This window comes from Diabrotica virgifera, chromosome 2 (assembly GCF_917563875.1).
Source record: "Diabrotica virgifera virgifera chromosome 2, PGI_DIABVI_V3a".
Lineage (NCBI taxonomy): Eukaryota > Metazoa > Arthropoda > Insecta > Coleoptera > Chrysomelidae > Diabrotica > Diabrotica virgifera.
In genome coordinates this window covers 66,959,574-67,031,662 of record NC_065444.1, presented here as the reverse complement: position 1 = coordinate 67,031,662, position 72,089 = coordinate 66,959,574, and the positions used below count along the sequence as shown (strand labels likewise).

The following is a 72,089-nucleotide window of genomic DNA, read 5'->3' as shown; positions in this document are numbered from 1 at the left end:
GTGTACGCAAATATCAGATCACAATTTTTCTAATATTTTCCCTCTTGTCCGAAATTTTTTTGGGAAAATTTTGGGTACAGCTCTACGTCATACCCTTTTAAATGTTTTACTTAGTGTGTGTACCAATTTTCAGCTAAATCGATTCAAAAATAACCGAGAAAAACTGTTTTAAAATATTTTTGGATAATACCTCCTCGTCCATAGCCTAAAAGAATTATGTTTCCTGTGCGTTTGCCCCAACATTTTTGTCAGACAATTAAATACTTTGTTTAAGAGTATAATTACTTGTATCCTACTAATTTTGTCGGAAAAATGGTTGTAAAGATAAGGGATGCACGAACCCAGAATAGTTTAAAAGTATAGTTTATTAATAAAAATTAAATTTTTTGTCCGACTTTGGATGTGCCCCACTATTTATGTCGGGCACTTAGATTTTTTGATTTGGAATATAACTACATATAACCTGATACATGTGCTGAAATTTTTTTTTAATTCGAGAAAAAAATACAGAACCATGTTTGTCGTTGTTCAAGGAGGGTGTACACAAATTATCAGATCACAATTTTTCTAAAATTTTCCCTCTTGTCGGAAAATTTTTTAAGAAAATTTTTGGTTCCGATCTACGTCATACCCTTTTAAATGCTTTACTTAGCGTGTGTACTAATTTTCAGCTAAATCGATTCAAAAGTAACCGAGAAACACTGTTTTAAATTTTTTTTTTGATAATACCTCCTCGTCGATAGCCTAAAAAATTAAGTTTTCTGTTCGTTTGCCCCAACATTTTTGTCAGACAATTACATTTTTTGTTTAAGAATATAATTACTTGTAATCTACTACTTTTGTCGGAAAAATGGTTGTAAAGATAAGGGATGCACGAACCCAGCATAATTTGAAAGTATACCTTACTAATAAAAATTAAATTTTTTGTCCGACTGTCGAGTTGCCCCAATATTTTTGTCCGAGACTTTGATTTTTTGATTAAGAATATAATTACTTATAACCTACTAATGTTGTCGGAAAAATGGTTTTAAAGGTAAGGGTTGCACGAACCCAGTATTTTTTAAAAGACAGTTTATTAATAAAAATTAAATTTTTTGTCCGACTTTGGATTTGACCCAATATTTTTGTCGGACACTTAGATTTTTTGATTTAGAATATAACTACTTATAACCTGATACTTGTGTCGGAAATTTGTTTTAATTGGAAAAAAAAACTACAGAACGATGTTTGTCGTTGTTCAAGGAGTATGTAAGCAAATATCACATCACAATTTTTCTAAAATTTTCCCAGTTTTCGGAAAATTTTTTAAGAAAATTTTGGGTACAGCTCTACGTCATACCCTTTTAAATATTTTACTTAGTGTGTGTACCAATTTTGAGCTAAATCGATTCAAAAATAACCGAGAAAACTCTTTTAAAATATTTTGATATTACTTTCTCGTCGATAGCCTAAAAGAATTAAGTTTTCTGTTCGATTGCCCCAAGATTTTTGTCAAACAATTACATTTTTTGTTTAAGAATAAGGATATAATTTACTTGTAACTTACTACGTTTGTCGGAAAAATGGTTGTAAAGATAAGGGATACACGAACCCAGCATAATTTAAAAGTATAGTTTGTCAATAAAAATTAAATTTTTTGTCTGACTTTGGATTTGACCCAATATTTTTGTCGGACACTTAGATTTTTTGATTTGGAATATAACTACTTATAACCTGATACATGTGCTGAAAATTTTTTTTTAATTCGAGAAAAAAATACAGAACGATGTTTGTCGTTGTTCAAGGAGTATGTACACAAATTATCAGATCAAAATTTTTCTAAAATTTTCCCTCTTGTCGGAAAATTTTTTAAGAAAATTTTGGGTTCCGATCTACGTCATACCCTTTTAAATGCTTTACTTAGCGTGTGTACCAATTTTCAGCTAAATCGATTCAAAAGTATCCGAGAAACACTGTTTTAAATTTTTTTTTTTGATAATACCTCCTCGTCGATAGCCTAAAAGAATTAAGTTTTCTGTTCGTTTGCCCCAACATTTTTGTCAGACAATTACATTTTTTGTTTAAGAATATAATTAGGGTAACGGGTACAGTTGTCGGCCGGTCATCAGTGATTGGCCACTTTCACAAAAATCCGAAATATTAAGATTTTTAGAAAGTATAAGGAAATAAATGTATTTGCATTGCAATTCGGCAACATTGCTATATACTTGGTGTAGCCATTATCTATGTCAGTTAATATTGTCTAGTTGTGACAGCGTGTGTTGTTCGAAGCTTAACAGGTGCATCCAGTTTTAAGAGTTTTTTAAAGAATTTGTTAAGGAAGGCCATTCATGAGGTGAGTTATCTTGGCTAATAATATTGTGTATCTGCTTATATTAATGTTTTGTGATGATTTAGTGGGGTACATGTTACGTTATCGGTGGTTTTAATAGTAAGGTTATAATTTTTTGGCGGTAAATTTTAGTGACCAAGCACTGTATCTTAAATATGTCCGCATTATAATGATTGGCCTACCGACCAATTACTGTACCTACTTTAAATTAAAATATTTATTATAATTTAGGCTCTTTTAGCTTAGTTTGGCCCAACACAACATATTTCAAGCATTTTTTCTTATTTTTTATGGCAATAACTAGTGGTTGGCCGACTGCCAATCACTAAACCACAGGGTGGCCAATAACTGTAATGTGTAATAAGAATATATTTTTTGTCAGGATTCGTTTTTATAAAATTACAATTATTTTAGTTGTTATAAAATTAATGCCAATGCGGGCAATCTGAATCAAATTTGAAACGTCCGTATTGTAGATAACATTATTAGATACTATTAAATGATTTTTATTTTTAGAATAAAAAATGCCAAATATCCGGAAAGATAAAACGTATCACAAAAAATATACAGAACAAGATCTTCAGTCTGCTTTTCAGGCCATAGAAAATGACATGAGCCAAAGGAAAGCCGCTGAACAATTTAATATGGCAAGAGCAACACTGCAGTTAAGAGCAAGCGAAAAATTTAATGAAAAAACTAACCTTGGTCCCAATCCTATTCTTTCTTTGGAGGAAGAGAGTCGTTTAAAGAATTGGATCGTAACATGCCAAGACAAAGGTTTTCCAGTAAGAGTGGAAAATATACAAGACTCGGTTAAAGGTTTTCTTGATGCAAATCCACGTGCTAATCTTTTTATTGACAATCGGCCCGGAAGAGGTTGGTATAGATTCTTTTTAAAGAGACATCCAGATTTAAGCGAGCAAACTCCAGAAGCGGTAACAGCAGCAAGTTCAGTTGTGTCTGAAAAAGATATAAGAAAATGGTTCACCGGTGTTCAAAAATATTTACACCGTAAACGTTACATTGATATTCTTCAAGACCCTTCACGTGTTTTTAATGGGGATGAAACCTGCTTCCTCTTGTGTCCCAAAAATAAACGAGTGTTGGCTGTAAAGGGAAGCAAAAATGTATATCAAATAGAACATCACTCCAAAGTTAATTTGACAGTTATGTTTAGGTTTGCAGCATCTGAAGAAATAACAGCACAGATGATTATTTACCCATACAAACGACTTCCTAGCAATGTTATAAATTCAGTTCCTCGAGAATGGGGCATAGGCTGTAGCGATACGGGATGGATGAAGAATAAAAACTTCTATGAATACATAGGAAACGTCTTATATAAGTACCTAGTTGGAAAAAACACTAAATTTCCAGTCATTTTGTTCGTTGATGGACATAAAACTCACTTAACCATTCAAACCAGTGAATTATGCTCAAAGTTACAAATTATTTTAGTGGCATTATATCCCAATGCGACCAGAATTATACAGCCTGCAGATGTTGCTGCATTTAAACCATTAAAGGCAAATTGGAACCGGGCAGTATTAAAGTTTAGACGAGAAAACCCAAACAAAAAGATACTATTGTCACAGAAGATACAATGACTTTAGATATTCAATCGACATCCGATAATCTGTCTTTAATAAATCAAGACAACTCATTATATAAAGAAATTGACATCTCAATTGACAAATTCTTTTTTGGCCAAAAACCCCAGAAAGAAAGGGTAAAAAGCAAACAGAACGGTTGCCCTTCGTGCTTACTTCTTCAGATCGTCAAAATGCAGAGAGGCGTAAAATTGAAGAGAAAGACGAACAAGAAAAAATAAAATTAAAACGAAAACAAAAGCGAATTGACGCAAAAGCAAACAATAAAGGTAAACAAAATAAAGAAACCAAGAAGGAAGTAATAAAAAAAATTGCCACAAGAGCCAATTCCGAGAGCAAAAAATGTCAAAATGTTGTGAAGAATAAAGAAAATGTTACACTAAATACAGGTGATATTGTAGATACAAATACTTTTAAATCAGACACACTTCTTGATCATACAATTAAAAGCACTACTTTGAGAAGTGGAGTTAGAGTACATATACCAGAAGTGATTAACGCCAAAGAAAACCACGAACTGCCACGGAACCAATTTCCTGATTCTGTAGAGGAAAACGCTATTCAGCCCTCAATTGATAACGTATCTTTTGATGTCTCCAACAATAAGAATTCATCAAATTTGAAGTAATACTTCCCAAAGCAAATGTACAAATTTGGAAACCAGCCAAGAAAAACGTGCTGGTGAGTCGGCTAAAAGAAAGTTGTTTTTCGAAACAGAGGGATATCCAGAACATGAAAAAATACAAATTCTCTCAGATATATTGGTGAAACAATCAGACAACACCAACATACCTGTAAATAATAATCTTTTGTATACAGGACTGTGCTATTCTTGTTCCTAAACTAAATCAAAAGTTGGAATAAAATGTTTATTTTGTGTCAGAGGCTCCCATATTGGTAGTTGTGTTAAAAAACAACAAGAAATTGACAATCTAAATAGTTTTGTGCGCCCTCAGTGCACAAACAAAAAAAGAAAGTTAGGAATTTTATGAGTGGCCAATAACTGTAATTCTATATGCCAATAGCTATGTTTGCATGGCCAATAACTGTGTAATTTTGTATGTTTTTAAATTTGTGTTAATTTTTTATGTACATTATTATTTTTACTAAAATAACCTGAGTTTTTATAAAATTTGATAATTCATTGTTATTAAAAAACCCTTACAAAATATTTCACATTAAAATATACCAATTTACAATTTTAATTCAATTTGAAATCCCTTAAGTGGCCAATCACTGTACCCGTTACCCTACTTGTAACCTAATAGTTTTGTCGGAAAAATGGTTGTAAAGATAAGGGATGCACGAACCCAGCATAATTTGAAAGTATACTTTACTAATAAAAATTAAATTTTTTGTCCGACTGTCGAGTTGCCCAATATTTTTGTCCGACACTTTGATTTTTTGATTAAGAATACAATTACTTATAACCTACTAATGTTGTCGGAAAAATGGTTTTAAAGGAAAGGGTTGCACGAACCCAGTATTGTTTAAAAGACAGTTTATTAATAAAAATTAAATTTTTTGTCCGACTTTGGATTTGACCCAATATTTTTGTCGGACACTTAGATTTTTTGATTTAGAATATAACTACTTATAACCTGATACTTGTGCCGGAAATTTTTTTTAATTGGAAAAAAAACTACAGAACGATGTTTGTCGTTGTTCAAGGAGTATGTACGCGAATATCAGATCACAATTTTTCTAAAATTTTCCCTCTTGTCCGAAATTTTTTTGGGAAAATTTTGGGTGCAGCTCTACGTCATACCCTTTTAAATGTTTTACTTAGTGTGTGTACCAATATTCAGCTAAATCGATTCAAAAATAACCGAGAAAAACTGTTTTAAAATATTTTTGGATAATACCTCCTCGTCCATAGCCTAAAAGAATTAAGTTTCCTGTTCGTTTACCCCAACATTTTTGTCAGACAATTACATTTTTTGTTTAAGAGTATAATTACTTGTATCCTACTACTTTTGTCGGGAAAATGGTTGTAAAGATAAGGGATGCACGAACCCAGAATAGTTTAAAATTATAGTTTATTAATAAAAATTAAATTTTTTGTCCGACTTTGGATGTGCCCCACTATTTATGTCGGGCGCTTAGATTTTTTGATTTGGAATATAACTACTTATAACCTGATACATGTGCTGAAAATTTTTTTTTAATTCGAGAAAAAATACAGAACGATGTTTGTCGTTGTTCAAGGAGTATGTACACAAATTATCAGATCACAATTTTTCTAAAATGTTCCCTCGTGTCGGAAAATTTTTTAAGAAAATTTTGGGTTCCGATCTACGTCATACCCTTTTAAATGCTTTACTTAGTGTGTGTACCAATTTTCAGCTAAATCGATTCAAAAGTAACCGAGAAACACTGTTTTAAAATTTTTTTTGATAATACCTCCTCGTCGATAGCCTAAAAGAATTAAGTTTTCTGCTCGTTTGCCCCAACATTTTTGTCAGACAATTACATTTTTTGTTTAAGAATATAATTACTTGTAACCTACTACTTTTGTCGGAAAAATGGTTGTAAAGATAAGGGATGCACGAACCCAGCATAATTTGAAAGTCTACTTTACTAATAAAAATTAAATTTTTTGTCCGACTGTCGAGTTGCCCCAATATTTTTGTCCGACACTTTGATTTTTTGATTAAGAATATAATTACTTATAACCTACTAATGTTGTCGGAAAAATGGTTGTAAATAAAAAAATTTCAGGAAATTGACATCTTCGGCGCGTCCGACTGCGCATATGCCCCGTGAAAATTGTCCGACAAGGTTACCACATTATTGTAAAAACGTTTATGGTAGATACCGTTAAAATTATCCATGTGGTAATAAATTTATTATTTTCATAAATTTGACATATTTAGCGTGTCCGACGCGTCATATGCCCCAATATTTTTGTCCGACAAAATTGTTTTCGTTGTTTATATGATAAAATCCATTGATTAAAATAGAATGACCAATGTGGTAATACATTTTTTTCTTGCATAAAATTGACAATTTCGTCACCGCTGACAGACAAACGCCCCACTACCATAATGCGCCAAGCTCAAAATTTGTCCGACTCCACAAAAATAACAAGTACAAAAAGTTTCAACGGTGTGGTCATAAATAATAATTGTATATGCGGGCCCAAGGTCTAATACATTTTAAAGTAGACGACTTTAAAATGATATTGCCAATATTGATGAGTTGCGTTCCTGGGACGACTTTATTAAAAGATATTTCATTCGATTACATGAAATCAATCCCAACTCAAGAATATCCGCCACAAAAAATCATAGCATGTGATCTGTCTTTCAAGATTAGAGTAATTTTTTTTTTATTTTTATTTAAAATCATTTTTCAAAAACGTCAAGACCATTAGACGTTAGAGTAAATGAACATCAGTCTTATATAAAAAATAGAGAATTTGATAGATCTCAAATATGTCAACACGCATGGGATAATGAACATAGAGTTCAGTGGAGAGATTCATGTATAGTCCTAAAAGAAGCAGATAGTAAAAAGAGAAAAATCAAAGAAGCGGCTCTAATTATGCTAAATGAAACCAATTGTGTCGCAAATTCCTCGGTAGAAACAGTAGGATGTGGTTACCCATATTAAAGGAAAAAGTCAATAGAAAGAAAATACCACAATTAGTAAATCAGTAACATATCGAGTTAGTACATATTTAGTATTTTAGTATTATTTAAAATTTAAAATATCAAGTCAGAATTTGGTATTAGTTTTTGAGAGTAAACTAAATGTAAACACAAATACTTACGATGTCGGGATAGTATCACGAGGTTTTTCCTGGTTTTCCCTCGTGATTTACTATAGAATCTCTAACGCGAGAATTTCAGTGCCACCGTTGCATTTGGTTGTCTTTTTAAAGACAGATCACATGCTATGATTTTTTGTGGCGGATATTCTTGAGTTGGGATTGATTTCATGTAATCGAATGAACTATCTTTTAATAAAGTCGTCCCAGGAACGCAACTCATCAATATTGGCAATATCATTTTAAAGTCGTCTACTTTAAAATGTATAATACGTGTCTGAATTGCCGATATAAATGAGTCAGATTAAATAAATTATTAGAAGAATTTTTTACTAAGCAACAGCATTTTTGTTTATTTAGTATTATTTTCTATTTTGACAACGACACCCGACTTGGGCGTCGAAACGTTAATAAAATCATTTTTAGGTAAAATTGTGGCTTATTTCCCATTTGAATATACTTGATTATAAAAATGCCACAAGAAAATAGCTTCAGAACAACAGATTAAAATTATACTGAGAATTATCTACTGTAGAAAATTACCGATAGAATTTTTTTAAGTAGATTGTTTCTGTTTAATGGCAACCAGTTTCCTAGTTTTGACAACTGTCGCATTTAAGAAAATATCCATAATATACGTATTAAAAAATAATCTTACGAATATCACACGACAGTAAGAATAAATAAGAAAATAATGCTTCATTTTTACACAAATTTATTGTCATTGGGCAATAGCCAGACAACAAATTTTCAAAAAACTCGCATTATTTTCAATTTATTCTTACTCTTTTGTGATATTATACCCGATAATTTTTGATAATTTCCCATCAAAAATTATCGGGTATAATATATAATTATACCCGATATAATTCCCGTTGCTACGAAAAAATGCATTCAGTGACATTAATGACAATTAATGTTTTAAAAATTATAAAAGTGATGACTTTCAACCGTCAAATTAATATTTATAACAACTGTGTGTTTAATTGTACTAATTTGTACTTACATAAATAATTTACAATAAAATTTTGGTGTTGAACAGTTTTACTTACTTACTTAGTCCTAAGCCTTTCTACCTTTAGGTGTAAGGCTGGTGGAGTTGAGTTTGGCATTGTAGTCTCCATGCTTTCCGATCTTGCGCTAGGTTTCTTGCACTTTCCAATGTCAATCCCTTCTTCTCGACTTCTTTCCTGATTTCATCTACCCACATAACTCTTGGTCTCCCTCTTTTGTTTTTCCCCTGCACTCTCGTTTCGAACACTCGTTTTGTTAGCCTCTCGTTCGACATTCTACACACGTGCCCGAACCATCTAAGTTGTCCTTCTACTATTTTTTCATTGATTGGTTCTAGTTTTAGGTTTTGTCTAATTGTTTCGTTTCGTATTTTGTCTGTCCTTTTTCTGTTTGCTATTTTCCTCAGGAACCTCATTTCCATAGCATTGACTCTGGATTTTTGTCTCCCCGTCAATGTCCATGTCTCGCTGCTATACATGATTGTTGGTCTAACTACTGATTTAACGACTGCCGTTTTTACTTTTTCCGGTATCCCTTTTTTCCCAAAAAATGTTGTTTTCATAGTGTTAAATAAGCTTCCTGTTCGTCCCATTCTCTCGTTTATTTCCATGTCTTGTTTACCATTTGATTCGATTATTACTCCTAGGTATTTAAAATATTCCACTTGCTCTAGTTGTTTCCCGTCTAATTCTATTGCGTGTGTCTTCCACGTATTTGAAATTATCATTGTTTTTGTTTTCTCTGTATTAATTTTCATATTTATGTTTGATAGTTCTTCTTCTAGGATTTCAAGATTGTTCTGTAAGTCTTCTCTGTTTTCTGCTATCAATACCATGTCGTCTGCAAATAGTAGCTCCGATAGTTGAGTCTGTTTCATTTGCCAGTATCCTAATGTTAGTTTTCTCATTCTTCTCTTGGCTTTCTTTATCGCTTCATCCAGTACCACTGAGAATAGCAGTGGACTCAGCACGCATCCCTGTTTGACGCCTTGACTTGTAGAAAATTCTCTGGATTCCTCGTTATTGGTTCTTACTGTATTTGTATTATTTTTGTACATATCCTTTATTACTTCTATTATGTGTCTGTCGACTCCCCTTTCTGTTAGTGTCTTCCAAACGACCTTTCTTCGGATTCTGTCAAACGCCTTTTCCAGGTCAATGAAGCACATATGTATCTCTCTATTTTTCTTGATTACCTTCTCACTTACTTGTCTTAATGTGAATATTAGGTCTTGCGTGCTTCTGTCCTTCCTGAATCCACACTGTGTGTCTTCCATAGTTGTTTCTATTTGTGTTTTTATTCTTGTCTCTAGTATTCTTGCTAATACCTTCCCAGGGATACTTGATATGGTGATACCTCGGTAATTATTACAGTTTCTCTTGTCTCCCTTTTTGTGTATTGGTAATATAATGTCTTTCTTCCAGTCCTTTGGTAATTCTGCTCTATTTATGATATCATTCATTAGTTCTTTCATGCTATCCATTCCCTCTGTCCCCATGAATTTTATCATTTCCGGGGTGATATGATCCTTGCCTGGTGCTTTGCCCAGTTTTACTCTTTCTATTGCTTTCTCTAATTCCTCTCTTGTTATGGATTCCACTTGTTGTTCTTCATTCCTTTCTTGTATCTCCCCTATGTTGTCCTTGTCTACATGAGTTAGCTCTTTGAAATGTTCTCTCCATCTTTCCATTATTTGTTTTTCTTCTGTTAGTACGTTTCCATTCTTGTCTTTTATATTCGGCATCGTGTGCTCTTTCTTTTGTCTGAGTTGTTTTAATGCGCCGTAGAAGAGTTTTTGGTTTTCCCTATAATTTTTTGTCATTTTTTGTCCAAATATCTCCCATGACCTTTCCTTTCCTGTTTTCACCGCTATTTTAACCTCTTTCCTTTTTTCTTTATATGCTTCGTAATCTTCCGGGTGTTTTGTGCTTAGGTATCTTTTCCATTTGTCTTTTTTGTTCTTTATTTTCTCTCGTATTTCTTCCGTCCACCATTCTGTTCTCCTCATGTTAGTGTTTGCTATTTTTGCTTTCCCGCAAGTTTCCTCAGCTGCTTTGATTATGCTGGTTTTTAGATATTCCCATTTTTTTTCTATATTTGTATTTTTTGCCCTACCTTTCAAAGTATTATCTAATTTTTCTTGGAATTTCTTCTTATATATTTCCTCTTTTAATTTGTAACTTTTTATTTTTTCATTTACTACCTTTCTTCTCTTTTCTTCTTTTTCCTCTGTTGTTCTCATTCTCATTATTACTAGATGGTGGTCACTGCCAATCTCCGAGCCTCTTTTCACTTTCGTATCCTGTACTCTTTTCCATTTGTTGCTGCTTACCAAAAAGTAATCTATGATTGATTTTTCGTTTCTGCTGTCTTGTACTCTCGTGTATTTGTGTACTTCTTTATGTTTAAATTTTGTATTTGCTATAACTAGTTTATTCTCCATACATATTTCTATTATTCTTTCACCATTTCTGTTTAGCATTTCTTCTCCTTCTTTTCCCATGCACTCCTCTATTCCGCTGTTGTTGTTTCCGACTCTACCGTTTAGATCTCCCATTACAATTATGTTTTCTTCCCCATTATCAATTTGCATTTGGAGCTCCTCGAAAAATTTATCTTTCTCTTCCTTTCTTGCATCTTCATTTACTCCGTAGGCTGTTATTATTGTCCATATTTCTTCGTCCATCAGTTTAATTTTCACCGATAATATTCTCTGGTTAACATATGTTTCTTCTATAACGTGTTGTAGTCTATTCGGTGCAATTATTATCCCGACTCCTTCTTTTGCTCTCTCTTTTGTATCCGCTCCTACCCAAAGTAACCAATATCCTTTGTGTATTTTCTTAAGACCTTTTCCTTTCATCTTCGTTTCTGTTATTCCTAGTATTTCTATTTTTTGTCTTATCATATCTTCTACCAGTTCTTCCTCTTTTCCATTGATGCTTCTCACATTCCATGTTCCCATTTTTATCTCTCCTTTTTTCTGCAATCTAGCTTTCCCCTTTTTCCTATTTTCATCCTTGTTTACCTTTGCATCATCTTTTTCCCTATCGCTTTTCCCATTCATTGCCTTGGTTGTCATTGTTGTGGGTCCGGTCTCATTATTTTCTTTTAGTTTTTTGAAGTCCCTTCCCCGATATTTCTGTGAGTTAGTATAAGTTTCTCTTTATTATGGTCCCATTTCCACTCCTTTCCATTAATCTCCAGTTTCATATATCCTATCTTCGTAGTATTACCTTTGTCTTTTTCTTCTTTTGCCATTTTCCTAATTTTTGCTTGTATTTCCCTTTCCTTTCTTGTTAAATCTGATTCTATATACACCTTTTGTCCCTGTAGATTTTTCAGTTTTCCTTTGTTTTTTAGTACACTCATCTTATCCGTTAGGTTTTCCATTTCTGCTACAAAGATTTGGTCGCCGATCTTCACCCGTCAAATTAATATTTATAACAACTGTGTGTTTAATTGTACTAATTTGTACTTACATAAATAATTTACAATAAAATTTTGGTGTTGAACAGTTTTATTCATGAAATAATCGCAACAAATTGCACTCGATCTCTAAAATTAATATAGAATTTTTGCCCTCATGACACTTTGACATAATTTACGCTTTAAAACCTAGATAAATAAATAAAATTAAACAACTTTATAGTGAAAATTGTTCGCTGAAAGACCTTCTACAAAATTGCTATAATGTTAATTTATTTTAAAATGAACTGAAAAAAAGTAAGTCCAAAAGAAAATTGGTACTTATTTTTCACTTATTTTTGTTTATATCTTTTTTGTTGATCACTTGACGATAAAAAGTAATAGAAACAAAATTGTATAAAATTTTATTTGCTACATTTTATGTGAAATTAAATTTTTTGTAGGGTTGCTAGTTTACGAGATACAGCGCGAAACTCCTTTGCAACCCTTTTCCAAGATAGCGGCCGGGGGACAAGGGTGGCGACCCCAAAAACTTGAACTTAAGCTTTTACTGACCCCCTTCATATTAAAAAAAAATAAAATTGACTCCTCTAACAAATGCAAGGAATGGCCTGAAAAATGTAACATTTCAATGGACCAATCTTAATAATCTAGTTTTAATTTCTATCCCAATTTTTCATTGCATAATACTGTTTTCATCTTTTTGAAAGCGCTTCTGGTCATTGTTCATTTAGCTCACATCCCAAGCAAGTATATCTGGATACTTTCTCTAAAGTTTGTCTTTTGTAGATTGTTTCGTCTTTAATATTGTTCTTACTGACAATCATGATTTTTGATATTTTTGTGTTCAGGGTCATTCCATACTTCTCGCAGTCGAAGTACTGCGTAGTGCGATCAACCAAAATTTGCAGGCCTTCTCAGTTATCCGCAAGGAGTATTGTATCGTCTGATATATCTGAAATTATTTACTAGTGTCTCGTTAATTGACCTGCCTTCGTATTATATTATTATAATCGCCTAATTCTTAAAATGCTTATACATTACAATTCCTCTTAACCGGTCACCTCGGGACTTCATACCTGGCCGATTGCCGTTTTGGCCGGTTAATCCGAAGTGTACTTTACTTGCATACATATATAAAAAAATTAAGAAGTATTTTTTACATATTTATGTACATATTTCGTATGTATTTACATACATTAATGTGCTACATAGATACATCAACAAATATGTACAAGTTTAAAAAGTAATTATTTTTTAAAAAAGTCTGTAATTTTCTTCTGCTTTTTAACCTTCAGTGAATTTCTGTATGCGACATCCCTCCATTTTCTAATCACCAAAACGTCTAATGCTGTTGACTCATGTTGCTGCTCAATGTATTTTAATGCAATTTCCATTGCATTTTTGGCTTTTTCGTGAGAAACCGTTTCCTCTTCTTCAACGTCACTACTCTAATCATATTCTTCTGGTTCTTTGGTTGCTACATCTATGATTTCGTCATCATTCAAAAATTCATTTTCAAGCTGATCATCACAGTTTATCATCCAATTTTCCACATCTTCTGGCTGTAATGCTTCGTTACCCGATAACTTTTGAAGGTCTTGTACAGTGGATTTGTTTTCTTCTTCTTCAGTCCCTGCAATATTCGAGATCACTACTAGATTCTCAACATCTGGCCAAAGTTTTCTCCAAGGTTTAACAAAAGTTGAAGAGGGTATTTCTTGAAATGCTGTAGGTAACATATAGATAACGTCTTTGATATTGATATTTTTGATGACTTCTAAAAGAACTTTGTCTTCACTCTCCGAATGTTGCAGAATTTCAGAAACAAGTTTATGCCTGTATCGTCTCTTTAAGCTTTCGATCAGTCCTTGGTCCATCGGTTGCACTAAGCTTGTCACATTAGGAAGAAGAAAAACTAATTTTATGTCATCTACATCGCAGTCATGAGGGTGGGTTGGAGCATTGTCTACCACTAGAATTGATTTGATAGGCAAGTTTACACTTTTTAATTTTTTTTTTAAGTTTTGGAACAAACTCTAAATTAAACCACTCTTTAAACAAGTCTGAATTCATCCACGCTGATTTTTGTGACTTATAATAGACCGGATGGGAAGATGGACTCAAGTTTTTGAATGCTCGTGGTTTAGCAGACTTGCCAATAACAAAAAGAGGAATTTTGTGAGTCCCTGTTGCATTCGAAAAAACAGCCACTGTAATACGTTCTTTGTTCTTTTTAAAGCCAGAAGCAGACTGTTCATGACTGCCTAGAAAAGTTTCTGGTAACATTTTAATGTTTAGCCCGGTTTCTTCCATATTATAAACTTGTTCTGGAGATAATTGCTCTGTTTCAATCATTTCACCAAACTTTAGTCTTGAATTCTGTCGCACCAGAAGAATCAGCAGACAGTTTTTCTCCACTTACGTGTGCGAAGTGAATTCCGTGTCGCTTCTTCCATCGATTAAGCCAACCATCACTTGCCACAGATTCGCCTCCATTATTAATCTTGTGGTGGATAGCCAAAGCTTTTTCTTTCAAAATTGGGCCGCCAATCGGTGTACCTCTTCTACGTTGCTGAAGAAACCAGATCCACAAAACTTCATCGACTACCTCGCAAATCGGTTTTTTCTCGTACAACGGCTACCCAGATTTTTATCAGATTCCATTTTCGAGCAAAACTCCTCAATGGACCGTCTATATCTTTGCCAGTCATTTACAGTGCTTTTTCCAACATTACACAGTTTATGAACGTCGCGAAAACACGTCCACACAGTAAGTCGATTGACTGCTGTTTCATGTTTGCCGTCGGTTACCGTCCGGGGAAGCCGAATCGCCTCGCCGCGCCGGTGAATTTCTTGGCGTTCGGCTGTTGTAAACAGGCCGGTTAATCCGTCGGCCGGTTAATGCGAAGCCGGTTAAGAGGAATTATACTGTACTCCAAACTTTTTTATGAATAATAGAGGTGTATATTCATAAACTTTGAGTGACCAACACAGAGGTATTGAGAAGAAAAGGTAAACAGATGGAATAATTGATAACTGTTAAAAGGAAGAGAGCGTTATACAGTTCCAAGTACATAATGGTTCCTAATACCAGAAGCTGCAAGCATAAATACATGCGGCACAAAACAGAGAAATATATTGTTTGATGCTCGTTGATCGTAGGTAAACGATGGCATATGAAGAAGTAGAAGATAGACTGCATGTACATAAGTTTTTACTGGTAAATTACAATTATTATTAGCTAGGAGGAGGTGTGCTTAGTTGGTAACTTCCAGAAAAACTTCACCCAACATGGCACAAAATTAATTTAGTCAACTCACTAGATAGTTTGGATTGAGTTCAGGCAATAGAGTGTATTTAAAAAACCGTATAAAATAAACTTTATCATGATAAATTCCTCTGTTACGAAATTTTATCGTAGGATAAGCTACTATGGTATCCAGATTTAGCCATACGGTTCACACTCCATCTAAGGGGAAAATTGACTCATCCCAGATACCTACGGTATCAAAAGGCTCTGGTGGAGCTCTTTTCGCGTTATCGAGCCCTAGGTGACTTGGTATGCAGGTGTATCTCCCAACAATTTTCGTACACATCTGGGTGTCGAGAGTAGTACAGCTTTCTGCATGGTCTTATAAAGATGCTAATTCAGGCCCAGCTTTTTTATGTTTTCTAGGAGGTTCTTCGGGATGTCTCCAGTAGTAGAGATTATAATAAGTATTGTCTGGGTACTTTGCAGTCTCCATTGTCTTCGTATTTGAATTTCTAGATCTCTGTACTTGGCGATCTTTTCAGTAAATTTAGAACGTATATTATTACAGGTAAAAGGGGGAGAAGTGTACTTTTGAAGTGTGTAAAATAAATTATTCTTAGCTGAGCGCTTTCGGCTTATAAAGCCATCTTCGGAGCTATGGTCAAAAAGGTCAAAATACCACTATGAAGAGAGATGGGTTCCATGTATGATATGAAATACTTCTGTTTCTTATGTAGTTTTCATTGGTTGGAAAAAACCTTGTCTGTCTGTTTAAAAAATTGTTCAATTTGCTGTTGGCTATTTTTGTATCCAGAAAAGTTAAACATCAAGAACGAGCACAAAGGACTTTCACACGAAATTTACATTACATATAAAACGAATATTTGATCATGGTAAGGTCAAAAAACCTTACCATTTGAATACTGCGGTGTCAGATAGCAGAAATAGCAGATTTCCACCGCAGATCTGAAATAGATCTGACACCGCAGTATTCAAATGGTAAGGTTTTTTGACCTTACCATAATCAAATATTCGTTTTATATGTGATGTAATTTTCGTGTGAAAGTCCTTTGTGCTCGTTCTTGATGTTTAACTTTTCTGAATACAAAAATAACCAACAGCAAATTGAACAATTTTTTAAACAGACAGACAAGGTTTTTTCCAATCAATAAAAAACTACATAAGAAACAGAAGTATTTCATATCATACATGGAACCCATCTCTCTTCATAGTGGTATTTTGACCTTTTTGATCATAGCTCCGAAGATGGCTTTATAAGCCGAAAGCGCTCAGCTAAGATTTATTTATTTTACACACTTCAAAAGTACACTTCTCCCCTTTTACCTGTTGTCATATAAGTGTGTACAAAACTATTTCAGTCTTTACATACGTATATTATGGTTGTTAGGAATCGCCACATCAATGAGTGTTGTTTGTCTCGTTAATTTATTGACTAATACGAGATCTGGTCTATTATGTGCCAGTGTTTGGTCTGTGAGCACAGTGCGGTCTCAGTATAGCTTGCAGTGGCGGATCCAGGGGATAGCGATGGGGGCAATCAGCCCCCCTCTCAAACCAAGTTATATTAAAAATTATAAAAACATTTATTTATTCATGTATTTTTCATAAAAATTTAGCCAATCGGCCCCCCCTCTTGACGATCCAGGATCATGCTGGATCCGCCACTGAATAGATTGTAGTTGTCATTCTCAAGCATACTCTCAGGAGCGTATTGATAATATGGGAGATGGTCCGTGTAGAGAAGTCCCAGTTTGATAGCTATCTCTTTTTGAAGGATCTTTCCTACTGAGTCATGCCGTTCCTTGTATTCAGTTGCAGCAAATGCCTGGCAGTCCCCAGGTAAGATGTTGGATGGTTTCTTGGGCTTGCCATTCATATCGGCATTTGTCGTTTTGGACCTGAGGGTCTTTCAGATGATATATTTCAGGTAATTTTTGGTTGGTATAACCTGATCCTGAATGGCCAGTAATGAACCTTCCGTTTCGGGGAACATCTTTCCTGATGTCAACCAGTAGTTCGACACTACTTAAGAACTTATTTTCAGATGCAGGCTGAGACATCTACTCTACATCGCGCTATCTGCGCCGTAGATGACACAACACCGATTAAACTGAGGGAAGCAGAAATGCGCATAAACCACCTCACTAAAGACGAAAAAATGCGCACCTGGATGGGTAAACCTCTACACGGGCGATATCCCAATGAGGTCAGCCAAGACTATGTCGACAATACAGCGTCGAACTATTGGTTGACATCAGGAACAATGTTCCCTGAAACGGAGGGATCAATACTGGCCATTCAGGATCAGGTTATACCAACCAGAAATTACCTGAAATATATCGTCAAAGACCCTCAGGTTCAAAACGACAGATGCCGATATGTATGTCAAGACCAAGAAACCATCCAGCATATTACCGGGGGCTGCCAGGCATTTGCTGCAACTGAATACATGGAACGGCATGACTCAGTAGGAAAAATCCTTCATCAAGAGATAGCTATCAAGCTGGGACTTCTCCAAACGGACCATCTCCCGTATTATCAATACGTCCCTGAGAGTATGCTTGAGGATGACAAATACAAGCTATACTGGGACCGCACTGTGCTCACAGACCAAACAGTGGCACATAATAGACCAGATCTCGTACTAGTTAATAAATTAACAAGACAAACAACACTAATCGATGTGGCGATACCTAACAACAATAATCTACGAAGTAAATTTACTGAAAAGATCGCCAAGTACAGAGATCTGGAAATTCAAATACGAAGGCAATGGAGAATGCAAAGTGCCCAGACGATACCGATTATTATATCTACTACTGGAGTCATTCCGAAGACCCTCCTCGAAAGCATAAAAAAGCTGGGTCTGAATGAACATCTTTATAAGACCATGCAGAAATCTGTACTACTCGCGACGGTCAGAAGTGTACGAAAATTTTTGGAAGAGACACCTGCATTCCAAGTCACCTAAGGCTCGATAACACGGAAAGAGTCCCACCAGAGCTCAATCCTTTTGATACCGTAGGTATCTGGGATGAGTCAATTTTCCCCTTAGAGGGAGTGTGAGCCGTACGACACTATGGTATTATTATTGTTATTATTAATGGACTTACTTATTATTGAAGACTGGAGACGTACTATTGATAACTGAAATAAGAAAAAAGTGTTAAAAACTTGTAAATACAAATACAAACTGAATTATTTATCAATTAAAAAAACACAAAAAAATCGGATGCAAAATTGTTAGATTTGTTTTTTTTTGTTACATATACCACACTCAGTAAATGATATGATATCAACACATAAAGAACAGAAAATGAAATTATTCTCTTATAAAAATCAGAGAATCAACTGAACTAGAGTCCCAGCCATTTTGAGTAAGAACAAATTTCATCCATATTAAATTATGTACACCAGCCTAAACATACCTAAATGTATGGACTGGTATTTTTGGTGATCGACTATTGGAACCATTGTACCTGGCAATTTGACTGTCAAATTTATTTACAATTACTAGGCAATATTAATTCTTCCTTGACTGTTATTATTCAAAATGATCAACAAAATGATGAAGATCATTCTATTTTTTCAACAGGGCAGTGATCCATGGGATCACAGCATTATGATTAACTTGCTCGTCAATATTTAGGCCAAAATGTTCCATTTAGTTGGATTAGCAGGAGAGGCAGCACCGAATGGCCTCCTCTGTTACCAGATCTGTTTCTCCTGGATTTTTGTGGGGACACATAAAAAGAGAAATTTCTTTTAAAGACCCTTATCTTTTGAAGATTTACGTCAACAAATTGTAAACGTATGCCTACAAATCACTCCGCTTTGGAATATGGAAGAACATTTCGAACAAACCTTTTTAGTTGTATGGACACCGGAGGTCCTCAGTTCCGTCATTTGGTCATCTAAGAAATAAGTAACCAGTTAAAAATATTAATTTTAAAATTTCTTTTTGTTTTTCTAAAATGAAATCAAAAAAGTACCTACTGGACCGGATATAATTTAAAGACTAATCTATAGGAATTTGAAAGGGCGTTCAAACTATATCTTATTTGATCCATATTGCCATTAAAAATGTTGGGATGATTCTTACCGAGGGTTAGTGGTGGAAATAAAATAATCCAAAATACCGAAAAATGTATCAATTTTTATCAAAAATTGACCTCTTCCTCTTACTGGTTTTTGAAAAATATTTTCGTTGTTCCTGATAATGCTTCTGTTTCGTTTTCGTCTGGCGTTCCTGTATAGCTACACCACAGACAACTTTTTGCATCTGTACACGGTATATCATTATATCATCGCACCATTCAAATTTTTAATAAAACATATCTTTATATCCAAAATTTCGAAATCTATAAATTTTCACGTACCATAAAAGCTGTCATAAACTAATAAAATCCAACTTTGATACATTGTACTAACAGCTTTCGAACAAATATAGCCATGAATAAAAGAAGAAACCGACAGTATAATGCAATAATGTTACATGTGTATTTTTATTTTTAGAAAAATGACATTTTGGTATTCAAATATAATGAATGCAAACAGAAATTACAAACAAATCAAATAATATATAATCTGAGTTGTCGTGTTTTACAACTACTGCATGTTTGTACTCTGCCATTCGGACGCTGTTAACATGAAAATATGTTAATTATAGATTTATTAAAAGCCCACAAAAATTATAGCACCTGATTAAATAAAATACCTACAATGAAAATCTAATTCGTTACAAGTTGGAACAAATTTTAATGAAAAAAGTATAAAAAAAATAATCAAAGTTTTGGTGACAACAAACCATATTTTAAAGAAAGTATATGATTTATACAGGGTGTAACGAAAATACAGGTCATAAATTTAATCACATATTTTGGGACCAAAAATAGTTTGATTGAACCTAACTTACTTTAGTACAAATGTGCATATAAAAAAGTTACAACCCTTCGAAGTTACAAAATGAAAATCGATTTTTTCCAATATATCGAAAACTATTAAAGTTTTTTTATTGAAAATGGACATATGGCATTCTTATGAAAGTAGCATCTTAAGAAAAAATTATAGTGAAATTAGGACACCCTATAAAAATTTTATGGGGGTTTAGTTCCTTTAAACCCCCCCAAACTTTTGTGTACGTTCCAATTAAATTATTATTGTAGTACCATTACTTAAACACAATATTTTTAAAACTTTTTTGGCTCCTAGTACTTTTTCTAAAAGTCCGTTTTTATCGAGATATTTTGAATATTTGTCAAATGCACCACATATTTGTATATGGTTAAGTACGATTATGGAGACTTCGTAATAATATGAAAATTTATGTATGATTTACATTTTTAGGTATATTTTGAACCGTATTAAAAAAGAAGCCATATTTCGATACAAAGTGCCTTTTTGAAAAAATATACAGAGGCAAAAAAGTTTTAAAAACACTGTGTTTAACTAATGGTACAGCAGCAATATTTTAATTGGAACGTACACAAACATTTAGGGGTTTAAAAGAACAAAACCCCCATAAAATTTTTATGTAAACATATTAAAAAATAAGCCTCACTCGATAAAAACTGCCTTATCGAAAAAATACTAAGAGGCAAAAAAGTTTTAAGAATATTAAATTTAACTAATGGTACCACAATAATAATTTAATTGAGACGTACACAAAAGTTTGGGGGAGGTTTAAGGGAACAAAACCCCCATAAAATTTTTATGGGGTGCAAAAATTTCACTATAATTTTTCTTTAAGATACTCCTGCGATAAGAATGCCACATATCTATTTTCAATAAAAAATCTGTAATAGTTTTCGATATATTCAAAAAAATCGATTTTCATTTTGTAACTCCAAAGGGCTATAACTTTTTTTATGTGCATATTTGTACTAAGGTAAGTTAGGTTCATTCGAACCATTTTTGGTCCCAGGATATGTGATTTAATTTATGACCTCTATTTTTGTTACACCCTGTATAACGGAATGAATGTTAAATAATGAAAAATGGGTCAAAATGTATTGGTAACTTTTTTGTTTTCATGAAGGTTTTAAAGATTTTTTTCTGTGAAATTAAAGGAAAACTCTTTCATTTAAGACTCCGTAAATGAAATTGGATTCTAAATAATTATAAATAAATTTTGAAAAACTTTGCAAAAAATTATTATTTGTATTATAAAAAAGCACTATAAAAATTTTATTTTACAGGAAAAGTGGCGTTATGTTACCAATATAAAGCAAAACAATCTTACTATTTTTTTTAAATTGCCAACTGACACAGTATACAGTTTTTTGGGGCTAACTTTTTTGTTTTTGTTTTCATGACAAATGCATTGGGAAATAAACATTTCAATTCACCTTCACTTCACAATTGCGTTTGAAAATTGTTCTAATTTGTTTATAACTTGTTGTTTTAATAAGGTCGCAGGGATTAAATTTTTAAAATGCCGTTTCGATATTATTTTTTCTGATAATTTTTCACAAATTAAAAAAAAATTCTAGTGACATTTTTTGTCGAGATTTTTTGTCGAGAGAGCTTTTACAACTTTAAAAATTCATAATTTGTTTGTCTATCAATATTAAAATTTAAAACTGCGTGAGTACATCTATTAACCCTAATATTTAACAATTTCATTTAGGTAAGGCCATTGGCCTAACCTAACCTATACATAATATTAAAAATTGAAAAATAATCCAAAATAAGAATATTTTGGAAAATATTGATTTTCCTTCTGTACATACCTGTTATAAATAAAGCTTATAAAATTACATATTATAATAGTTATTTATGATATAAGTGTTAAAAGTACAATTTTAGGGCACGCATGTGAATTCTACAAGTCACATGAGTGCCTTAAAAATGTACTTTTAACACGTATACCATACAATATTTTTTATACAAAGGAGTTAAAAATGCAATGATACAGTATAAATTAAATTTAAAAAAACCTGTAATACATTGAAAGGAGATAGTTTTAAATTGCATCGTATATAAAGGACCTTAGCAACCATTGTTGACTTAATTGTTCGACTTAAAATTCAGTTATTTCTACTCATTCCGCCTTAACCATGGAAAATGATAAAACTGCAGTGCAAGAAATTCATTTTTTAAATTGCGCAAATTGTACTATTAATATTAATGTTAATAAATGAAATATAAATAAAGGACTAAGTTTTCCTAATAGCACATAAAACAACACTAAAAATGTTGCTCTACATCCTACCAGATTGAAAACAATGGGAACCTTCTCTGGTTACACCTCCGAGGCTTCTAAAATTTGCAAGCCATACGGATGCTGAGACTAAGGAAGATGAGGAAATTTTACAATTTATAATTCACGTCCCATCTGCTCAGCGCGGTAAAGTTCCAACGATAATGGTTCCCTTCGTATTCCAATCAGAGTAAACATGTAAACAAAAAATGAATAACCATTTTCAATTTCGTTGCAACACGAAACTACAGCCGCATCATATACTAGTTCAATCAGAGAGTGCCGCAAGCACCTCTACTGGTTTCGAAACTTATTAATCTCTCGTGTAGTTTCGTGTGGCAACGGAATTGAAAATGGTTATTCATTTTTTGTTTACATGTTTACTCTGATTGGAGTACGAAGGGAACCATTCTCGTTGGAACTTTACCGCGCTGAGCAGATGGGACGTGAATTATAAATTGTAAAATTCCCTTATCTTCCTTAGTCTCAGCATCCGTATGGCTTGCAAATTTTAGAAGCCTCGGAGGTGTAACCAGAGAAGGTTCCCATTGTTTTCAATATGGTAGGATGTAGAGCAACATTTTTAGTGTTGTTTTATGTGCTATTAGATTGAAAACTTAGTCTTTTGCTAGCAGTTGCCGCTAGGGCATCCATGTCATTTCGTTCGTTGCAATTCGTAACTGCACGCCGGGGTTAGTCCTGGTTTAGTCAGAGAGAGAGAGAGAGAGCAGCATATGTGCCTCCTGATGAGAGACTAATAAGTTTCGAAACCGGTAGAGGTGCTTGCGGCACTCTCTGATTGAACTAGTATATGATACGGCTGTAGTTTCGTGTTGCAACGAAATTGAAAATGGTTATTCATTTTTTGCAAATATAAATATTTTGACGTTTGCTTTCAAAATTTGACATTTTCCTTTTAACTGCAGTGGCTTAAATAGAATAGAAATATGCTTTATTGTTATGAAAAATTTAACAATTTTATAGTCAAAGCTTACAAGAATCATAAAACCAATAACAAATACAATTTACTAAAATTATATAATTCGTCAATATATGTAAATAAAATATAATGAAGTAAAACAAAAAAAAAACAGTAACAATATGTTGCAAAATTTAAAAAAATTGCAAAATGCATAATCTACCTTAAGAAATTTAATAAGTTAAGCTGTTGCATATGACACTCAAACACTCAAATATATATTAAGATTCTACTTATACATTAAGAATACTGTAATTTCTTTATTGGTTAAGAAACTCCGCTATTGAATAATATGATCTTTCAGATAAATAGGCTTTTGTCATTTTAAGGAAATTGGGCAAAGATTTTGCAGATTTGTAGAGGGAGATGGTTGTATAGTTTTTTTGCAGAATACAATATAGATTTCTTTACTAACTCACTGAACGGGATCGGTAAATAGATGTCAAAGGTAGAATTTCTGGTGGAATAGTCATGTCTAGGTCTTGCTGGAAAGACATGTAGATGTTTACGAATTAAGCAAAGAGTTTCTAAAATATTTAAAGAAGGTAGTGTTAGAATCTTGTGATCTCTGAAGTAGCTTATGCAATGTATTGTTCTTCTAAGGCCAAACAGATATCTTATTGCTCTCTTTTGTAATTTCAAAATAACATCGGATTGGACAGCTGTACCAGAACCCCAAAAAGGAAGACCATATCGAAGATGGGACTCGAACAAAAAAAATGTGTTATTTTGGAAGACGCCAAATTCATTTCCTTCGAAACAGATCTTATTGCAAAGCAAGCTGAGGATAGCTTCTTGCTTACCACATCGATATGAAGGGACCATTTAAGGTTGATATCTAAACAAAATACCAAGAAATTTTACAGAATCAACAATACTGATCTGGCTGTTATGAAGAGGTAAGGGTTGAAGAGCTCCTTTATAGGATAATGCTACTGTTCTATCTACGTTAAAAGAGAGTAAATTAGAATCGGACCAGGATTTTATTGTGAGTAGGTCAGAAGTTATAGTAGCATGAAGAGTTGCGATATTTGAGTTGCTCCAAGTGATACTGGTATGATCGGCAAAAAGAAAAACTTTTCCATCGATTTTTAAACTAGTGATGTCATTAATAAAGATAAGGAAAAGTAGAGGACCCAGTACTGAACCTTGTGGTACCACACATACAACATTTTTGAGACTAGAGTCAGCATTTGCTCTAACCAGCTGTTTCCTATTATCCAAGTAAGATTGAAACCAGTTCAAAGATTAAAAAGTTTAAAGCACCCAGTGCTTTAAAGTGACATTTTTAAGGCTCCTATGGAGTGCTAAAATAGTTATTTATGAAACAGTTCGTAAAGTATGCTTTTTGCGAACGCACGCGATTTTTAGAGCACGAGAGACAACGGAGCGAGTGCTATACATCGCGTAAGTTCGCAAAAAGTACTTCACGCACAGTTTCATACAATATTTTATCTACGATAAACAAATAAAAAAACTGTAACTCTTCGTCACTGGAATTCATTTCTATTCTACAATTTTTAGAACTTTGACATTTAAAAATCCTAACTACTTTCAAACCAAAAAACTGTCAAAAATTTTGTTGTAAGTCATTGCTCATATTGTCATCACCATGACAACGCGAAAGTTATGATATTTGATTATATGAAAGTGTGCCAAAAAACCCATTGAAAGTGTGCGAAAAAGTAACTCCCATTTAAAATACATTGTTACTTCACGCTCACTTTAAACCCTTCACGCACTGCTATCTATAATGACAGTTTTCACAAACTAAAAACTTATACATAATATGACAGAGTAGATAAATTTTATTTTTAACACGTTTATAGAAAAAATATATTATTTTACAAAAAAAAGTGTTTATATTTCTTTAACAAATTTTTAATGGTAATTCATATTTTATTATTTTTTTTTTAATATAAAATGTATTTCAATAGTGTTCTGTGGTTTTTTTTGTGCCAATTTTTATTTTGTCAAAAATATCTATAGGCAGGTACTTACATAAAAACCAAAAAAAATGAGACCTTATAAAAGGGGCAATTTTTTGCAATTTTACATTTATTTGTTTTCAAGCTTTATTTATAATATTTAAACAAAATTAGGGTAAAATTGAATTAATCATGTCTAAAGTAAATGAAAGCTTTCACCTTCAACTTTACAGAAAAAAATTGTCAAACCCTTCATAAAAACATGATTTACCGCAGCAGTTAAAAAATAAATTCTATGCAAAAATTGTGCATTTTTAATTATTTAAACAATGATCCCCTTATATTAATCATATACTTTGCTTTCACCTAAATTTCGATATAAAATTTGTTGCAACCTGTGCCGAATTATCTTTTGATTCATATGTATGTATTACAATATTTACAATAATTGCCGTGTTTTATTATACAACTGCTGCATGTTTGAATAATTATGCCATCCGGACGCTGTTAACATGAAAATATGTTAATTATAGATTTATCAATAAGCTCACAAAAATTCTAATTATTACCACAATAACATTGGTTTAGAAATGTGTAGTAAAATGTATCATAAAACTGGTCATGTGGGAGTTGATAGTAATTGCTGATTAAGCGAAATGATTTTTTTATGTTTCAGAAAAAATTATAGCACATAAAAATATCAGAACAAATATGTAGTATCTGAGTTTCACTTTTATGTTTAGATCATTAGATATAATGGCGACCAAGAAAATGTTTTAGGATTGTTTCCCATTTTTCAAATATTTGACTATAAAAAATTTCAAGACAGTTTTGAGAAAAAATTTATTATTATAAAACAGAGCCAAGTGTACTTGAGACATGAAATAAAGCATGTCAGACAAAATTAAACTGCAGTGTCTAGGTATACTATAAAAATCCAAAAATCCCAGTTAATTTAACCTTTAACTACCCGCGCATCAAGTTATCACATAATTACACGCGTGGCGTACTTTATACGCCACAAGAAAATACACAATAACAGCGGATTTGTTTATTTTTTTTTTTTTGAAAAACCCAGTTTGTTTGTGATAAACCTTATTCTACATCAGTGAATAATTGGAGTTCCTTCTCAGTAAGCCAATTGGGATTTATAACTGGAATCATGGAATAACTGGATTCCATGATAAATAAAATTGCTAATAAATTTTTTTTTAAATGTGATTTTTTACGGGGGAAAAAGTATTCTTTATAACGAAAAATATATTTTGTGCCATAATGACTAAAAAACAATTGAAATATGTACTTATATTACTACTTATATTAATATAATCGTGGCGTATATTGTCCACCACCGAAAACAACAAATAATAAACTGTAAATTACGATCTTCCCAGAACGCCGATTATAACGAAACTAAAACCGAATTGTAAGGCACATTCCAGTGATAGGTTAGAGACATAAACAAGGTCAAAAATTAAATTTTTAAATATATTTGCAGTAAAATTCTTATATCTGGCGTACAAAATACGCCAGCGCGTGTAGTTAAAGGTTAAAATGAAAGGTTTTTGTTTGACACATCTCAATATATTTCTTGTTATGGCTTAATGCATAGAGGCCGTGACACTTGCTAACCAATCTCTCAATGGATTCAATAGAACAATTATTCAAAAACCTATTGAGAGAATCATAGTGAATATAAGCTTAATAGATCATATGAGAAACGAAGATCTAAAAAGAAAAACCTGAGTAGAAGAATATCGAAGTTATCGGAGATATCACAAAAACTAAATGGAGATGTGCAGGACATAACGCAAGACAAAGCGAAGAGAAGTGAAAATACAATGGCGACCACGAACACACAAACGAGGCATACAAAAAAGTTGGATCGCCTTCAGCAAAGAGAAGAAAAAGGGTAGAAACCGGCAGCAAATAGATCAAGGAAAGCAAATATGGAAACACAAAGGGATGTCTATATTCAGGAGTGAACTAGAAGAGGCTGCTAAGTAAGAAGAAAACACAGCTATTGAAAAAAATTTAAATTCTAGTAGGCATTGGAATAAGCCTTCCGTCTTTTATATTGTTAGTCACTCCTAAATGTATAAAGATATGGCTATGCAGACACTGTTGTGCACTGCATTCAAACCATTCATTCGAGTTCCAGGATATTCTTCGCTTTCCCACATTTCGATTTCCTTGATTTTTGCGTTGTATAATAGTTTGTAATAATAAGTATGTTTCCCCTCTCACTACATGCTAAGTTCATAGGTACAGTTGAGTCCCTCAATCTTTACCCATGCGTCATCATTTAAAGCATACGAAATAAGTCCATGATAAGTCGGAAATTGAAATTTACTAAACGCAACAGCAAGTATCTGCTGGTTTCCTCGAAAGCGGCACCGACAAACAGCGACCGTAGCACTGCGATGAATTACGTCAGATTACGGTGAAAAATTCAAGGTTCTTCACTGCGGCAATGGAATGTTCTGCTCAGCAAGCGGTGGCTTCCAACGCATCCTTGGAAACCAACGCTATTATTTTGCATGGTACAGTTTTTTAGGATGTCATTAATTGCAGTGTTACGATCGCAGGTTGTCGGCACCGCTTTCGAGGAAACCAGCGCTTTTTACTGTCACTTACTGTTGCGTTTAGTAAATTTCAATTTTCGACTTACCATCGACTTATTTCGTATGTTTTAAATGATGACGCACGGGTAAAGATTCAGGGACTCAACTGTACTCAAGTTTTCTTCTTGTTATGGTTAAAATATTACATATTTTTGCTTCATCTTCTATCGTAAAAAAATTTAAAAAAATGTTATCCTACGATTATTCTGGACGAAGTTAAGTAGTCTCTTTTTTTCAAATCGGTGATATCTAAAAATGGAATATTATCTTTATCCGAGCTATAAATTATCTACGGTTCTTGTTGATAGATTTTGACGTTTCTTTTTATAATTTGTATGTATTCTTGGCGTACATTGCGAGTATGCCGTTTGTTAATAAATTTAATGTTACATTAACCTTTTATTTTATTTAAGCAATTTTTGCAATAAAATTTTTGGGTTGAGTTGGCAACTTGAGTTGCCATCGACCGTTCAAGATATTAGATAGCCGAACATCTGAACGTGTCTAACTCAAGTGGGGGCCAAATGGTGCCTGAGGCCTAATCATGAAATATTTACAACATCCGTGTTATTTATAACAATTTTAGTCAATGTTTCCATGCTGTGTGTATAATTTTAAAGGGTTTTAACTCATATATTTTCAATTTTGGTGGCTTAGCATGTGAGCATCCTGTTTAGCACTGATGGTGATCTGTGATCAGATGGAAAACAGGTTCTGCATTTGAGATGTAGCCCTTTTTAGGGGATTTTAGTAAATTATATACCTTTTATAAAGGATTTTACATAATTTTTTGTGATATATGGTATACAGCCAGCTACAGGAAAACCTTTTTCCTTGTGGATTTTTCAATTTAAGTATTAGCAAAAGCCACATTTATAATGTAAAAAAGTGTACATACAAATTAATAAAGAAACATCAAAATCCATCAACAAGAACCGGAGATATAGCTACTCCATGATAATTAGGTTTATTAATTGTTATAATAAACTGGAAATGGACATCAATAATACCCAGTTTGGATTCCGAAATGCTCAGAACAAGAGAGGCGTTGTTTGTACTGAACGTTATGTCTCAAAGATGTCTTGACATAAATCAAGATGTATTCATGTGTTTCGTAGATTATAACAAGGCCTTTGATAAAGTGCGGCATGATCATCTAATCAGACTCCTGGCAGAAAAGAATTTAGATAAACGAGACATCCGACTAATAGCAAATATGTACTACAATCAGAAAGCAGTAGTGAGAGTAGAGAATAATACCAATGAAGAAATTGAAATAAAGCGAGGTGTGAGACAAGGGTGTATACTGTCACCAACCCTGTTTAATCTCTATTCCGAAGACGTAATGAATAGAACACTCTCTGAGCAATCCATAGGTATTAAAATAAATGGTGTTAGATTAAACAATCTGAGATTTGCCGACGACACCGTTCTGATCGCAGAAACACTTGAAGAGCTACAGACATTGGTGAATAAGATAGCAGACTGCAGCGAAGAATATGGACTATCATTGAACATAAAGAAATCTAGATTTGTGGGAATATCGAAATCAACACGAAATGTCCAAAATCTATATTTACACAATGAAATTATCGATCGAGTTAGCAAATACAAATATTTAGGTACTATTGTAAATGAAGACAACGATAGCTCAGCAGAAATCAAATTAAGCATAGAAAAAGCCAGATCCATATTTACTAAAATGAAGAGAGTATTCTGTGGAAGAGATTTGAGCCTTGAAATGAAACTTCGCCTGATGAGATGTTACGTACTTTCTGTGCTGTTCTACGGAATGGGGTCATGGACGCTGAAAAAGATTGATATCAAAAAATTGGAGGCATTTGAACTTTGGATGTATCGCAGAATCTTGAGAATATCATGGACGGAGAGAGTCACAAACGTCAAGGTCTTGAGAAGAATGAATAAAGAAAAGGAAGTCATACTCACGATCAAAAAACGAAAACTGCAATATTTGGGACACATTGCAAGAGGCAAAAGATATGAACTTCTTCGAATAATTATGCAGGGGTAGATAGCAGTAAAAAGTCCATAGGAAGAAGACGAAACTCCTGGCTAAAGAGTCTACGGGAATGGTACAGCTGTAGCAACAACGAATTGTTTCGGTCAGCAGTTTCGAAAATCCGTATAGCCCTGATGATCTCCAACCTTCGGAACGAAGTTGGCACTTGAAGAAGAAGAAGAATTGTTATAAACAAACAAGCTACGAACAAAAAACATTCACTAACTTCTTCCCTATCTCGTAGGAGAACTTTTTTAAATTTATTAAAAATGTCCAGCTTTTCGAATGTGAAATTTCGTTTTGAGAAGGAATTGCAAACTTTCTTAAAATATTTTAATAGAATAATTCCCTCCTTTACTTACGCTGTCCGTAGAACCATTGTAAGTTCATTTTTTCTGATTTATGTTATCGCAAAAAAAGTTGTTTGGAATAAATAAATTGAATAACTTTTAACCGAATTAATGAATCACCCTGAAATTTTATTCGCATTTTTAATACTATAAGACCCAATTTTCTACGCCATATCAGGGTTGTAGTTTTATTTTTACAATAGTTACAGCTATAAGCATTTATTGAAAATTTAGAATTCTTAGATTTTTTGCCGATTTCTAAGCTAGAAATTAGTACATTAACATTGAAACTAGCTATGTTAAAGCTTTAAACGTGTTTTATATAATAGTTACCTCCAAATTCATTCAAAATGCATTGCTTTGACCGTGGGTCAAAGTCGCGGGATACCTTATTTCTCTGGACTAGCAAGTAGGTTATGTAAATCTACAGCTCCGTTTATTCCAATCCGACCTCAAACAATTTACTGAATTTATGTGAATTTTAATTCACCTAGGTAGCTGAACTGAATTTTAAATCGAAGTACAGCCGTATTATTTGCGGCTTATCCTGACCTGAAATAAAATTTGGAAAAATTGGTCTATAACCTATAATTGCTATTTCAAATTGGCGGTGAAATAAATTTGAGAAGCTAGAAATTCATTTGCGAATATTAAATATTTAGGTTTAATCAAATCAAAGGTGTGACCAGAGCGGGTGGTATGGAAGCAACATTCATTTTGTAATGTTGTAAAAAGGTAACTTTTTGAATAATATTAAATAAACAAGATATTAAACTAAAATGTAAAACTTTGTAATAATAATTATTGAATTACAATAGTTTTTTTAGTATGTATCGTTATAATATACAGGGTGTCCAGAAACTCTAAAGACAAACGAAGACAGGAGATCCTTCAGATAATTTTAAGATAATTTAACCCAATTCACTTAGTCCGAAAATGTTTCCTAAGGGAGCTAGAGCTCTTTGAAGATGGCGTCTTGTAATTAGTTTTTCTTAAATACCTCTAGATCGCTTCTATTTAGAAAAACAAAAATTGGTGCGCGTATTTTTCTTCCAGATATAAGTCTAATCCATCCATTGCAAATTTCTAGTACAGATCATAGGCGTCCGTTTTGGGTAGGGCAACGGTTATTTTATCGCATAACTTTATTATCTTTAACTTTTATGCATTTCTGATACTGGATTATTAAATTGGAAAGTATTTTAGTACTAAAAGGTACTCTTGTTTTAAATCGATAGGACACACCGTTTTCTAGAAAAATCGATTTGAAAACTTTTCGCTTTTTGAATTAAAAAAAAAATTCAAAAAAAAACTATTTAGAAAGACGAAAACTGGTACATTTATTTATATTCCAGAGATAAATCGATTTCATTAATTGCGAATTTCTAGTACTGGTCATAGGCGTCCGTTTTGGGTAGGTCAACAGTTATTATATAGCATAACTTTCTTGTCTTGAATTTTTGAGCATTTTTGACACTAGATTATTAAATTATGAGGTATTCGAGTACTAAAAGTTACTCTTACTTTATGTTGGTAAAATACTTCGTTTTTTGTTGAAAAGTTCTTTCTCAAGAACGATCAATTTTTTCAAATTCCAAAAACGAAAAACTTTCAAATCGATTTTTCTAGAAAACGGTGTGTCCTACCGACTTAAAGCAAAAGTACCTTTTAGTACTAGAATACCTCACTATTTAATAATCCGGTGTCAAAAATGCATAAAAGTTAAGGGCAAAAAAGTTATGCGATAAAATATCCGTTGCTCTACCCAAAACGCACGCCTATGACCGGTACTAGAAATATACAATAGATGGAATCGATTCATCTCTGAAAAGTAAATAAGCATACCAATTTTCGTTTTTCTAAATAGAAGCATTCTGGAGGTATTTAAGAAAAACTAATTTCATGACGCCATCTTCAAAGAGCTCTAGCTCCCAGAAGAAGCATTTTCGGACTAGGTGAATTGGGTTAAATTGTCTTAAAATTATCTGAGGAATCTCCTGTCTTTGTTTGTCGGTAGAGTTTCTGGACACCCTGTATATGATTAGGGGGTCTACCCCAAAATCCCGACAGGTTTGATAAGTTTATTTTTAACATATAATTACATTTATTTCTTGTTTTTTGTTTATGGCCATCTGTTTTTATTTTGTGTTACTAAACAAAATTATTTACCATTTAATATGAACTAATTTTCTGAATAAAATTTCTAACATGGGTATATGAATTAAATTATTTTTTTTGCCAATATATAGTCCAATAATATATGTATAAGCAAATCCTGAATTCAAGTTTACTTTCATATAATAGATATTATCATGTCACTTACAACCTTCCATTTCAGTAAGTATAGCTTTTATATTATAAAATGAAGTGTTTAAATAATTTTTTCTTTCAAAATACATAATAATTAGTACCCGTACTTATTAGTAAGTAATAATTTTTCAATTTCAATACTCTATACTCTATACTCTATAATATGATTTGGTATTGCATTTGAAAAGGAAACAATAAATATTCAAAATGTAGTGGTCGGAATTTTTACTTATGCGAGGATTGTTGCATGTCGGGATTTTGGCTGTCGGGATTTTGGGCCCCACCGATTATTAGGTTACCGGCCAAACCCGATTTTAGGACAAACTAGTTTGTCCTAAACGCGATAGGATAAACTAGTTTAGCCTAAGCCAAACTAGTTTATCCTGATATTAATAATACGGACAATACAGGATAAACTAGTACGGCCTAGACTAAACATTATATTACACCTACATAATATAAGCCAAAATAAATAGGTAAACTAAATAAAATACTCTGTAATATGATGTAAGACAATAAAATTATAATGATTTGGCATAAACTAATATAATGGACAATTGGAAATACAAACAATCATGTTAAAAATAATCAGTGTTTTTTTAAGAAATAATTATACCTGAATTATATCTGAAAATTTATATCTGAAACTATATTTTAGAGCCTTGGATTATGACTTTCGACTTCACCTTTGCAGCAATAAATCATAAATGCAATTAAGGATGAGGATAAATTAAGGAAGATAATACACAATAATTGCAATCTAAGAGAAGACAGTGATGCTAACGTTAAAAAAGTTAATAACTAAGAAAAAGTTTCTTTATCTGACAATAACATTTAAAATTATAGAAGTGTAACAGAAAATCATGTGAAATAGGCTAACAAAATAAAAGCAACTTCTGATAAGTCTCATCCACCACCCAACATTGGAGATAATTTGACTACACCTATTTCAGATGTTAACAAAGGCAAAGGTGAGCTCAGAAACATCATTGGAGTTATTCTTCAGACAAATGACTGAAAGGATTTTACAAAGTTGGAACTAAAATTGATGTACTTCAGAAACTATATTCTGGGTTTTATTTCTTCTTACTTAAAAATTCACGGATACAACTTCATATTGTATACAGTCATGTCCCTGTATACGCAGTCGTGTTCACGAATGTGTTAATGAGCTACAAGAAATTCAGTTGGATCGGGACAAGGTTTTGTCAAATGCAACTGCAAAAAAACTGCCCCACAAACAGATGCAATTGCAAGAGGCAATGGCAATGATATTATGCAATTATAACTGTTACCAAAGCTTTCGATAGAAAAGTAAATAATTTTTATATTTGAGTTATTTTATAATAATATGATTGTTTGTATTACCAATTATCATTAGTTTTACGGCATCATCATCGTTTTAATAAATATGATTACCTTAAATCAAATTACAGAGTATTTTATTCAGTTTATCTATTTATTTTGGCTTTGTAGATATACTTTAAGTTTTAAACTAGGCCGTACTAGTTTATCCTGCAGTGTTTGTATTAATATCAGGATAAACTGTAGCGATTTTTTTCAGCGTTTTTTAACTCGGACTAAAAAACTGGCCACACCTATTAGTCCAGGAACAGAAGATTTTCACCTCGCAATTTTTACAGAATGGATCGATTTGCTTGAAAATTTAACAATAAGTAGTGGATACATTTACCATGGGGGTGGATGTCACCCCATCTCGGGGATGGAAATTCTTTATTATGTTTTGACCGCAAAAGATTGTAAAAACATTAATTCTAAGCAAAAAATGTTTCATACATTTTTTTGATAAAATTAATAGTTTTCGATTTATTCGCTATCGAAAGAATTAGTTTTATATCGAAAAAATCAATGTTTTTCGATAACACTCATTTACGATTCACTCAATTTTTGTCGTAGAAAAATTTTTTTCAAACCAATTTCTTGGGAATTATATAACCTACAATTTCATATTTAAACATTTTTTCGTATCTCTGATGCTAATCTTTCTATTCTGAAGAAAATGTTATTTTAACTAATTTTTCTATTCTGATGAAAATGGCATTAAAACTACAAAAATTCTTTATTCGCTTTTAACTCCAGTTTTTTTAAAACTAATCATTCTAAGCCAGTCAAACTTCTAGAATCTATTAATAATACATAAATAAAAAAGAATGAATAAAGCCAATGACTAAAAACTCTGCTAACTTACATTATTATGCTTCCAATTGGATTTCTCCTTTTTTTTTAATATATTGATTTTTTAACCGCAACTTTTTTATTTCTTATCTTCGAAAGTTTGGTAAAAAAAATTTTGTAGGTTTTTACAAGATCTATAATCTTTCTAATATTAAATCTTTTTAAAATCCTCAGTCGCAAAAAGAGGTGACTTTGAAAGGGTTGGTAATGGTGGTTTTTGCATGTTATTACAAGTTTTAATTGTTAATAGCTCACTCAATTTTTGCCGTAGAAAAAATTTTTGTAAACCAGCTTTTTGGAAATTAAATAAGCTACTGTTTCATATTTAAACATTTTTTCATATCTCTGATGCTAATCTTGCTATTCTGAAGAAATTGCCATTTTTTTTTTCAAACTACAAAAATTCATTATTCGCTTTTAACTCCATTTTTTTTAACTAATCAATCTAAGCTGGTCAAACTTCTAGAACGTATTAATAATACATAATTAAAGAAGACCAAATAAGGTCAATGTCTAATTTTAATTAGGGTGGTGATTAGGAGGTTGATTTCGATCACTTTTTCGCTGAAAAAAATAGGGACTGGCATTCTTTTCATTATAAGTCACTTAATTTTTTAGCTAGAGACTTTTTTATTTCTGGAGATAGATATTTTTAAATACTTTAAATTAGTTTGAACAAGTTATCCTCGAAAAATGCAATGTTTTCCCGTTTTTTGACTTTGAAACTACAATATTTAGCATTTGACGAAGAAGAGCTAACATATAATAAAGTATAACTCGATTACTGTTGGTCTTAAAGAAAATTTAAAAAAATGGTTTTGTTTATTTTTTTAAAGGTACATTTTTGTTAAGTAAAGTTGTTTTGATAAAGCGAAAACTTTTGGAGTTATGAGCAGAAAACTTATTAAAAACATTGATTTTTTCGATATAAAACTAACACTTTCGATAGCGAAAAAAGCGAAAACTATTAATTTTATCAAAAAAATGCACAGAACGTTTTTTGCTTAGAATGAATGTTTTTACCAACTTTTGTGGTCAAAATATAATAAAAAATTTCCACCCTCGAGATGGGGTGGCAACCACCCCCATAGTAAAAGCGCCTTTCGGCATCATATAGATTTTTATCCTTGGACTATCCACTACTTATTCTCAAAGTTTAAAGCAAATCGATCCATTCTGTAAAAATTGCGAGGTTTTATCCTATTTTAAGCTTCATTACTTGGACTGTATGCTTTTCATCATTATTTGTTTTTTAATCAATGTTATTACTTCGAATTAAAAAATCTTACAAATTGCAACTGAGTTTGTCATTTTGTTGGCACAATTTGTATATCACAGCTTCTGCATACTATGTAGTTTAAATGTAAATTCCTAATTAGTTTCATTCTGAATGGCAGGCGATTATTAAAAAATGTTAATAATATAGTTGCCATCCTATTAGTAGTAATTGGTGACCAAGCAATTCATTTAAAAGATTAATTTCTGAAGCAATAATATGTGTAATATAATACTGTGGGCGGGCGAGTAATCTCTTATAGCAACACAAGGACTTTTAGTCATTAAAATTGGAGCACATAAAAACCAGACTGTCATTGTTTAACAAGAAATTGATGATTAGACGTATTAACATCTTTAGTAGAATGTTATGACTAGCGTAACTAACTAGTAAATATGTTAATTAGTAGTAAAGTAAATCTGTATAGTTCCTAGATCCCTTGAAAGCTATAATTATTTTCACTTTTTTTATTAAATTGCTTTTAGAAATTTTTTAGATGTCGAAAATAAGCCCATTCAAAGTTATCTTTTATAATTTGCTGATGTTTTGGGTTCTTCATAATTTTCTGAATCATTTTCTGGCTTTAAATTTCTTTTTATTTGTATGATATCTCTTTGGCATACGTATTATCCAGTGAGTGACCTCTCGGGGTTTGAATTTTCTTTTCTCCTTAGTTTATAATGCCAGATTATTCTTTATTTCTTACATTTCTTTATTTTTTCCTTTCAGAACAGTTTTTTGTCTATTTCTGTGATGTTGATTACACAGCCCCGGGCTCAGATGGCATTCATGTGGAACTGATTAAGAAAACAAAAGAACAACTTCCTGTACAAATGCATACATCACAATGAAATATGGCAAATAAAAGAAATGCTGAGAATGGCGGGAAAACCACTTAGTTCCGTCCACAAAAAGGGAGATAAACATGTATGTAAGACCTATAGGCATTATTTCATAGAACCTCCAATGTCATGTCGATTACTCTTTTGCGAATATGACTTTAGTACGCAGAAAAAATAATATGTCATTACCAGTGTGGCTTCCGACCGGGAAGGTCAACAATAGACCAGATCTTTATCTTGCAAATTGTAGAAAAGAATACAACAAAGATGTACATCAAATTTGTGTAGATTTTAAACAAGCGTATTACTCTGTAAATAGGGATATTTGGACCTTGTAGAGACGAGATAACAAGAAAGTGGGGAGGAAGGCACAACCAGGAACTCCAAACACTCTATGCAGATGAAAACATAGTACCATATACATCAACGAAAATCGTATAAGATGGACAGACTTTACCAGTAAATACCATATACAGACTTTAAGACTTAAAGATACTTGAAGAGACTTTCTTTTGTTCCAGCGATATTTTGATAATATTTGTTTTTATTCTGTGTACTTGGTTGAGTGCTTATTCCTAAACCCAAATTGATGTGTCGGGGTCAGATTTTTTGCTTTAAGAATTGTTCGATATTCACAGGGAGCAGAGATATCGGTCTATATGACGAAATCTCATAGGTATTGGTTTTCTTGGTTTAGGAATCATAATGACTTAATGACTTTGGTCATTTTAGATATCATTGGTATCAATTTTAATCTGAATGCAGCATTAATTATGTTTGTTAGTTTTACGATAGCTCTTTGGGGAAGATTTTTTCAGCAGTTCATCCCTAATTAAATCATAGTGCGAAGCTTTCTATGTTAACGTTAACGTTGAAGTTAACGTTATCCTATATTAATTCTACAAGCACTTCTTTTGGTGTAGTTAGTCGACGTATTCTTCCTCTAGTCGTATGTCTTCTTTTAGTTCGACAGGTTCTTCCCATAGTTCTTCATTCTCTTGACATTAATTTGGTTAGAATCTATTTTCAAGATATATAGCAAATATCTTTACTTTTTGTGCACTAGTTACTTCTGGCCTAATTTGTATTTTCTAGTGTCATAGGCGGAGAGTGAATAATAGGCCTTTTCAGTCTTTTAGTAACTTTCCAAAACGAATAATTAGTGCTATAGTCATGTGTTAACTCCTGTAAGTAAGAATTAATTGAATCATTCTTTAAAATTGATTTGCCGTTAACAATGATTAATGTACCATATAATTTATGTTCAAGTACAGTCCATTTTAATGTCTGCCACTGCGGTATTTCGTAATCAGCTAGCACTTACTCCACTATATTTACTGAGAGCAGAGATATAGAAAGTTACGTTCACACTCTCCTCAGTACATAATATTTTACGATACCCCATATAGGTTTTGTGTTATCGGTACAGTTAGAATTTATGGTGATATTTCCTACGTGGTCCGTTCTCCAGAAACTATTTATTCATTGTGTAGCAACCAACACGACTAAGATAGACTGAGACGTTAAACAAATTAGAATACTTAGTGCCCTTATACGGTCTCAAATATTATTTTTTATGTTCTAGATGCGGTCAGTAGAAAGTTGCATTGGTGTATCATCTATTTAAATTATTGAATATTATATGTAAATATCGAATAATGGTTTTAATATGTAGGTCAGTCATGTTGGTATCTGCATAGAATAAGAATAAATATTGATTTATGTAGTATGCGCTTAAGGCGTCCGTTCCTAGAGAACTTTTTTATTGATAAACATTTTACAGCCATCGTTACAGTTACAATCTGGTCATCAATGATCAAAAAGAAGTCATTATTTTCTCTTATATTTAATAACTTAACCCATTACATGCATGTTCTAATCTAACAAAATAACGCACACACAAATAGTCCAGGGATTTTTACCTTCTTCAGTGTTATATGTAGTTCAATACAAAATTTAGATATTAAGATAGCGATGAAGTAGTTTTTCGAGAATACTACTAAATCGCGAGTCTACTCGCGAATCTACTTAATGATTCTAACAACGGGTTTGCCTTATGCCTTAATGCGTATGCGAGGTTGACTTTTCTAATTACATTTCTTCATAAGTTTCTATCTTGAGTCATACCAACTTCAATACCATTTACCGACATGTCCTGTCTAAGCCTCTCCCCCAGATCTTCTTTGATCTTCCTCTCCTACTTCTCCAAGTAACTTGTAAATCAGCATTTCTTCGAATTGGGCGATTAAAGCCTTGACGTTGAACATACCAGAAGCATCTCAACCTATCTCACATTTTCATTTTCCTCAATTTTAAATTTTATCATTTATTTTGACCCCACTCATCAATCTAAGCATTATCATTTCTACCACATGCATTAATTGTCCCTTTTTTTTCTTTTAACTGTTCAACATTCAACTCCGTACACCGTACCTGGTTTTACAGATTTTATAGTTTTGCAGTTTTACAGAAATAGAGTTTTATACAGACTTAAAATTTTATCAAGTCTAGATTGTGGTACCAATTGATACCAAAATGAGAGGGCAGAGGTTAATATTTTTTGACGTGTTCCACGTTTAGACGTGTGTAATCACACATTTTTTGAAAAAATTGCTAATTAGCAATTTACTGGGAGGAGTAGAAAATAAAGATCAAAGAAGATCTGGACCAGAGGCTTGCTCAGGCAGGACATATCAGTAACGGGAATTGGTATAGGTATGATCCAAGATAGAAACTTGACCCAAGAGAAATGTAATTAGGGAGGCCAAGTGTCGACCCCGCATATGGATAAAGGAAAACAAAACGATGATGATGATGACGATGATCATATAGGGCCGGTTCTAGGGTTTTGAACGAACTGGGTAAAACAAAATTGTGGCGCCTCCCATTGTGGCGCCACAGAAGTAAAGAAAAACTAGTAAAAAAGGCAAAAAATCAAAGTTACACAATAAAGAATTTCGTAAAAGTTTATTTACCTCATTAAATAATATTACTAGCTAAGGAAACTAAGTCAAAAAACTCTTGAAAAATCGAAAAGTTACTGGCAGCTATTTTTTAAATGCAATATATGGGGGAAGCTAAAAGAAAAGGTGTACCATTTCATGGGTATCGAAATTTTGACTGCATTGTGGTTTTTTAGTATTTACATAACATTTAATAAAAAAAGCGACTTTTTTCATTCATTTAAATATTGTGAAAAAATTACCCGTCGTTGATGAAAATCGTGAACAGACGACTGTCTTGAAAATACTTGCTCTTTAAAATGGGATTTTCTAAATTAAAAAAATGTTGAAAACCAAAAACTTTGAAAATTAAATCCGAGAGTAAGCATTTTTCAATTATACCACTTTTTACCACCAAATTATACAACGCAAAAATGTTTCAGAATTATCAGAATGGAAACGAACAGCTCAAAATATTGAATCAAGAAATTTGGTAATATTTCTTGTAAATTTCGTAACCTTGTAGCGTTTATTTTTCCCAGTGTAGATTTTAATTCAGTTTTCATCGCTTCACGGTTTTTGACTTAACTGCCTGTAGATTTTAGAGTCTCTATCGGCGTGTTTTTTTCTCAGAAACACATGTGCCCTATCGATAGACGCGTTCTCACGCAAAATGTGAGGATTTAATAGCTTTTAGGTAAACTAAGTAGTTAATGTTTCACCCACGAGCCATAACTCATTTATAAATTAGGGTTTTAAGGTCCCTTTTTGCCAGTGATATGGGAGGGAGGGGATATGACATGTGGTGTGGTAGATGGGATCACTTCGGCCATGTTGTGCGTCTCATTGACACTATTGACAGCTCTTGTTGTTTGGTTTAGTTGTGAACTTAAAAAATATATTTTATAAATTGTTTTGAACTTATTTTTGCAGTGATTTTATAGTGACAATAGTATGCCGTCGTGTGCGTTCCCGTCGTGTAATTATAACGCTCGAATGAATAAAGAAAACTCAACCAAAATCTCCTTACATTGGTTATTATCTAAGCATAAACAGTGGACAGGGCGGTATTACTTCCATTTTAGTGATAATGCATGTAAAAATAACAGGTAATTTTTTAACTTGGTTTATATGATTGTAGTTTTCCTAAAGATGTTAAAAGGAGAAAGGCCTGGATACAGTTTGTAAATAAAGAGAACTGGGAACCAAGCAAAGGAAGCAGATTATGTACAAAACATTTTGCTGAGAGGGATGTAGATCGGACTTCCTTAGCTTATCCTATTCGTTTGCGAGAAAATGCAATCCCTACAATTGGTGAATCTCAGGTAACATAAATAAATTATTAAAATAATATGTGTACATATTTGCGGTCAGTTTATTTTGTAATTAACAGTGAATTCAACTGAAAAACACTATTGCAGTGTTCCTCAGTATTCATTCCTATTATACTCTACACTGTACATAATGATGTAAACTAACTAATGCCAAATCACACATTTTGTTAATTTAACGTTTGTATTAAACGTAATATTTTTTAATGTTTAAGTGACTGTAAAATTAAATAAATAAACAAAATGCAGTATATACTCTGTACATAGAATGTACATTGTTATACAAAATATTCCGACCACCTCATAATTTCCAAAACTCAGTTTTTATAAAATAAATTCACCTACTTACACTAGGTTCGCTTTCAAGATGCAGTAGCAATAAACAAACCAAGACACGTTAAATGCTACTAGGAACACTCCCGAATCATAATTTACAATGTATAAACTTTGGAAATCATGATTTGGGATTTACAATGTATGTACATTGTAAATTATGATTCGGTTGTGCTCCTAGTGGCATTTAACGTGTCTTGGTTTGTTTATTTCTACTGCATCTTGAAAGCGAACCTAGGTAGTTTGCAGTTTTTATTTAATTAAAAAATGTTATCTGTTAGTGTATAATAAATTGTAATGTCCTATAAATTAAAGTAAAAACAAAATTAGAAATTTTAATATAGATTAATAATTTTTAAAACGCTGTGTGATTATCGGAGGCCAGATTTTTTATGAAAAAAAGGTAAAAACAAATCGGTAGTTAGCATCAAATTTTAACGAATGCATACAGATGAAACATAATTTTGAGTCGTCTTTAACTTATAAGATGTCTTAGTGGCAAAACTTAGTGGTTACTTTGGCAAAACACTCGTGTAAATGATTTTAATTTAACGTTTTAGAACTATGGGATCAAATGACAAAATAAATTGTTTTCCTCGAGTTATCGTCCATCTTTGAAATTTTGAGCGCCCTCTGTCGGAATTTAATTTTGCGAATAGGTAATAGGTGTGTAGGAGCAGATTTCAACTAGTTTCTTGATAAACTTGTTATAATTTTGTATATTATGTACTAAGTTTTATAAAATACTAATTTTATAAAAAAAATATCCTATCAAGGTTCAATTTTTTTAATATTTTTTTAGGAATAACTCATTTATGAATTCTTTATTAAGCACTTATACAATCTAAACTTACCTTTGGCCTTTTAGGATAGTGTGGAATACGAAATAATTACTTACATTCTATAAACATTATTGAGAAGTGGCTAAATAGAATTATTTATGAGACAAATTTAAGATATTCCAGCAAGCTGTTATATAACGAAAGTCAATTTTGAACTGTACGTAAATTATTCTGTCACAAAGCTCTTATACATGCATATAGAGGGAAAAAATAATATTAGACTTTAGCAATAGCCCATCAAACCAGATACACAAGGACTATTGCAATTTTACCTAAACATACAGTAGAGTCCCGCTAATCTAAACTTTAGTAATCCGAAAATCCGCTTAATCCGAAAGAGAATTTGGCAATAGCTTTAGAGGGCAATTGTCTACAGGAGAATTTAAAACAAATTAAAAATTATAAAAAACATATACATAAATATGAAATCAAACAATGGATTGGAAACAGAACAACACAATTCTATGAAAAACCGATTAATGGACAACCTCAATAAATAATAAATATCTAAAATATTACCAAATACTACATTTCTTCAATTTATTGTAATTAATGTCTAAAACACATTTATGTCACATGCAATATTAAAATTAATCTATTTAATTGTTTATAATGTAATAATGTATTGCACATAATATGTAATTAAGTGCGTATACGTTACTGTTTGTTTATATTTTTTTTTGTTTATATGTATAATATATACAGTGAGGACATTTGAGTTTACATAAATTCATTATCTCGAGAATGGGCAAATTTGAAGAGAAATCCTCAGACAGGTCGTAATAATTGATGATTTTTTTAAATGAAAGTAGGGGTTGTGTGAAAGCTCATTTGAAATGTTATTTAATTCTCTATTCAGTACTATAAACCATAACCAAATTATTTATACAAAGTGGCCAAAAAAAATTTTTTTAATAAAATAATTGAACAAAAAGAAGAATGTATGTAATTTATTTAATTCGAAATACATTTTACTGTTGTCTGAAAACAAGAAAAAATGTTTATTTGATAAATAAATATTGTTTTTCACTTAAATTGTCTGCCTCTTAGCAGTCTGAACATTTATAATTTAAGCGAAAAGCAATGTTTATTTTCCAAATTAACATTTTTTTTCTGTTCTCTGACAGCAGTAAAATGTATTTTGCATTAAATAAATTACATACATTCTTCTTTTTGTCTCAATTAATTTAATTCATAATTTTGTTTGCCACCCTGTGTAAATAATTAGGTTATTTTTATATTACTCAATAGAGAATTAAATAACCTTTCAAACGAGCTACCACACAACCCCTACTCTCATTTAAAAAAATTATCGATTCCATCATCACACCCAGATGGATGACGTCACTAGTATTTTATATGCCAGAAAGTCCTAATTTAAAAATAAAAATCAACCAGTATTTCTCTTCAAAATTGCCCATTCTCGAGATAATGAATTTATGCAAACTCAAATGTCCTTCACTAAATATTCATATATTTGGTTTATTGTTTGTATGGTTTTATGTTTATTTAATACTTATTCAGTATGCTTTTTGATTTCTTGTAAATCTATATTACATATTTTATTATTATCTCTTTGATATTGTGATACCTAGCGTTTGTTTTTTTCTTTTAGGTGCTACAAATGCAGGAGAATGCAAAAGTGAGGATATTATCTAATATATGTATCCAATCGCCAGGGAACGTAACTTCCGAAGTAGGACAAGATGTTCCTAGTACATCATGTCAGTTAACTCCTAGGAAGCGGAAGATATATAAAGAATTAGGTCGTTCGCAGAAAATTAGTAGTGAAAGAAAACGAAGATTAAGGAATGTTCGTCGAAGACTACAAAGAAGTGAGAAACAACTAGCTAGCATGAAGAATGTAATTGATAAACTCAAGAAAACAAGGTTGGTTCAAGAAGAAACATTGGATCTTCTTGAAAAATTAGGAGCACCTAAAGAATTTCTTATAAGGCAATTCAAAAAAGTGGAAAAAAAAGCGCTACCTAAGCAGTATTCAGAGCAATTGCGAACATTTGCTCTGACACTACATTATTACTCACCTGCAGCGTATAAATATGTTAGGCGAACATTTGATACATGTTTACCTCATCCTAGGACTCTAAGTAGATGGTATACAGCCATTGATGGTGAACCCGGTTTTACGAAGGAATCCTTTGACGCCTTAAGACTAAAAGTCAACTCATCGAATGAGAAAGTAATATGTGGTCTGATATTTGATGAAATGTCTATCCGGCAACAGGAAGAATGGGTTCCAGGCAAAAAATGTTATGGGTATGTTGACTTAGGTACTGGTGTACAGGAACAGGTGTTAGCCAAAAATGTCCTTGTATTTATGGTTAACTGTATTAATGGTGCCTGGAAAATGCCTGTAGGATATTTTTTGATAGCTGGCTGCACTGGAGAACAGAAAAAAAGTTTTGTCCTGGAGTGCCTGCGAAAGTGCCATGAAGTAGGTGTAGATGTTGTAAGTGTTACTTTTGACGGGGCTCCAGTTAATCTCACGATGGCTAAGCTATTAGGATGTAATTTGAATCAGTCATCCCTACAAACTTTTTTTAAACATCCTTGTACAGACAAAGATGTAGTTATAGTTTTAGATCCTAGTCATATGATTAAGTTAGTTCGTAACACTTTAGGTAATAAATCTAGTTTTGTAGATGACAAGAATAGAGTTATTGAATGGAGGTATTTTAAGGAGTTGCATTATCTCCAACAGAGTGAATCTTTTCATTTAGCCAATAAATTAAAGGCCCAACATGTTTATTTTCGCAGACAAAAAATGAAAGTATCACTGGCTACTCAGGTATTAAGCGAAAGTGTTGCAGTAGCTTTAGACTTTTGCAATAAAGAGTTAGGTTTATCACAATTTTCTGGAGTTGAAGCAACTGTTAGATTTGGAACAATCATGAACAAATTGTTTGATATACTTAATTCCAGAAGTTTGTTGCAGCATGGCTTTAAAAAGCCTTTAAGTTTAAATAACTATGATAACACTCTAAATTTTTTAAATGAAGCAGACAAATATATTAGTGAGTTAAAAGCAGCTCGAGGTCAGGACCTACTAATGTTAGATACAGATTGTTTTACTGGATTTCTTGGATTAAAAGTATGCATATCCAGTATAAAAGTTCTTTTTAACCAGTTAGTTGTTCCTTCTACTTTAAAGTATTTACCATTTTACAAGGTATCACAAGACCATATAGAATTATTTTTTAGTTCAGTTCGAGCACAAGGCGGTTACAATAATAACCCAAGTGCTAGACATTTTCAGTCAGCTTATAAAAAAATTTTGGTACATGTTGAACTGAAAAATAAATTTAGTGGTAACTGCTTTCCTTTGGAAGATTTAACTATTTTAAAATGCAATCCCACTGATCACATTAATATCACTTCCAGAGATTATAGGTTGAGTGGTAGTTGTACTACTGACGTGCCAGTAGATATAAGTGATCATGATCACAGCTATATTAATCCGTTTTCTGTGTATTCAAAAAGCATAATTACATATATAGCTGGTTATGTTGTGTTTTACTTACAAAAAAGAATAGTCTGTAATGTATGTTTAAGTGCCTTAGTAAGTGTCACTCGGAACAACTTTTTATTTTCATTTATTGATAAAAAAAATAAAAAAGGATTGCAATATCCATCTGAGAGTGTGATCGATATTTGCTTTATGGCTGAGAAAATTTTAAAAGAGGTCCCTTCTCCAACTCGTATGAATACCGACGAGTTAGTTACAAACGTTTTGCGGAGGTACATAAACAACGACATCTTTTTAAATTTACTTAGTCATAGCATGGATCAACAATTCTCAGATAATCACAGAATGCTCCTAATAAAGGCTGTAGCTAGTCGCTATATTGATATTAGGATGTTCTATATGTGCAGGACTAGGACTGACAAATCCCGCACCACGAGACCTCTTATTAATAAAGTAGTATTATTTAGTGGGCACTAAATAATTTGTTGTGGTCAATACAATTTACTATTTTATTTGGCAGTTCCGGTCTGTTGAGGGATATTCCAAACCATTTTTTTTTATTTATAAATGAAAAAAAGTATAGATTTTTTCTTGTACTAATTAATGCATTAGAACATTCGACACACACTATTTTTAGTTTCAATGAGTGAACAAAATGACCTGCTCTATATATGCAATCATAATGCCTACTTCATTAAAAGCTGGATCTTGCGATAAGATTTTTAAAATCTCTTGAAGATTTATTTATTTGCACGATGGGATTACATTTTAAAATGGACACTTTCTAATAATATGCAGTTGCCTCTAAAGTTATCACTTAGTTCAACATGAACTAATAACTTTTTGTAAGCTGAAATGAACTGGCGAGCTGTCGTGTCATAATTAAGCCACCTTCTGATCTAATACTTTCAAAAAATAGCTCTATATGATCCTGGGAGAACTTATAGAATGGTAAAAAAGTTAATATGCCAGAAGTTACAAATGATTTGTATAAAAGATGTAAACTTTTTATGTATACTTTAAGACCTGAAAATCCTGTGTGACGAAGAGTGTCTAACAAAAGAGCACCACCAACATTAGTTTTTAACGCACTAAGGTATTTTTCAGTGGACTGTAGAAAACTACTTATTTCTGAATAATTTTGAATACTTTCTTTTATAACTAAACTGTAATAAATTTCTAGATTTAAGGACGTCAAATAAATTATTCATTATCATAACAAATCTAGTTGTGGTTTCAACTTACGTCAATTGCTATAACTGCAGTTCCTCTGAACAAAAGACCAAAGCGGATGCAACGCTTTAGTTAAATACATGAGTATCAAGACGAACTGTTTTTTTTTGTTATAAAAAGCTATATACTGAGATCTTAATTTATTAGCAAGATGAAATGATTCTTTTTCTTGCAAATTTGCGAAATAAGTTCTTGTAGGTAATTCCACAATATAACTTCATTGTTATCATCGAACATGATACACATCCCTTCTAAGGTATTATACGAACTAATTTGAACATATGGCAAGGATCCAAAAACAGTACATCATCACCATTTGAAGGATGCTTGAAGCTCGTTTTTAAATTTTTATGGTTTAGGTTACAGCCAAGATGAGCTGCCATTGTGAAATTTACTTGGCGGCCGTTCACAAGTTATACTCACTACCTTTATGTCAATGTTATGGCATTTGTGTAGGCACTATTGGACTAAACCTTTTGTTTTTTGCTCTCCTGTAATTCCTTCTATTAAAAAATATCCAACTGGAACCGTGAAATGGTCATTGATACAGTTCAGCAAGAAAACAAAGGCGTTAGTGGCCTCTTGAGATCCTGTTCCCCTATCGATATAACCATAGAATTTGTCTCATTCAGCAACCCATTCCTCATGTCGGATAGAAATTTCATCTATAATAATTAAACTGCATAATTTATCAGGATCTAACAATGCTTTTGTTCCCAAAGCTCTAAAAGACTGCAGTAAAGCCAGGTTTACCATCAATACTTTGATACCATCTGTTCCATGTTCTTGGGTGCAACAAGCAAGTTTAAAAAACTGTCCTTACATAATTATATGCAGCAAGTGAATAATAATGTAGGGTCAAAGCAAATACTTTAAATTGCTCCGAATATTATCGAGGTAGTGATTGATTTTTAAATTTTCTATTGCCTTAGAATAATTTCTTCTGGTCCATCTATTTTTGAAATAATATCCAGAACTTCTTCCTCTGAATAATTATGTTTCCTAAGTTCTGAAACAATATTCTTCATGACTGCTAGCTTTTTCTCTCTTCGTAGCAGTTTTTTATATCGAGGAAAATTTTCTTCTTCTTCGGCTACTGATTAATCTGCTGCGATTTAATTGTACCATTATAGTTCTTCCATTATATTATACTTTGAATTACTTTTTATACTAGGTCTCTTTTTTTACTCACAGAAACTAGTATCGCAAAATGAAGCCGTTTGTCCATAGAAACCACAATAGGTTGTAAACGAGGATAAACGGTACGTCATGTTGTTGATACCTTGTTTACCATAAATTTAGACGTTTATCATTTTCAGTGACAGTCACATTAGTGCATTTGTTGTATTTATTAGTTTATTTGGATTTATTGTTTCATTTGGATTTTCATATTATTTAAACTTTTAGTTTTTGTAGATGTCATTGTTTTTATTTTCAAACATAATAGTTAGAACGACTAACTGTTGCTCTTTTAATTTGATTACTTCCGGAAGTATTTATTTTTACGCTAGTAAGACAACTAATATTTTCTAACTTATAAATTGTCATTACATTGAGAGATATCAATGATATTACATATCGACTTACTTACTGTTTTCATTTAAATTGTTTAAAAATCATTTGTGTTCATCACATCAATCAATTCTTTAAAAATCAGAATCATCACGTTTGTGCAAAGATATAATGGAACAACTATAATTTCCGTTTTCTTGGTGTAACATCAATATTCATATCGTCGCCTTAGTACTACATATAACTTGATAACTCCAAAATTGATGTTTTTTAGACAACTAGTTCACAAGATGTATTTTATTTTCTTCCATATTGCGTAAAAACTTGATAACTCTCTCTAAACGAGTTATAAGTATTTATTTATGATTGACGGAGGTTGATAAAACTCAAATGCCCCTAATATTCAGTGCTAAAACTTGACAAGATAAGTTGTCAAGTTATTGTTTAATCGGAATAATCGTTAATGCAACATACACTGAAAGCTACAACTAGCTAACTCGAGTTATCTAGTTGTAGCACGTGTTTTTCTGAAACCATTGAGCTTACCGCGTAATTGCTATCACTTTATTCGGTCCATGTTAATGCAAAAATTCGAGAATTGTTAGCAGATCTGGCAACCCTATGGCAGAGGGCTAATTTTCACCAAAATAAAGCTTAAAAATCAGTTTTTTTACAAAGTTCACTAAGATGCAACTTGGCACGACATGCGACATTACCAAATGTTAACATTATGGTAGTGCTAAAAGTTGATAACTTTAATTTTCCGTTATTTTCCATATTGGAAAACAAATTTGCACCAAACTCCTAAATAGATCAGTAGCCAAAAAGTTAAGGAACAGTATTTTAGAGCTGCAGAGAAATCCCGTATTTACCAACATCATGGTAGCAGCACAAATATCTTTAAAATCTTTAAACCCGTTTATCTCAAAACTACTAATTTCGAGTTATCAAGTTATAGTATTAAGCTTAGGTGGTTATAGTTATGGTAGTTATAGGTGGTTTATGTATATGGTATGGTTTATGTTTATTAGTATATGGTAGTTATGATAATTATGGTGGTTTAGGTAGTTATAGTATTAAGTTTAGGTTTAGGTTATAGTATTAAGGCGACGATATGTGAAATGGATTCTGTAGATTCAGTCGATGTACTGGGTATATCTTAATATGGAAGTTCAATTTGGTTCTATAACATATTTTTTCTATGCTCATACTTTAATATAGGTTCACTACCTGTATCATAATAAGCTTCATTATGATGCAGATTTTCATGACGATGCAGATTTTTAACTAATAGAATCGCGATATGGCATTAGCGATGAAGGTGGCACACGCGCAGTGACCAATGGCGAGTGAAATACATACGCTTTGACAGTTCTTAATATGTAAACAAGCTGACTAATTTAAAAATTAAATATTTTTAAGAAAATGTCTGAAGACGATAGGGATATTAAAAATTTATCCTCCAAATTCATTTTAATAATTGTAATATTGAAAATATAAATGTGTCAACAAAATAATTAATTAAACCATACAACTACTTAATTTGTTTGCGTTACAAAATTAATAAATTTGAATATATTTTTTGTTGTGAATGATCATAGAAAAAATCGTGTATACAACTTTCATTTAATTATTATCATTATGAAGCTCGTATGCTATAAGAAAATCGCCGCTAGGCGGCTCGTTTCGTATCCGTCATACTCGCTTCATAGTGACCATCATTAAATGCTCGTTGCATAATATACTAACATGTCGTAAAAAAGCAAAAATGTTATTTTCTATAAATTCATATAAAATCTACAATGAAAATATTAAGGTAACTTTTTCGAGATTTTCAATGCTGTCATTTTGTAAACTTTACACTCTTTAGGTAAGACCGATTCTGGAATATGCTGGTGGAACGTGGTATCTTGATTTGATTCGAGACAAAACTTTGTTGGAAAGCGTTCAAAGAAAATCCACTTGAATTTCATTGGAACTGAGAAGACCCCCCTATGCAGAGAGACTTAAGTATGACCAACCTAACTTCTTTTGAACTTTACCGACAACGTGGAGACTTAATTATCACATTTAAAAGATTAAAATTCAATTTCGGAAATCTCAACCAAATGTTTACCATAAATCAAGATGAATGCCTCAGAGGTTACCAGTTTAAACTTAAAAAAGAGAACTTCTCTACAAGATCAAGACAGAACTTTCCACTAAATAGATTTTTCGTGAGCTGGAATAACCTTAGTGATAACATTGTCTCGGCCTCTTCTACCAACACGTTTAAAAGTAAAGTAGACCATTTTCTATAACAGTCGAAATATTGTTTTTTATTTCAACCGAATTGTATTTTTTTTTTGGTTTTTTTATTATCTACTAGTAAGTTACTTATAGTTCGTCCGCTATAACTTTTTCCATGAGTTACGATTCATTTTCAATCAAGTTAAGTCAAAACAGAAAGTGAAACGTACGCCGATGTGTGTAGTATATAGTATACAGTATACAAAATGTATATACACATCGACGTTCGTTTCAATTTATGTTTTGATTTAATTTGATTGAAAATGAATCGTACCGCATGGGAAAAGTTATAACGGACGGACTATATATATATAATTTCATTGTTTGTGTGCATAATAGGGACTTGCCCCTCCGTCCTTGCTTATGAATAATAATAAAAAAGAACATGTACTTTGTACGCAACTAACAAGTTATACTTCTGTTATTCTGATTTCAACGAAATAAATATACTTTAAGCAGTTTATTTGTATTTTATTTAAATATTAAACAAATTTGAATACTTACTACTTTCAAAAATTTTGTATTAAAACAATACCAAAAATTAAAAAAAGGAATATGAATCTTCCGGATTTGAATCCGGGACCTCTCGATCTGTAGTCGAATGCTCTACCAATCACCCATAATCGCTTTATTTACATGATTTCTCGCACATAATTACAAATCACGGTGACAAATAGATCAAGTGAAGTATAAATATAAATATGTTTTAATAATACCTACTTATTATCTTACTCCCGAGGAAGACAGATCCAAAAACAAAAATTATAATAAATATAACTAAAAACACTAATATGTTATTTTCATATCTTACTTGTGCTGATACATACATAACTTAAAAGATTTAACAACTAACTCCATACTGTATGTGTGAGCATGCGCGTGGCATAATAAAAATTCCCTCTCAATCGCACCTAAAGAAGTATAACTTCAAAAAACCTCTTTGAAGTCGGAAGTGTAAAACTGGTTCTTAAATTCAAGACTAGTTTTGAATCTTGAAAAAACTAAAGGCGTATTGTACACCTGACAGTATTTAACTAAATGAACATCTGATACCATAGGCAGGGGGGCCGTGGCCCCCCTGGCTTTTCGGCTGCTGTTAGCTATATATGGTTATCCAGAGTACACAAAATATAATGTGCAACATCTTCACGTCTGGCCCCCCTGAAAATTTTTATATGGGCGCCCGTGTCTGATACCCTTCTCTGAGTATGTCAAATGCTTAGGGGTTTGGATTGATCAAAACTTATATTTCACATATTCTTTATTTTAGTTTAATAAATTTTATTATTATGTTATTATTATTAAAAGTGTACTTGAAAAGTACTAAAAATTAAACTAATTTTATTTCAAATAACTGTTATTAATCTAACTCGATGCGTATTCCCAAATAAAATCGTAAATACATATTGAATTAATTTGAATCCGGACCTGCCCGTCGCCATATTGTGCGTCTCACCAAGTGGTCCCATTTAGTAAATACACGCAGGATTGCTCGGGTCCTATCCACTCCCTCCCATATCACTGCTTTTTGCATAGGTTTTACGGCGGTTTAAGCAGAAATCCATGCGATTTTGTCATCTTGTGAGTTGAGTTTCGATAGAGTGCAGTCATGTAGTGAACTCTAGTATTTTGTGATCTTAAGACCAGCCTGGTTTCGTCTGGGGTGGTAACAGTCCCAATTTATCACCTACCGCTAATATCTGCATAATAAGCTTAATTTCTAAATCTGCATAATTCAACATCATTGGACATTGGTTTCGTCGCAGTTCCGCGACAATATTGATAAATTCTGATGGTGATATAACAACATTAATACGTCACAGCGGATGGAAATCCACATCGATGGCGGAAAGTTATCTAATGAATCCATTCAAAACAAAATTAACATAGATAACCAAATTTTAAATTCTATCGAATACAACCAAATTAATAAGGAAATTATAATATTCAAAATATAAACCTATCAACCAAACAATTAAATTAGTCGTATAACTAATTAATTTGTTTGTGTTACAAAATAAATCAATTTGTAGATATATTATTATATGTAAATGAAAGACAGCTTATGTTTCATTTCAGTTCAGAGATGATCATGATCAATCATCCCGTTATGAAAGTTTCAGTCTCCTCAGACCTTATCAGAGGTGCTACATCTGAGTGGAAACAAAACCAAGGCGAATTATAAAAATAATTCGTGCATCGGACGCTGTAGCGACATCTATTTAAAGAAATGAGAAGTCCCAGATCCATAAATCTGAAACCTCTCGTGGAACCAATTTCTGGTTACTTCCTTTACCGCTGCCTTTTACAATTAATAAGGCAAGGAGACGAACAAAAAAGAAGGAAAGAACCCTACAATATGCAGTCATATTTCGTCTACTTGTCTGAGAAAAATTTCATCCAAAGTTGGTTCCGTGTATTCACAATCTGAGTAAACTGTGAAAATGAAAAACAGCTTATATTTGATTTTGGTTCAGAGATGATCAATAAAATTATCCACTTACGGGCGTTTAAGTCTCAGGGGCTACATGGTCACCTTTGAATCGAAACGAAGTGAAGCTATTCAGTTAAGCCGAATTCGACATCTATAATTTCGACCTTATAAATTGTAAAAGGCAAAGATAAAGGAAGTAACCAGAAATTGGTTCCATGAGAGGTTTCAGATTTACGGATCTGGACTTATTTCTTTAAATTTGTATATTATATTTTTTTGTTGTTGTCAATGATCGTAGAAAAAATCATGTATGCTATCGAATTTATTTGTCATTATAAAGCTCGTATTCTATAAGACATTCGCCACTACGTGGCTTATGTCGTATATGTCATACTCGCATCATAATAACCATGGCAATTATTTTTAATGTTCTATACTTAATATACTATTTTATCATTATTGAAGTTGTCAAAAGTAGAGATACCTCCTTATGGTATGGTAAAGATAATCTCACATTAAATATTAAATGTCAGTTGATGGAGATTACACTGACTGACATATCTATTATTGGTGGATTACTATTAGTGCCGTCACTGAAGATTTCCACCTTCGATTTCGTTGAACTTACATCGATTTTCATGAAAATTAGTGAGTGGTTAGAAGATACTTCAAGAAACAACATTGATATGGAGCCAACTTGTGCTTTTACCCTGGGGGTGGATGCCACCCCTTCTCGGCGGTGAAATTATTTTATTAAAAGTAATGCCATAAATCAAACAAGTTGTTAAAATAAACAAACCCTTTTTGAGTTATCAAATATCAAAGATTTTAATTTTTTGCGAACAAAATGCATGTTTTAAAACCCTTTCAATGCGGAAAGCACACTAGTGCGCTTTGTTCATTTTTGATAAAAGCTGGTACCTCAGAGGTAAAAAAAACGTATAACTATTCAAGCTAGATATAAAAAAAAATGTGTGTATTAATACTTTGTACGCACGTAAGAAGTTATATTTCTATTATATGATTTCAACGAAATCAATATACTTTAAACAGTTTATTTATAATTAATTTAACTATTAAACTAATTTTAATACTTACTACTTTCCAAAAATTTTTATTAAAACAATACCAAAAATTAAAAAAAATAAAAGAATAAAACACACACAAACACATTGAAAAATGCCACAAAGAAATGCTTTCTGAACAATAATTATTGCCAAAAATTTTAACTAAATACGTATTTTCTGAAAAAATTATATAATAATATACTTACAATCATAAAATGTATAAAAAAAAATAAAAAAAATAGTAACTTGCATTGGGGATTGAACCCGCTTCCCGTCGATCCCGCCGATCGAAAACCGAAGTGCTTTCCCATTGCGCCACCTTCGCGTGTCTGTCATGTGGGAATATACACCAACTAAACGTTTACACCATAAACTTTTTGACAGTAGTTGTTTATTACTTATATGAATTTAATCAAATTAGTTTGATTTTTGTGGAATTAAAGGAATATTTTGTGGAATATCAATATATTAGGTGAATATCGGTAGAAATTTTGATGGTAATCAAATTATGTAAATCAAAGCATTACATACTATTTTGGTATATTCATTTTAAATTTTCCAAATAGGTAGGTACCTATGTAATTTTTTATTAGGATACTGAAACATTTACAATTATTACGTACCTGTCACTTTTAAAAATATTTCAAAAGTCACTACAATTATAAACTTGCTTTTTATCTGCCTTCACAACAATAAAAACTAATATACACAACATTAATTTGTTTATCCATAATCTCCATATTGAACAATTATTGAAAGATGATTTTAAACCCAATCAGATCCCGTATAACGTTTGCGCGATTAATACCATACGCGACCATACTGTCGGTGTGCGCATGCGCTAGGGAATGTAAAAAATCCTCGTGCCTAAAGAAGTATAACTTCAAAAAACTAATGGTTAAGAAAATTATGCAATTCTTTATATTTCAAGCGGTGAAAGCGATCAGGAATTGGATGAATGTAAGTAAATAAATTTGCCAAATTTGATATTTTGACAATGTTTGAAGCTTTTAGTGAATATTATTCAGATGAGGAAACATATGAAAGTGAAATTGAAATGAATAAACATATCTACGAAAATACACACCATACCTGTACCAGAACAACATGGCCAGAACGGGTCGGTCTCTGCTTAGGAAAAATAATAAAGTTTTTTAATTCACATTATTATTTGTAGGTATAGTTTTGTCAAATAATCCCTGCTAATTTTACCTATGATTTTTAATTTTTATGCTAATATTTGTATTTTTACTAATTTTTTTTTAATAATTGTGTTGTAATGATTTCTACAGTTATTTTTTTTTGTATCGTTATGAAATAAAAATTAATTTTCCTGCATGTTTATATTTTTATCATGACGCACCGGTGCGCTTTACAAAAAATTAAGTTAAAATTACTTGAACTACATACGTCTCTACAAGATACAACTCATAAACCAAAATTTTTAAAATTTAATTAAAACAGTAAAGGCAAGGCAACACTTTCCTATTTTGCACTGAAAGGGTTAAAGCGTATTTTTATAAATACATAAAAAAACTGTAAGTTTTTGCAAAAAAGTTATTATTACCAAAATTAAAGCTAATATGAAATCAAATAAATTCCATATGCGAAAAACCCTTTAATAATAATTCAAAGTGAGCTATAGGTAATTAAATGTACCTATATGTTTTTTTCGGCGAGTACTTAAATTTAAATATTTAAGCTTAAATAACGATAAAACAATGCATTTTATAACATATACTTACTAAACAATTGTCAAAATACTCAAGAATACCTGTCAAATGATCTAAAGAAGGAGTCGATACCATTAAAATTTAGTAAATTATGATGAATATAAGAGAACTCTTTTGATTTTTTTAGGAAATTGTGAAAAATAAAACAGACGCCATTTCCATAAAAATTAAAATTCGTAATACATAATCCCTTTCCGTATTTTAGCATAAGTAATGAGCTCAAAAATTTTGACCGGTTTAAATGCATCGTTTTTCCGTTATTTTAAGCATGAAGATTTGAGTACAATAATTACCTAACCTATAACTCACTTTGAATTAATATTAAAAGGTTTTTCAGGTACAGTACATTGTGTACTTAGTAGGAAAAGCTTAATATTCCCTAGTAGGGAATGTGGCTTTTCCTAAAAGGTATACATACTATTTTTCCGAAAATCAAACATTTAAATTATATTAAAATAAATATGTTAAAATTTTTAAATAGACATATTACTATTTTGACTCAAATATTCGTGATGCCACCAAATACAGGTTATATATCTATAGAAACAAAAATATTGAATTTGCTTATTTTTGGCAGTATAATAAATTTTTCTATGGATGCTATACAATGTGCAACTTCTCTCGCTACTTACATACATTCAAAACGAATAATTTCTCAGGCAGTGAGAAATATTTTTTCTCACGGGTTCACCGCCGGTTTACATACATATGATCGCCATTTCCATGGTAACATGCACAATACAAACACAATTATTTTTGTCAAACATAATGTGTTGTCAAAACTTATCAAAAATTACCCTTTATAAGACTGTTCAACTCTGAATTATAATGTTAAATAAATAAAGTATATAAATATTAAGAGTACTGAATACCTATGTGTATATAGGTATTTTATTTCAATTTAGGTATATAATATACCTAAAACCACCTAAATTATTTAATTTTGAAGTTTTAACTCTTGACAAAAACGCATCCATAGAAAAAGTACAGTGTACAACACGAGAGAAAATGACATATTTCTCTCTCGCTTGATTTGCGGCACTCGCCTCGTGCCTCGGCTCGTGCCAACAAACTTCTGCGCTCGTGAGAAATATGTCTTTTTTCTCTCTTGTTGTACAATATACTATTGTTCTGAATCTGCTGTAAGGACAAAATATTTCCTTACAGTAAGGAATAGCTATTTGTATAACAAGGGAGGAAAGTGCTACTTTTCCTCAGTATACACTCTCAGTATATACTTTTCCATACTTTTCAGTAATCATTCAAGGGAGGAAAAGGCACTTTACTCCCATGTTATACATATGGTTTTTCCACCTTCCTCAAATAACAAGTCATTTTTTCATTTTTACTTAATTTATTTATGTAACTAACCAACAAAATTTATTAGAACTAAAACTAACAAGTACGTACAATATAACTGTCAACTGTCAAATATAAGTCAAATTAATAATGTAAACATTGTTAAATCAAAATAAAAATTTACTGTTTTTTACCATTCTGCAAAATACAGAGTGTTTTATAAATAAACGTTAAAATGTATAGAAACTTACGTAATAGAAAATAGATATTGTACAGGGCGTCAATAAGTTACATTTCATGAATGAAATACCATGACGTCACTTTTACTTTTCCTCCCTAGGGAGGAAAAATATTTTCCTCCCTAGGGAGGAAAAGTACAACTTTGCTCCCTACAATCAGGTCCGGAAAAGTATACTTTCGGTAGAGGTAGGTGGAAAATAACATTTCGGTACAGTTATTTTTCCTTTCCAGGCAACGGCTAAGTACGAGTATGTATAAGGAAATATCGAACGTTTCTTTCAAAAATGTTGTCAAAAATGTCTAAATTCCTGACCGATTTTCGGAAAAGTATTTTATTTGGTTTTTTTATTAGCTTCAGTCTGGGTAATGATATGTTTTTTGCAAAAAGTTATAGTTTTTGAGTTATTTATGAAAAACATATTTAAAGCAAGTATTTTTTCACAAAAAATTAAAATATTTGATCTTAGTAACTCAAAAAGTATTGATTTATTTTAATAACTTGATATAACAAATTTTGCTTAGAATTTGTCCCTTTGTCGATTTCTGAGATTATTTTTAATAAAATAATTTTCACCCCCGGGAAGGGGTGGCATCCATCCCCAGGATAAAAGTGCAATTTGGCACCATATCTCTTTTGTTCCTTGAGGTATCCTTTAAAACCACTCACCAATTTTCATGAAAATTGAAGGAGGTTAACCGAAATCGGTTGGGTATAGTTTATACCCACCTCCAGTGCCTGCACTAATATACCGTAATCACACAGAAGGTAGCAACAGGAAATTTCGAAATATTTTAAGGAAAGCTTTAAAATTATTTATTCTTTGCGTGGTCACGTTTATTTTCAATGATTTGGCCTTTGTAAACAGCATTAAAATTATATTTACTACCATTTCATCATTTCGAAAATATTACAATCCGTGCCGATGAAAAATTATAAATATTTAGGCATTCTCAGCGGACCACTGCATCCGTTTTTATGAAACATCAGCTTTGATGATTTATGGAGTATATGAGTATTTATGTTCTATATTTTATGAGATTGGTCGTGTAATACTTAATGTATAAAGTGGGTTTGGAAAATGACCATGGGAAATTATTAGGAAACAACGATTCTCTAAAAGCGGCATCCAATGGAACGTGGCATGGCACGCCTCGCGTAATAGGAAAAGATAAAAGCTGAAATTGGGAATCAACGCAACGTGAAATGGCATAATTTCGCTCAAAGTTTGTGATTTACGGTCCTTGGACAAAGAACAAACCCCCTATTTATGGGAGTTTATGATAGTGCGTTCTTTAAAGGTAAAATATTGCAAAACCTCTAAATTTTAAAGAACCGCTTGGATTGACATGAAATTTGGCATACAGATAGAAGTCAAAGAAAAAAAGTGATATTGTACCGATGTGTGCTTTTGCCTTAGGGGTGAGTATCACCCCCTTTTGGGGGTGAAAAATATATGTTCGAAATAAGTCCGAAATAGATAAAATGACTAATTCTAAGCAACCTTTATTCTATAAAGTTTTTTCACCAAAATAATATTTTTCGAGTTATATGAGAGTGAATATATTAATCTTTCTACAAAATAACCACGTTTTCAGACAGTTTTTCGCAAATAACTGAAAAAGTAAGTATTTGGTCGAGAAAAAAATTCTTATCAAAAATATAGCACGTAAAAAAGTGAAAAACATGATGTATATATTAGGTTACTATACCTAGTAGAAGCAGAATTATAGCTAATGAAAAATAGGTTCATATTCGTCAAATTCCAGATCGAATATTTTAACGTGCATAACCAAAAAACGAAGCACTTTTTTTGGGAAAAACTCATTTTAACTTTTTTAAAATGTTTAAGAAACGCTTATTTTTGTTTTTTAAACAAATTTTTTAGCATCAAAAGTAAACAAGTTTCGCTCAAAAAAAGGTAGTCCCTTTTTTTTTGGTAATAAATCGGGAAAATCACCCCCTAATTAGCATTTCAAATAAACTTAATTATTACCACTTCACAAGTTTTTTACTCGCGCCGTATTGATCATATGATCTGTTAGTTTCATCGGTTCAAAGTCCCTATTTTTGAAAGAGCTGTAGTTAAAAGGGCTTGAATGAGTCACTTATCACGACTGTATGCAAATTTAGAAACACCGAATCTTAACCAAGTTTTGTCTTACAGAAAAACAAAAAATACAAAATATTCAGAAAAGTAAGCCGACTTTTTTATTGTTTAAGATTTTTGGTACCTCTAACAGTTTCTAAGTTATTTTGAAAAAAAGCATTTTTTACAAAATTAAATTTTTTAAAAATTTTACTTTAAAACCAATTTTTTCAAAAGTAAGCACTTTGAATCGATGAAACTTACAGATCATATAAACACAACATAAGTAAAGTAACTTTTGAAACGGTAACGATTAATTTCGTTTAAGTTGCTAATTGGGGGGTGATCTTCCTGATTTTTTTTGCCAAAACATAAGGGACCAACTTTATTTTGAGCGTAACTTGCTTACATTTGATGCTAGAATTTTTTTTATAAAAACAGAAATAAAGCTTTTTTAAACACTTTAAAAAAGTTGTAATGTGTTTTCCCCAAGAATGCTTCATTATTTGGATATTTCACATTGAATTATTCTATTTGGAATTTTTCGAATATGAACCTATTTTTCATTAGCTATAACTCTGGTTTTGCTAGGTATAAAGACCTAATATATACAACGTTTTTTTCGCTTTTTGATAGGCTATAGTTTTGCTTGGAATATTTTTTCGACAAAATGCTTACGTTTTGAGTTATTTGCGAAAAACCGTATAAAAACGTGGTTATTTTGTTGAAAAATTAACATATTCACTTGCAAATAACTCGAAAAGTATTGATTTGATGAAAAAACTCTATAGAAAAGTTGCTTAAAATTAGTCATTTTATCCATTTCGGGACTTATCTTGGACATATATTTTTTCACCCCGAGATGGGGTGAAACTCACCCCCAGGGTAAAAGCACACATCTGCACCATATCACTTTTTTTCTTTGACATGTTAGCTATGCGTTTGCCAAATTTCATGTCAATCCAAGCCGTTATTTAAAATTTACAGCAAAAACCGTGAAAGAATGTACTATGATGAGCGCGGAGTGACTTGGGCTGTCCGATTGTTTGTCGGTAAATGAGCACAGTTCAGAGAAAATCAGAAGCTGAAACAGGACCCTTCCAACTCGGATACAACTGGCGCAGTCAGTCCGTGGTAATTTTGTGGTCTAACGAATTGTAATTTTTATCATTGAATGAATTAACAAACCTACTAAAATATTTGACGCCAACATTGGTGGTGTACCTACCCTATACACTCGAGCGGACAAGATGGTCCGACCGATTTTATCAAAACGTAAAGATTTATTAATTGCACAGTAACGTGGGGTTCCAACCGTGGTCTCTTTTCTTTGTACTATTATATTCTTCATATTTCTCTTTGCCGATAACGTTTAAATTTTGGCAAACTGGTGAAGCGTGCCACACCACATTCCGTTGGAGGCAATCTTTAAGTTTTATAGAAAGTGGCATATTCATTTTAGGCCGCAATAGTGAGAAGACCTTATCCAATATAATACAATTATACTGAAATTATGTCCAGACGTCATCCCCTGAGGTAAAATGTTCCGGAACTGAGCCTCCGTTCGGATTTCCGGGTGGAAATTATTTCAGAGTACGACAAACGGTTGCTCTAATATGGTTTGTGACGTAACAATGATTACTAATCTCCAAGTGAAACCATAATTTATAAATAGACCAGTAAGAATATGTTTTTAGGTGGATGTGAGAGGTAGCATTCAGATTTTTGCGGATAAAGTTAGGTGATAACTTCGTTAATAATAATTGAGTTATGCTCCTTCTCAAATATGCCCGGAACATTAATAAAAAAATAAAATTTTTAAAAATTTCAAAAAATTTCGTTTTTTTTTCTACTTTTTTGCTTATAACTTAAAAACTGCTCATTTTAGAACAAAGTCCTATAGGAATAAAACAAACAATTAAATTTTCTATCCATGCGATTGGTTAAAAATGTCTTAATTTATCATCCTTGCTTCAAAATAGCAATAAATATAAAATAAGGGGGCAAAACAAGCCTGTTCTTATTCAATGATTTTCCATCACTTAGGTTACACTTGGAACCTTCCTAATTCGCTTAGAAAATTTCTGTAATGTGCTAAAACCGTACACCAAATTTCATTAAAATTGACTTACTAGATTTTGCATAATGATTTTGCAATCTAAACTTTTTTTAAAAAATTCAAATTTTTTAAAATCTTGCACAACAAAAACTAGAACATACAAAGATTTGTCAATTTTTTTACATATAAAGAAGTACTCCACCTATCTAATGCACTTTACATAATTGAAATCGGATTATTTAAGCAGCCTCAGCAATGTTTTAAAGTTATAAACAATTTTTTGGCTTATAAACAAATTAGTGCTGTGGCCAGGAGGGGGTGCTACGGGCTCCTTTATTTATATGGACTTACCCAAGTTTTTTTTATATATTTTGACCCGTAGAACACGACTTTTTTGGGTAACAGTTGATCCGGATGTCGATAAGATTGTTATAAACAAAATAAGATTGTTCGCAAAATAAAACATTTTTTGTATTTCTTGGGTAATTCTAAGCAAAAAATGTTCTTACAAGTTTTTTCGTAGGATGCATAGTTTTCGAGATAAACGCGGTGGAACTTTCAAAAAATCGAGAAATTGCAATTTTTGAACGCGAATAACGTTTGATTAAAAAATAAAATAGCAATTCTGCTGACAGCATTTGAAAGTTTAAGTCAAATTATACAAAAGCTATTTGTTTATAAGCCAAAAAATTATTTATAAATTTAAAACATTGCTGGGGCCCCTTAAATAATCCGATTTTAATTCTGTAAAGGTTATTAGATAGGTAGAGCACCTCTTTATATGTAAAAAAATTAGCCAACTTCTAAATGGTCTACTTTTTGTTCAGAAAGATTTTAAAAAATTTGAACTTTTTTAAAAACATTTAGATTGCATATTTATTATACAAAATTTATTAGGTCGATTTTAATGAAATTTGGTACACCATTTAAGTATGTTACAAAGAATTTCCTAAGCGAATTACTAAGGTTCTAAGTCCACCAAAGTGGTTAAAAAATATTGAATAACAACAGACTTATTTTGCCCCCTTATTTTATATTTATTGCTATATTGCAGAAAAGGTAATACCTTAAGACATTTTTTACCAGTCGTATATCATACAAAATTCAATTATCTTTATTTTATTTCTCTACGACTTTGTTCCAAAACGAATCGTTTCAAAGTTATAAGTAAAGAAAGCAGAAAAAAATCGATGTCTTTCGAAATTTTTAAATATTTTAACTTTTTTATTAATGTTCCGGGCATATTTGAGAAGGAGCATAAGTCAATTATTATTACTGAAGGTGTCACCTAACTTTATCTGCAAAAATCCGAATGCCACCTCTCACATCCAAAAATAGACGTTTTTTCGCAGATCCTTACTGGTCTAAAAGCAATGTTTATTTAATAAAATTAATGACGCGTTTTGACATCATTCTCATCATCAGTATTATAGAATGAGAAACCAAATAGAGTTTATATTGTAATTAATAAAAGAGCTCTGGAAAAATGGCTGGGTTACCAACTTCACAAGAATCATCACAAACTACACAATTCGTACTTTAAAAATTTAATAAAGGGTTTTAAAAAGACTCAAAACGTCCAGTTGTTCTCATTTAGACGGACTCTTTCTAAAAAGTCTCCCCAACGTTATGTCTTCGATTGCGGAGAGAGCTGACCTAGCTTGGGAATCAGGGAGGTTCCGTCTCCACGACCTCTTTGATCTTCCGACATGAGGGCACCCGGGCAGTGCCTATCTCGGCCCAAGAAAGAGGTAGGTCTTTTAAAAATGTCCCAAGTCGGCGCAAAGATTAAAACTGCCCGATATAAAATATACCAGCTCGGCTGATGGGATATTAATTATTACTAAACACAGAAGAAAAATTTAAACAAGATTGCCTTGCCTTACAATCGGCAATCTATTTTTATTTTAAAATGGAGAAAAAGCTGAACCTTTACCATAATACACAGAAGCTAAATTAAGTATAATTTCAAAATAAAAACGTAATTGCTTTTGACTACATGAGCAGTGGCATAGCAGATACCCAAACAGTCAATACGTCTCAAACATCTAACCAAGCTTTATCCTATCTATGTATCAGTAGCCAAATCGATTCCACGACCAACATTTTCAATCAAGAGAAACTGTTTCTTAAATCCGCAAAGAACCCAAAATTTCTGTACAATATTGAAGGAAGGGGTATTAAGGGTAGGATGTTTTTCTATGTTAATAAACAATTTTCCCTAATCTATAATTCCAAGATAAAATTATTATTATACCTACTAATACCTACCTGTTAATCTTCGAGCCGACCTGGGGGTTTTTTAAAATGTATCTGTGGTATCATAAAGGACTAAAGGATTATATTGAGCCGAGATGGGAATACCTCGAGCACCCTACTCCAGGAATCTCTTGTCCACTGGAGCTGGGATTTAGTTTGTTGTGTGCGTGTCGCCTGATGTCATCTTTTATTTCTTATGATGAAAATTACTATATATTACGAATTTTTTTTTGTATTATACATTTACCCCAAACCGAATTTTCAATTTGCTAATATTGTTTTATTTTTTCAGGTAAGTGAACTTCTTTTAAACATTATGTATAGAATAGGTAAGTACACCAAGCATTATACAAAGCACCACATTCTAGTGTGTTTACACAACAACTAATTCACAGAATATAAAATATGTAATTAAATTTAATCAAAAATTCGTCTTGGTAAAAGGTATACATATTAATTTAAAAAGCCCCTAAAAGGGCTACAAATATAAAAACAAAATGTTTTCGCTCTGTAACAAGAGCATCATCAGTGTTACAAGAACATGCTGAGCCATCCAAAAATACTAAGTTTCAAACCTTTTAAAAATAGGTCAAAACGGCAAACAGGTGTATGTTCTCAAAAAACTTTTGATAGTGTGTAAAAAGTTTTATATTATCAGCTAAGTACTTTCAAAACATAACGTGCCATCATCAGAGCTTCCTAAAAGGACATTTAAGATAAGATTTTTTTTTATATAAAAAATGAGTGAAAAACTTACGTCCTGTTATAAAACCTTCATAGAAGAGCAATTGCTAAACGACACAATAAAAAACATGGATACTGAGCAAAAGCCACAGATATCGGGTATAATGTGGCTTTTGCCCAGTATCCATGTTTTTTACTGTGTCGTTTAGCAATTGCTCTTCTATGAAGGTTTTATAACAGGACGTAAGCTTTTCACTCATTTTTTATATAAAAAAATCTTATCTTAAATGTCCTTTTAGGAAGCTCTGATGATGGCACGTTATGTGTTGAAAGTATTTAGCTGATAATAAAAATTTTTTTACACACTATCAAAAGTTTTTTGAGAACATACACCTGTTTGCCGTTTTGACCTATTTAGAAGTGTGTACAAGTCTTGCAGTCTTTTCCAATTCTTTTAAAAATAGACTTAATGTCTTATAAATGTGTATACCCTAATTAAATCAAAAGGATGGATATAAATCCTATGGATATGGCCTTAGGGCAATATATGACTCCCACACGTGGTACGTGGGTTACTAGGTAATAATTAATTAGGTCATTACGTTGAAAGAGATGAAAGACAACTAACCTTTTAGGGGCTTTTTAAATTAACCTTCGGATGACCAAAGTGGGTAAATTTGGACCCCAGCGTATGTTTTTCTTTAATAAATTCAAAAGTATTTTCAATTTTTAACTAATTATTTTTTTATTTGACTTTAATATCATTCTAAATATCCTCATATTTTGAACTAAAAAAAATTCCCTATATTTTACGAATAAAAAATATATCCTGAAGTTGATGTTTAGTAAAATACCGTCTATTATGTGGAATTCCAAGTAGTTTTACACTGCCCGTTATCAAAATCTATTTTTAGACTGTGGTGCCTGTTATGTACGAATCATGACATTCCTGTCTGCTACAGTTAGTCATTATTATTATTTCCTGGCGTATATTATTATAGTTTCTTAGTATTTTGTGTACATATAAGATATGGCCCGCAAATATGTTACTGAGGCTGAGTTACAGGAAATTGTTACTGCTAGCGATTTTTATGATGATATAGAAGATGAAATAGTATCAGAAAACGAGGATGTATTGTTAGATGAAGATTTAAATGCTGAAAATATTCATTCCAGGTCATTTTTGACCTGGGGTCATATTTACCCCCTTTGGTTATCCGTGTAACAAAAAAAGGTTGGTCATCGGAAGGTTAATATACCTTTTACCAAGACGAACTTTTTATTAAAATAACTTGTAATTAATGATATACAGCCAGCTACAGGAAATTCTTCCTTGTGGATATAAAATAATTAGATGTAAAACGAAATTAAGAGACGTCTTATATTTCAATTCGTTCAGAGAGCGCCATAAACTCCCTTACGTACGTTTCATTCGCATTAGAGATCTTCAGAGGGTTTTTTCGTTGGAATTTGGCCATAATGAATTGACAGGTAGTAAGGTGCAATTTTTAGACCTCCCCAGGTCTTGTTTTAATTATCATTCGCTTGGTTTGCAAATAATAGAAACCACGAAGAGACGTAACCAGAAACCTGGTCTCATTAGAGGTTTTATTTCTCCGGAAATAAAACTTTCAATAATTGTCAATTCAAATAATCTTTATAAATTTTGGAAGAAGTAAAAAATATGTAAAAATGATAAAATTTTTTATAAAATCAAAAGGAAGATGACACTATTATAGTTTATTAGCGGAATGTCTTGAAGATTTAAAACAAATGGTTGACAGAGTGCTAGAAGTCAGCAAAGAAAACGGACTGTCCCTAAACACAAAAAATACACTTCTTCTTCTTCTTCTTTTGCCCTTTAATTTGTCCAATTTTGAACATAGGCTTCCCCCAGTTTCCTCCATTCGCTTCTGTTTAGTGCTTTCTGTTTCCAGTGCGTTCCTCCTATCTTTTTAATGTCGTCTTCCCATCTCATCTGGGGTCGTTATCTTGCTCTCTGTCTTATCCATGGTCTCCATTGTTGTATCGTGGTATTCCACCTATTATCCGTTTGTATAGCCTTATGACCTGCAAAGCTCCATTTTAGCCTGGCTATATGTTGTCCTGCGTCTTTGAATTTTATTTTATTTCTTACCCAGTTGTTTTGCTTTTTGTCTGTTAATTTTACTCCTAGCATTGCTCTCTCCATGGCTCTTTGTGTCTTCATTATTTTATCAATGTTTGCTTTGGTCAAGGTCTATGTTTGGCATGCGTATGTGAGAATTGGGAGTATATACTGGGATTGCCAGAAAGACAAAGTTTGACACTTTGAAATTAAAGAAAGATATTTCGGACAGATTAGAAGCTTTCGAGTTATAGGCCTACAGAAGGATATTTAGAATAAGTTAGGTGGATAGAGTCACGAATGTCGAGGTGTTAAGAAGAATGGATAAAGATAAAGAGGTTTTAGATACAATCAAAGTTACAAAACTGCAATATCTGGGACATGTCCTAAGGATGATCGAAGAGCGTTTATAACTTGTTGCCATTAATAATACAAGGAAGAATACGGGGTAGAAAAGAAAGAATCGTGGAAGAAAACGCATCTCCTAGTTAAACAAGTTGAGAGCTGGATTTAATTATAATTCTGATTATCTCTTTAGTGCAGCAGTATCGAAAGTACGAATTGCCATGATGGTTGCCAACCTTCTTAAAGAAGATGACACATGAAGAAGAAAAAGCTGTGACTGATCCTGACATGAGAAATTGAATTCCAATGAATTATCACAGATCTGCATAGTCTCTTTAAGTTACTACTAGATGATTATAGTAGAGGAACGAATACATATTTATCGATTAATGAGAATGATTTTGTTGAAGCGCCATTCAACGCGTTGGCTCTGGCAATAAAAAACTGTTCGAAAGAATTTGAATGGTTGGTTATGGTTATTCATTAATATACAACCAATACTCATTATTATCTCTTTTAATTATTAATTATTGATTACGCAACAATTTCATGGTCGGATTGTAGATAGGAGTCGATAAAGTTTACGATATTTTAACGAGCATGGCTTTGTTTAAAATACGTGTTTAAACGATAAAATGTATTAGGTCTGGATCCCGCGTATGAAAAAAAAGTTGATTAATAGCAAGCTGAAAATTTGTTAATAGCTTAAGGGTGTCTAGTCGGACAAACTTTGATGTATGGGAACACTGAAACAGGGGAAGTTTTAATTGTGGAACAGTTTAAAAATTTGGAAGGTCAGACCACGAAAATGTCCCATGTATTTTGTCGGACAGAACTTCCAATTGCTTTGTTACCCTTTCATTAAACTCTCATGCAAAAATCAGACTGCTATTTGTCACCTGTCATAATTCCTGTCATTTGACATGTTCTACGTGTTCCACTCATTAAAATGCCCAGTTGGTGATAAATAGCAGTCCAGGACAGTTTAATGAAAGGGTAACCAATTACTTGGAAGTTCTGTCCGACAAAATGGAACGTTTTCGTAGTCTGACGTTCCAAATTTGTAACCTGTTCCACAATTAAAACTTCCCCTCTTCCAGTGTTCCCATACATCAACGTTTGTCCGACTAGGCACCCTTAAGCTATAAAAAAATTTTCAGCTTGCTATTAATCAACTTTTTTTATACGCGGGATCCAGGCCTATATAGGAAAACAATAAATGAACACTGTATTCAGAGATTATAATATTTTATTATCAATTTAGATTCAAACGATGCTCGAAGGGATATTTAACATTTCGTTCGATTATTACATGGAGGCCAGATTTGAAATAACTGTATTTTCCGTACATAAATGGTTTGCTACTCCAATATCAATTATTATTACATGCCCTACATAATACGCCGTATTTCGATTTGCTTCAAAATAACAAATTAAATGTTTTTTTTTTTTATTAAATAGGCATAATAATCAAAGATATGCCTACTTAAAGTTGCAAAACAAATGGTGTTTGTAAACGAAGCTTTTATCCTACTGGTGGATATTAATTTTTCTCTATAGTAAAATGTAGAATCGTGACGACACGAAATAGATGGAGGAGTCAATTTACTCCACAAGGGGACTCCGTTATACAACATATAAATAATTCATTTAATTATAAAACAAAACTATATTATATTTCTACTAATCTTTTATTTGTCTATAGCAGGCGTGGGCAAACTTTTTGTGGTAAGGGCCACAAAAAGTTTTTGTTCTATTACTGAGGGCCGCAAAATTTGTTACCTACAGTAAAATTTTCAAATATACTTTTTTTAGTATTAATTCTAATTTTGTTTAAATGACGTTCGCAGTTATTTAGGCATTCTATCTCTCCCCTCCCCCCTCAAAATATCTATTTTACTTTCACATTGCTATTAGTTACTTATATATTTGAAAGGAAATTCCGTGCTTATATAGATGCAAACGTCATACAGTGTGTCGCATTTAAGATGAAGACACCCCTATATTTCGGCTATCAAAGTAAATACAGATTTTAAATGGTGATGGTTTACATTTTTTAAGATAGTCAACTCAAATTTAAATTTTAAACGCGGCCTACTGCGAATCCACAAACAGGGTGAATTTTAGATATTTTGCTTCGCGTCAGAGATTTGGGAAAAAGTTATTTAGAAAAGTTGCTCCAAATATTATTATAACCCCACATACCCAATTTCATGACCAAATTCGCACTTTTAGTTTTTTCAGTATTTTTACTCCAAATCCTAACAGTTAAGTTTGGCTGGCCCGAGATGTATCTCGGGACAGCCAATTGTAGGTTTTAGAATCCTATCTAAAAATACTGACAAACCTAAAAGGAATTTTACCATGAAATTTGGTATGTGGGCTTACAATAATATTTGGAACAACTTTTCCAAATAACTTTTTCTGATATCTCTAACGCTAAGCAAAATATCGAAAATGTACCCTATTTGTGGATTCGCAGTAGGCCGCGTTTAAAATTTAAATTTCAGTTGACTATTTTAAAAATTGTGAAACATCAACCTGTATGACTGCAAAATTTCAAATCTGTATTTATTTGATAGCTGAAATATAAGGGTTGTCTTCATTTTAAATGTGACACACTGTATACATAAAAATAAACAAAGATATAGGTTTGAAAAAATCTTAGATCCCCTTCGTTGTTTTTGCTCTCTTTGAAAGAATTCTTTCAAAGAAACTTTCAATAATAATTATTAAAATTTGCAAACATTGTTCTACATAAAGATTTGTAAAATGCTAAAATATCTTCTTTTTTACATATGTGTCTTCCTTGTCAACTGGCACGGAATCAATTTGATCTGAAAAATTATTTCTGACAAGTGATAAGTAAAATGATATACATATTTATTTTCAAAATCTTTGAAATGATTTTCAAATTCCTTGAGGACCGTGGCAAATTACAAGTTCTTTGTAAACTTTTAACTTATTTTCTGGTACATTATTTATTGATTGAAAATGAACTAATTCTTTTTTTCACTCTTATGATCAATGAATAGTTTGAGTTTCATTTTAAAAGAATTCATCTGTTATCATATTGTGTGCATATAAATTTTTGCCCTGCAATGTTATGCTTAAAATATTTAAATGTTCAGTGTAAACGCAAAATCACATGGATATTGAAAAGTTTCATTACTTCAAAAAGTAAATATAGCAAATTAAAAAATATGATTGTGAATATGATTGGGATATAAGACATCAGTAGTTTTGGTTCTAACTCTCCCAAAAATGCTACGAATTCACGATGATTTAATTCTCGTAAACGAATAAAATTGAAAAAAAAAATTAACAATATTACTTACAATAATTGAAATGACGTTGTCTACTTGCAAAATATTTGTGCACAATACCTGTTGATGACGCAGTGAAAAATAATAAATCATGTTCTGAAAATGTTAATGAACGTAATATTTAAGTTTTCTCAGTAATCTACATTGTCTATGGTAAAGAATACTTTGTGAATACTTTCCTCAGTTACTGTACAACTTTCGGATGTTTCTAACCAGTTCATCAAACAGGGAAAATGGAATATATGTCCATATTTTGTAGAATCCGTATTGTTCAACGCAAATAACACATAATATAAAATTCATATTCTTCGATGTGAATAGTATTTCTTATATTCGTGTATATGATATTAAACAAATCTTAAACCAAATTAAGACAATTTCAATTAACAGCGTTGATTAACAGACAATTTTTCTTGTACTAGTTAGTTGGTTAAGAAGTAATTTATAATTTTCCAAATATTTCCTGACTACTTCAAAAATATCCTTTCCAGTTGTTAGAGATTTCATGGATTGATTTCTTCATAAATATTAAAATCGGTATTAGTTGCTCGAATAAATATTAGTAATTGAACTGTGTCAGTTCTATCAACACTTTCATCCAATGCAATATTGAATACCACATCAATTTACCTTCTAAAATGGATTTAGTTGTTTTTGTACATTATTATTCATCACTTCAAGTCTTCAGAACGATAGTTCTGAACAATAGTATCTGAGAACGGTTTGTTCACTTGAATTAATTTTTGGATAATTATAAAATTTGCTTTTACAGTATCTTCAAATTCTTTATTTTGTTTTAACAAAACATTTTATTCCAGTAACAAATTTTTTAATGCTGTTTCAAAACTCTGTATCGGAAACCCAAATAATTGACCGCGTTAGGTTGAAAATTTGTGGAACAATCATTCTTTAAATGAAAATAATTCACTTTTTTCCGAGGGCCACAAAAAATGTCCAAAGGGCCGCATGCGGCCCGCGGGCCGCACTTTGCCCACCCCTGGTCTATAGGTATCATATTAGTGAGAAATATTTCATAATTTTTATTAGAATACTGGATTATAATGAAATAATCGTTGATAATCAATTTTCCTAATTCATTTTATGACATTTGCATTGAATTATGACAGCGTCTATGCGAGGTTGCTAATTTTTGTCTAAGTTTCAAACATTTTAAATAATGCAGGATGTACAACTTTTTCACAATGTGAAACAAAAATTTAAAAGAAATTTAGTTTATGTGTTGCTTTTATTGTGACAAAATGGCAGTGTTTTTTATTATTTATATAACAAATATTCCACAAACGATGCGGAAAAATTTTG

At 32.0% G+C, this 72,089-nt stretch overlaps 1 protein-coding gene across 1 annotated transcript; it reads left to right on the top strand.

Moving 5' to 3' along the window:
• The first annotated feature begins 40,913 nt into the window (after positions 1-40,913).
• LOC114329920 (THAP domain-containing protein 2-like) lies at positions 40,914-51,193 on the top strand. The gene is made up of 4 exons (XM_050643708.1): positions 40,914-41,136; positions 41,244-41,427; positions 44,224-44,250; positions 50,711-51,193. The coding sequence occupies exons 1-4, from the start codon at positions 41,057-41,059 to the stop codon at positions 50,804-50,806; spliced, it is 387 nt and encodes a 128-aa protein (XP_050499665.1). The 5' UTR covers positions 40,914-41,056; the 3' UTR covers positions 50,807-51,193.
• The last annotated feature ends 20,896 nt before the right edge of the window (positions 51,194-72,089 follow it).

Coding starts and splice junctions, on each gene's coding strand:
- LOC114329920 (XM_050643708.1), top strand. CDS start 41,057: ATGCCGTCGTGTGCGTTCCCGTCGTGTAATTATAACGCTCGAATGAAT. Junction 41,428..44,223: donor CTACAATTGGTGAATCTCAG/GTAACATAAATA, acceptor TTTTTCTTTTAG/GTGCTACAAATGCAGGAGAA. Junction 44,251..50,710: donor AAATGCAGGAGAATGCAAAA/GTGAGGATATTA, acceptor TACACTCTTTAG/GTAAGACCGATTCTGGAATA.